Here is a 60,948-nt window from a genome sequence, read left to right as displayed (position 1 = left end):
TACAGAACATAGCAGAGTGGAGAGTAATCAATGTCAAAGTATATTAAGAGTTTCAAAATTAGAAAATATTCATCCCAAACTACTTCAAGTGACAAGGCTTATATAGTACTAACCTTCCGAGATAACAAATAATAGCTGTATGTCTTTGTTAACACCATAAAATCTACTTGCAAATAATTAGGCATGTTAACAGCTAGAATTTTCTAACAGAGTAGCAGTTTCCACAGAAAGGATAAACCACTGAAGAATATTGATATAACTGTTGGTACAGTATGATATTGAAATGAACAAATGGACTGATACGCACCTCCACCATATTATCAAGATAAGTTTTCTTCTTCTGGTCACTTTACTACCTCACAGTTTGGTTCATATACATTTCCTGTACATATTCTGGAGTAAAAGACCAGCACTTTAACCAGGTTTGTTGAAAAAACAAGAAATCATGCATGGATGGTGCAAACATAACTGAATCTGAGAGGTGAATACAAGCCTCTCAATGTGATCCAAAATCAAGCAAACATCCTTGTGGAAACAGTAACCTGTGGATATTTTCAAACACGTTTGGTAAAACTTCATTTATACTGACTAGTTATATTGTTTTAAATTTTTTAACATCAATTGAGGGTTGTAGGAAGTTAAAGTATTTTGAATCACATTTGTCTTTTTAAAAGATTTTTAATGTTTTAGATTTACACATCTGATACATTAGTCTGGCTCTTGGTGCAATAATGGATCACTTATAGGGCTGTCATATTCCTTACAATGATAAATTAACATTTACAATATAATATTGAGTGTTGTATTGAACTTTAATGAGAAAACATAAAACATTTAATTACAGAAGAAACATCTTTTTATTAATCTTTCGAATGCTATAAAATCTTATGTATGACTAAGAAAAAAACACTATGCAGAAAAGAAGAATGTAAACTCACATTTTTAATGTACTAACCTGGATAATTAAACTACAAGACAGTTATTCTTGAAAAAATCAATTTTCTCTTGTACTAAGCAATTATATTATAAATATATAAAATAAAACAATTTGTTTGTTATAAATAAAATTTCCTTATAGGTATCGGTAATAACTGACAAGAAGATGATTTTCCCTCAGAAAGTTCAGAAGTTATAAGAAGATTCATAAAATTTTACCAATTAATTAGCAGTTTAACTGTAGGGTTTTAAAAGTCTAATTTACCAACCATGAGTTGAATAAAGATACAGATGCAGGATTATCAAGCCTGTACTCAGATAGGATTTTTCAGGCAATTTTACCAGGGCCCAGCCCGGACCTCACCACAGGTCTATTTGAAGGGACCGTGTCAACGGTGGCGGGACATGGCGAAGCCCGGCCAAATATCTTTTCCGAAGTACGCCATGAGGATTATACATCTAATAAAACTTGTAAATATTAGTTCTGTGGCTTCTTCTTTACCTTTCTGGCCTATATACGACTAATAGCTTGCTAGAATAACATTATAAGAGAAAACTATCCTTACTTCTAAGAATCTCCCTTCTTTCACACATCCTTAGTTTCTTAATTCACTTCAGATCCTGTAATTTTGCTATTGAGTACGTAATGTATGTATGCAGATCTTAAAGTATTATATCAATTTAAAAATTGAATCATAGGCTAATATGCACCTACATCTATACATTTACAGTTCGACAGAATAGTATGAATGCGAAAATGTAACCCACAGACCAAAAAACTGAAACCAAGTGTTTCACATGTGCTCCAGGCATTCTTTAATGAAAACAACATTTCAAGTCAATAAAATAGACCACTGTTATGTAATAGGTTGCTGGTGCACTAATGATTTGCTGGTCTATTTTAGTGAGACCATGTGGCGCTTATCTTATACAGCTGGTCTGTGGATCAGGACGGCATATAAAAACACAGCATGTTTATCCACTGCATGGTTTATATTTTTGGGAAATATTTACATATTATAGAGTAAATGTGTTAATATATGAGACAAATAGTATTTTAGAGCTTTAAAACTACTGATGATTTAACATGTAATAATGCGAATAAACACTAAACAACTAAACCCCAACATAATGATACAAATAAATGTAAGTGTCATAGTTATGAGGGTCAGTCAAATTGAAATCAGCGTATTTCTTAAAAATACTCTCTTGTAACCTGTACATGTTTTCCCTTTCATTTTGGAAGCTTGAAGAATTCTTAATTGAAGACATTTTGAGATTAAGTCAACAATTGTGTTTCTCAACATTTTGACCAAACATCTACCAATTGTCTCCCTGCCACTGCTTCCTAAGTGAAAAATAATCATATGGGGACAAATGAGAGCTGTAGAGAGGATATTCCACGGCTTTCCCAATTAGAGCATGAGTTTATCACTTTTGAAAATTGCTGCATTAGGCATTGTCCTTAAAAAGGATTACATCTCTGATGGCTACACCATGTCTTTTCTTTCTATTGGAAACTCTTTGATGTTTTTTGTGAGCACTCACATGGCTGATATCCACATCTGGCTGATTTCATCAGCAGTATCAGTTAATTGTGACTCTTGTGATCAAAACATACGTGATCGTGATCACGATCGTGGATGTTGTCTATGAAATTTGACCTTGGAAGTAAATCATTACTTGATATTCCACACTTTCTCGACTAACCAAAAATTTGCTGGCCCAATCAAACTCTTACACCTGAGACAGTACATCATTCCCAAATAAATTTCTATAAATTAACATCTTCGTTTGTTAACACATTCACTCCGGCTCTATACTGAGTGAGACCAACTATGCCCCTCGTTCTTCTGTGCCATAAGGCATCTGCCACAGTCAACGTGTTAAATACTTCATAATAACATATTGTGCAAAGAACAATATAACCTCTTGCTTACTCTTGTTTTCACTGGTGAAACTATTAAGATAAATAAACCACCAAGCAAGTCTTCAACTTTACCACATTGATATTGAACATCCCACTCTACCATGATCAACTAAGGAAAGTAAATGTAAAGATCTGGTTTATATCTGACTCTCCCTCATGGTAAAAAAACATAATTCTGGAGTAAAAGTCAAATTAATGACAGATAAAAATATTCACATAATTGAAATACTGCTGTTATAAAAATGTTTACTACACAATTTGACACAAAACAGTAATAACTTCTCGTATTCCAATATTGCATAACAATGTTTTTCTTTTATATACACTAGACATGTAAAGCTAACAACAAGTCCAAAGTAATAAAATGGTATATTTTGATTTTATATTACAAAATGCACAATACCGAAGACTAGGGTTAACAATCTAATGGGTTTTCAGAAAGACCCTCCCCTCCTCTTCTCCTTAATTTGTAATTGGTTAACAATTTTGAAAGCCTTTGAGAAATTGGTAACCAAATAATGGTTTTTATGAGTTGCAAAATCACTGGTTACAGTTTTACAATACATGGACAGCTACATTACTTTTTAGATAAAATTTATTGATTTCAATAATATGAGAAGTACTCGTATGTTGCATCCATAATTAATTATGAAAGGTGAATACAGTTAATACAATAAATCATTTATGTGATAACTTGGATCAGGTAACAACAACCTAAATGTTTATTTTTTTTTTAAAGTATTTAGAATTATTTCTCTTTGGTTTCTGACATACCAATGGTTGACGTTTCATTTAAAATATAAGGTATCTAGTTGTAGGTAAATCCATTACATCCTCGACCTTATAACTCCAATTTTTAGAGTATAACAGGTATTATTTTATTAACAGTATAAACCTATTAATTTCAGAAATAGTATCAATATTTTCAGCTGTGGCTATATGCCAAATTCTAGCAGTTTGGAATTAATTCCAAGCATCAGCGATGGCGGCATCCGTCCTATTAAAATTCAGTGTATGCGCATGTGCGCGTGTTTGTGTGTGTGTGTGAAAATATACATTCATTCGCGTACACCACTGTGTAGACGAACACGGCAAGGTGCAAGCCATTTACAGTAACACTAACTGGCTATTATCCAGCACTGTGTTGTGTTTGTTGTGTGTCATAGGACCGATACAGCTATTTGTACCACTGAAAGACACAAACTTACAGTTGAAATCAATAATATGGTGAAATATGGTAAATCAAAATTTTCATACACAGAAAGAAGTAATTCTTTAATAGACATAATAAGCTGTAGCTGAAATTTTACCTCAGTTTGTTTGATCTTTACCTAATTATCATTTATCATCAATGTCAATATATATAGATATATAATTTTAGCCACTTGAATCATTATAGAGTTTTAAATAAACATGTCTAATAATTAATTATAAAAAATATTCAGTTCATTTTCAGGTGATGATAAATTAACAACTTAAATATTGCTATTAATTAAGTAATCACTATCTTACAAGAATGCTCTTTAATATAAAGTAGGTACCTAAAAATTATATACTTACTTTCCAAAATTAACTGATTCTTTATAAAAACACAACTTATAAGTTGAAAAAGATATGTAGGTAAGAATACCTTAATCAGAAAATAATAATCGGAAACTTGGACGTGGAATGTTTAAACTTGGATATATCTGAAATTAAACTGAAGTTTAATCAATTATGTAATAGAGTTTACAACCACCATTTCCATTCAATGTTCTTGTAGGTTTTATAACAATATTGATAATTAAAGTTTTTAAATAACAGTCAAAGAGTAAAACAAAATTATACCTAATTATAATATTTGCCATTTTGGATAACTATACAGATACATTTTGTAAAAATAACTTTATTAAAGGCTTTACATCAGTTAAAGCGTTCTCACCCACTATTAAAATCTCCTCAGTGGTGAAAATAAAATCTTTGGACTAGCTGGATCTTTCTCTTGAGTACGAAACTTGTGACAACAAAGTGACCTCTCACTGAAACTGATAATTCAAACTTTCAAAATAATAATTCATGATAAGACACTTTAAAATACTGTCACAAAGGCAAATAGTTCTATTACAACAAGAAGTTTCAGACTCCTGTAAACACTGTTGAGAGAGGTGAAACTCATTCGTATTTGAAACACCATGTCATACAACTGAATTCAAAGCCATCTGTAAGGAATAATCTACATACGGGTTAGGATAATTTTTAGGTAAGCTAATTTTTACAATATAGATTGACCTGTAACTATGTAAATTTTAAACAACCTTATCATTTTCCAGTTTTATTTTTGTATTGAAGAAAAAGTTAAGATTACTCTTTGGTAATCAAACTAAACGTAACAGTTCCATGCACAATTTATTCAGACTCTGGCAGCACTGTATAATTAAAAGTAAACTATATTTTCAGAAATATTCAGGAAAATGTATAATGACATGAAATCTTATTGATGATAAACTATACATATAAATTATCAAGAGTTAATTCAATTTATTTACAAAATATGAGATATAAAAAAATTATTGTTACCACAATTACCATAAATGAATAAGTGATTGTGATAATTCTATTCAGTTTACCTTATTATAGATAAAATGCTACAAGCTAAAAATGTACATACTTCAACTTTGTGTATCAAACATTTTAAAATATTAAAAGAACTACCTTTTTCCTGTGTGAACATTTGTTTTTCAATCTATTTATGTGTTTACTACATTACATGAGGCTCAACATTAATTTCTTGATAACTTCTTTGTCCCTATCATATCCATTGCACGTATGTACTTAATAATAATAAAATGGAATATTAGTATTTCATGCTAAATTTTTAATGTATATCCATTACATTAGATTCATGCAAAAAACTTGTTTGTTTCTTTTGATCATCTTGCCAAAAGAAATATTTAATGAGCTAGTGAGAAACATTATTTTTTTAAACTTTTTTTTATAGATTAAATCAATTTCATTAAAATTTTTTTTACCTCTTCAAACTAAGAGGTAAAATAGTTTTATAAAATTGTAATAAATGTTTTATAAAGCAGACATACTACATTGGTTTTTTGTAATATCTCATTAAAAATTATAATTAATATACGGGTACGTACAAGATATTACTTTTTGTAAACATAAACAAATCTCTACTCACAAAATCCTGAAGATGCCATTTAATGTCTTACAGTCTAATATCACTACAAATACTTAAGCTAGTTATTTACATAAAATACATATAGAGGACTAGGAAGACGTCCGAACAATATAATGGTCAGGTTACAATGTTACATAGACAGAACAAACACGAGAACAACTAACTTAGTTTGGCCTGAAGGTAAGTAAGAGTGCTGCGGTTAAAACAACGAGAAGGTTAGGTAACGACTGGATGGCAGAGTCTGGTGCGGTCTGGTTCCTGCATGTCTGGCGCACACCGAACTCCTGTAGGCCATACGTGGTGAGCTTCTGGTGCACATCTCGTGTGTCAGGCACGTATGAGATGTTGCGTATCAACACCACGCTAAAGTGTACCTGGTTGGTAGCGCAGAACGTCAACACCATGTTGGTGGAGTGAGCTTCCATCACTTGTACACTTCCTGCAAACTGCTCATATCCCAACTTGTTAACCATTGAACCTAAAAGGAAAGAAAATATATTGCATTACATTGCCCACCTGTTCTATAACATTGCATTTTTGTTTACTTTCAATGATCATTGAAATATATGTTGTACAAATATTGAATTTTGTAATCATTCATGTTTAAATTATGAGATCTTGAGACATTACATAATTACATCAGTTGTATAAATACGCAGAGCAACTAATAACAAAATAAGATCACGAAAGATCTAAAAATGTTCTCTAAGCCTCCCTTTCTGTGGAAACTGACATTAACCAAGCAAGTTGTGAAGGCTATTTTTTTATCTTTGTTCAACTAATGTCGTTGTTCTTACTGTACAATATCTCCAGGCTTTGCCTCAGAAAGGTAGGTTTAACTGTAAACTCCCTTGAACATTTACTAATTTCTTTTTACATATACGCTGGCTTTTGTATTGATGGTACTTTATGATGATTTACATTAGTTTTGGTTATAATAAACGATTTCTGAAACCCTGTTCAGTAAAAATAAATAGAGTGAGGAAAAAGTTTCTTAACACAGATTAACTATTAACAATCAGAAAACCCAACCTCAGTATATCTTATAAGTTACAAATTTACATTTTGTTGTTGTTATTTTCACAATACTTTCCACCTCCTTAAATTCCCCATTTTAGGCTTATATGAAGTAAATGTAAAGGTTTTAACTGTAAACATTAGAGTGACATATATATTTAGAAATTTTTCTGAAAAAATAAGAAAACAGGAACTGTAATTTCATTACAGAACAAATTGTAACAGATTTTAGATTGGTAATAATGTAAAGCTTCAAGATTAAATACACTTTAGAGACTACTGTGCAATAAAATAATAATTTATACAAACTAGTTTCATCTTCTTATTTTTGACATTTTCATTATTTCTAGCAAAAAGATTTAAAAATTTAATTTGCCATAATGTTTTATTGGAACAAGACCTTTTTTAACTTTCCTTCCTGAAGACTTAAGATTAAAAAAGCATCTATGTGCCCTTTCATTAAAGACAATAGCTTCGTTCAGATGGCTGCCTTGTGACACATTTTTCTAGAAGTTTAACTCAAAGTTTAATTCACTTTAACTCTAGGGAATTAAACCATATTCTACAGTGAAGGAAGCTCATATAATCATAGAAACCATTTGAAAAAACTGTCTACTGATATGTCACTTTAAATTAATCCCTGACCATGTATCTGTTCCTTGCATCCCTAGTTGTCCAGAAAGATTAAAAAATTATAAAATCAAGAGGTGACAACCTGAGGTTTTATATAATAGCTATTACATAAATAGAGAATGGTACTGCTGATACCTTAACAAATGAAAGAAATAGGACTTTTCCAAAGATTTGCTATCACTCAGTGATACAACTTTATTATCACTAAAAAATGGCAAATGTCAGGAAAAATCCAGTTTTCTTCACAATCCTTCACTATCAAAAATAAACCTTAACAAATACTAGAAATTATAGTTCTACTTATGACAAACTTGATTGACTTCACAATCTACCGTCTTCCAGAGAAACCTCAAATGTGTCACTAGATGAGAAGCCATAATTTTTTAAACAGATACGAAGAGATTAGAATATAACATATTCATATAGTGTGTGCTGAGATAAAACTGAGATTTTGCAGGAATGAACTTATTAAATATACAATAACCTTCAAGAGACAACGTTGACTTAGAAACATAAATTTTCACTGTTTTCAATGAGTAGTACATATTACCATTAGTACTACACTATTCAAACAATTATATGTCAGACTATTTTTGAGATAGTGATGAGAAATATTAATACTTCTAGTGTCACAAAATATGAAGGTGGTTTGATGTCTGGTAAATTTGTACGAAAGAGAGGGAAATTTTCGGAACCTGCACTGTTATTGGTAAGTCTGATATTTTCACGGATATTACAAGTTTTGAATGGCAGCTGTCATTAGTTGATTGTTGGCAGCTAAATAGTTCCTTTAGGATGGAGAAAAACGAATTTCGTACGGTCATTAAATATTTTCATTTGAAGGGTTGGACAGTGCCACAGACCAAATCCGAGTTGGATGAAGTCCATGTGATTTCTGCACCAACATTGAAGACCATTTACTTTTGGATCAATGAGTTTAAACATGGTTGGAGAAGTACGGAAGATGAAGCACGTTCCAGTCGGCTGTTGAAGTCACCACACAGGAAACCATTGCTAAGGTGCATAATAGTAATTGAAGATTGAAGATTAAAAGTTCGCAAGATAATGAACTATAATAACATTGCAGGCACCTCAACTGAACGAGTGCATTGCATACTCCATGAAAAACTGGCTTTGAAGAAGCTTTGTGTGCGATGGGTGCCGCACCTCATTTTGTACCACAAACGGAAACAAAACAACACTTCTACTCAGAATCTTACACTTTACAGGCAAAATCCACAGGACTTTTTGTACAGATTCATAACTTGGATGAAACTTGGATCCACTATTACACTCCAGAAACCAAACAATAGTCGAAACAATGGACAAAGAGTAGGGAGAGTGCACCACAGAAGGAGAAGACTCTTTTGCCAGCTGGAAAAGTGATGGCCACTCTCTCTTGGAATTTCCAGTGTATAATCCTGATAGATTATTTGGAAAAATGCAGATCCATAACTAGGCCCTATTATGTTGCTCTACTGGATCGTTTGAAACTGGAACTCATTGAAAAACATCCAAGATTGGCACAGAAAAAGGTGCTGTTTCACCAGGACAATACTCCCAATAGCCCACACAGTAGCTATCGCAGTGGCAAATATGCTCGACTTGGGATTCGAATTGGTTCCTTACCCACCCTCTTCACCAGACTAGGCCCGAGTGACTTTTTCTTATTCCCAAACTTAAAAATTTGGCTTGGTGGGAAGAAATTTTCATCAAATGAGGAAGTGTTCACCGCTGTGACAGACTATTTTGCAGAGTTTAACAAAGTCTACTTTGCCGATGGGTGGAAAATTTGAAACTCGCTGGACCAAGTGTATAAGCCTTGCAAAGAGACTTTGTCGATAAATGAAAGTGAGTTTTAGCCTTTTACCATTCAAAAGGTCTATGTTATCAAAATTTTTTAACAATTTGAATTTGAAACAATATTTTATTCTATTTTTACCAAACTTATAAAACCACCCTCGTACACATACTTCTTCTGACTGACCCTGAAGGACTGTTTTATATTTACACTTTGCTAATCTTACTTTAAATAGTTGGGAAAAAAGATGCAATGATATTTTAATAGTAAGTACATTTATGATAAACTAAACTTTATGTCAGTTAAACACAACTATATTGTTGTTTCTAATTCATGAAATGTAAATTTAATAGTGAAATTAACCAACCTCAACCAATGATGTCTACAACTTGTGACTAAATCACTGTAATTCCAGTTGTGTATAAGCTTACCTTCTTGTCTTCTCCAAACCATCCACCAGCCACCATTTTCTGGATCAGTCATTTTAAAAGTGTAGTGGATGTCACCTGCCTTCTCGTACCAGATTAGCTTGACAATATCTTTAAAGTCGTTGATCAGGTTCAGTCTTGGGCAGGCATCTGATATTTGGAGACCTCTGCTCCTTGGGTCATCTCTGTGATGAATTATCTCGATCACGTACCAAACTCCCAACATCTGTAAAATATTTTTACAAATGCTAATACACATATATATATATATATATATATATATATATATATATATATATATATATATATATATTTACATGAATATTTAATTATTTTATTCTTCTACATTTCTATGTAATAAATATTAATGTACCAAAAAGTCCATAATAACAATGAAGCAAGTACCATTTTATTAAGCTTCAATGCTATTAGTGAATGACATTTAATAATCAGAAAATGAAATATGTTTACTATCATAAACTATTACAAGAAGTATATTTTATTATTTAACATATAACAAAACAAGAAAACCTAACTGATTAGTTTTCTAGAATAGCCCTTAACTTTTTAAGTGTAACAATGGAATTATTTACTATTATAACAAAAGATATAAAATAATTATTTGGATTTAAGTTTTACTTACTGGAACACTGTTTCCTTTACACAGTAATTTATTAAAACCCTTCAAAAAATAGGTGCTAAGTAGGACGGTGAGGTAATCATCATTTTTTCAAATTTTTCCCTCTCAAAGGGAATTTTAAATTTTAGCATTGATTATATACGAAGAATTCTTTTAAGCGATTATCTTTCTAGTTGGCTGAGCTTTAGCAAAGCCTATCACTCGGGGCACTGGAAAAATTTTGTTTCTCTCTGTCTGCACGACATCTTGAAAAAGAACTGACCTATAGACTTAAAATTGTGCATGAAGCTTTGTTGTAAAGAGGAATACTGAGTTCGATGATGGTGCCAGTCGATCCATGGGATTTGGCTGAAGATTAACAAATATTTTTACATTGGTTTTATGGGTAACCGTGATGGCAACAATAAAATAGAATAATAAATAAATTTGTAAACCAACTAACCAACTCAATACACCCATAAGAGGTTCAAACATGTGGCATCATTTCATGGTGACTTGATGGGTAAATTTAAATGATTTAAACACTGATATGGAACCCAATTTAATGAGCGAAATGCATCATATTGCAAGATACGTTGAGAAAGTCTTATATAGACTTTACTTATGCATGAAACTTGATTTCTACAAGAATGAGTCCCATGATGTGTCATTTTTGTGTCAACTTCTTTTTTCTATGACTGTCTGTGTGTCTCTCAGCCCCTAGGACATCTCAAAAATGAGATTAGCTATAGATTTCAAAAGCCTGTTGCTACTACACTTGGTATGGCATAATTCTACCTTGTACTTATAAAAGAATACAATAATAGCACATGAAACAATAGTATTAGTTATCAAAAAAGTAGTAGCTATAATGAATTAATGAAAATTAGCTATGTAATGAAACAACCTGAGTTTTACTATGAGAACATTTTCAAACACTTTTGCAACCTTACTTTTGATTTTCAAATTATTGGAGATGTACTTCATATTAAAAATATGAATAAAACACAAACATTTTCAGCGTTTTTTTTGTAATGCGTGACTTATGTAATTTGAATATTTTTACAATGAAGTAAACACGTTTGAAATATTTTTTGAATAACCAATAACAACATTAAAAATCTAAATAGCGTCTTAACATAAAATAAAAAAGGTTTAACATATGGTTCTTACCGGATAAATCTAGATGGCCATCTGTACAAACAACACATTACACTGGGTCCCCAAACGACTTTACTCCAGATTAGTGACTCTTATTTATCTATACAGTTGAACCAGAGCTACAAATATCTACGTGCTCTGGTAGACGCCCCACCACAACTGTCGCCTGTAGACACAGACTCTACTCCCGGCCCAGGAAGTAGATACTATTCAAACGTTGTAACCACCTAAATCTCTTTATAACTTCTACTTGTGCGATGGCCGATGGTATATAATGGAATTATTACGAACCCTTATTAGTACTCACGACTAGTACGTACATTATTTTCAATTCTAAAAATAATAACCGATTTCGTAAGGGTTAAAAAATTACACCTTTAATTATTAACTTAGATCTGTCAATTTTGGTATGTCGTTCTTCAAGAGACATTTGAAAAATGCTGTATAGGAATTTTTTACTGTCATTAGTCTTGGAATAATGATGAGTTAAAGTGGAGAAAGCCTAAATTTTAAACAGAAACCCGCGTTTTTTTCTGCATATTGTTGGCCATTAGGTAATCCACAATAACAGGAAAACATTTTTCTTTTTTCGAATACATGGGTGAATACAACCAAATCAGTAATTGTTTGCGAATTAATATAGGTGTATAATCTTATATGGTCAAAGTTTGAAGTGAGACGTTTAGCGTGTGAGAGAGGTTGCCGGGGCCCGGCTCCGTCAGGGATCTTCTTTATCAGGCACGTCAACGTCTGCAATAAGGAGTTTTTAGCCTAGCACATTAGCCTTATCAAAAACTAAACCAAACCATCCTTCAACAGTTTTTAGTGAAATGCCTACCTTCTACTAGGATACACGATGTAAAAAAACAAGTAGACCTACATAATTTACATCACATTATTACTAAAGGAACAAAATTTTGAATACTTACCATGGAACCAGTATAAAAAACTAAATTAAATCCAATACTTACACTTCGTTCCAGAGTAGGTTCCCTGTGGTTTAGTTGTAGACAAGGATAAACCGTAATGTCTGGTAACGAAACGATGGAAGTAGTGTTCATTATTCCATGTACGATGTGTGTAGCTGACAGCACAGCTAGGAGACAGAGCCACGTCATCTGTAACACAACAGGCCATTAGTACTATTTGCAGGCAACGCTAACCTATCATGGTAACACAATGATGAAGGTACAGTAGTGTTGAGGATACCGAGAGTATTATGGCAGATATTGCCACATCATCTGTAACATAACAAACCTTATTGTAGTCACTCACATACATGATAAAGCATGCCATTTGTTACAATACTGTCCATCTGTTATAATGCTTTCTATATTCTGATATAATATATAAAACCACATCTAGTATCAAAATGTAACATTAATCATCACTTGCAGGCAAATTTTACTAACGTGTAATGTGGTGTTACAATGATTAAAGTAGTGTTCAGTGCCCTACGTGTATTGTGCAATTAGTGTAGTTGATAGCTTAGTTAGCAAACACGGCCACTTCATACGTACCCAAAACAGACAATAGTTGGCCCAATTGCAGCCAAGTTTGAATGTCGTGTAATGTGGTGTTACAATGATGAAATGAAATGAAATGAAAAAATGTCTTTATTAGAGGCGAAGTTAGGACTTTAAAGTCCTCTCTACCACTTAAACCTCGTAAAAAATTAAACTAAACATACATATACATGTATAACTAAAAATAAATCTATTTATTACCTTACACATTAAAAGAATCTTAGCTTTAAAATAATAAAAAAACAACATCTATAATTAATGTAACTTTATAAATATTTACAAAACTATAATAAGACATACACGCATGCATTCATTCAACTTGCATTCAGTTGCCTTAAGTAACACATTCCAAAGCCGGCCAACCGCTATACCCCCTGAGCCCCCAGCATCAAGGCCCTGACCTCCGCCCCAAAGCGAGCGCGCTTATCAATGGCTCTGATGTTTATAGGTAAGGCATTCCACAATCGGCAGGCAGAAAAACTGTAAACGACTTACTAAAGGTAGTTGTTCGATGAATTGGTATAGATAATAAGGATGTACCCCTCCTTGTACTTCGTTCACTTATTTCAGACATAAATTGAAAGTTGTTTGAAAGATAACTGGGACAATTTGTATTTAAAAGAGCGTGCAACAGAATTGAGAGTGAGTGATAGTCTCGAAGATCTTGTAATTTTAAATATAGGATAATGTTTTGAAGAAGGGCGTTACGTGATCATCACGTCTGAGATTAAAAATATGAACCTAATGCAAAAGTTCTGAGCACGCTGGAGTTTATTTTGAAAGCTCCACAGTCATGTCATTAATGACTATGTCACAGTAGTTGAAGTGGGCAGTACAGAGTCTTTATCAGCATTATTTTAACCTGGTGTGGTAGATATGAAGCCAGCCGCTTGAGGCTGTGAACACCGGCAAAGCCCTATTACATATCAAAGAAGGCCTGTTCAGTCCATCTTATAGTGTTTGTCAATAATAAGTCCTAGATTCTTTACTTTCTCAGAATATTCTAGATCTTGGTCATTTAGTTTTAATTTGGGAGCCGTAGTAAAGTCAATTTTACGAACAAGCTTTGAATGACCTATCATAATCCACTGAGTTTTGTCTACGTTTAATTTTAGTCCATGTTTCCAAGTCCAGTGAGTAACAGCGTCAATATCGGAATTCATGAGAGTCACACAAGTTTGTATGTCCCTTATAGAAAAGTGGGCGGTAAATTTGTAAGTCATCTGCATATAAGTGAAAATTGGAATTGAGTAATTGAGTAGTAAATGTCATTGATGTTACAGTGAATAAAAGTGGCCCCAGGACTGAACCCTGCGGAACTCCACGAGTGACTGGTCTCCATCTCGGACTGCTTCTCACCCGACCTGACACACTGGCGTTCGTCCCGAAAGATAAGACTCAACCCACTTGACACTACCATCAGAGAAACCATCCTTCCTAAGTTTGATGAGGAGGAAGGGGATAATAGACACAGTCAAAAGGCCTTTGAAAAGTCGAAAAGGGTTAAAATGGTTACCTGACTCTTATCAATTTCCAAGGCGTGTATCATCAAATATTTTTAGAAGTGCATTAGTAGTTGCTGTGGTTGGAGCGAAAACCAGATTTGAAAATTTGATAAAATGTTATTACTTTCAAGGTATATTGAAAATTGTGATGAAAACAATCCGCTCCAAACACTTATTATAAAGCAGGAAGTATACTTATTGGCCTGAATTGTGAAGGATTTTTGAGAGGAACATTTTCTGAAGTGGGCTAACTAAAGCAGGATCTTCCATGTCAATGGGAACATTGAAGTAGCCAGAGGAAGATTTATTGAAAATAGCAGTGTTAGTTGAAGAGTTAACTGGAAGAGTATCTTTTATTAACCTTATAGGAATGCCATCGGGCCCCGACTGCGTTACTGGACATCCTTATAATAGACTTTAACACATCTGTCTCTGTTACCGGAGTGAAAGAGAACTGAAAACTCAGGTTTATCAAAAGTAGCACCACCTTCGAGCTCGGTGACATACTCCTGAGCCCAGACTGATCAACAGGAATCTCAACAAAGAAGCTTGTTGAAAATCATCGAGATTAAGGGAAAAACCGGGGGAGTAAGTGTTAGTGCTTGCCAACTTGCAAGATCTTTCAAGTTTTGACCATAAAATTCTGCTAGATTGTTTTTTAGACAGGAAGAGTAAGTAAAACCTGATATTGGCATTTCTAATTTGTTGTTGCACCATTGTTCCTTAATTTTTTATATACAGCCCAGTCATCACGTAACTTGGATCGCTTAGCCTTAAGGAAAGCTCTATCTCTTTGCTTCTGAAGGTGTCGAATAAATTACAATGAGATCCATGGGGCAGGCTGTTTAGTTACTCTTTTTATGAAACAAAATGGAGCGTGTTTATCAAGAAGGCCAATTCTATTAATGAATTAAATTTTTGATTACCATAATGTCCACATTATCAGCCGATGTGACCTCAGCCATGGAGTTATAGAAGCATTCGATAAGCAGGGAATAAAGATTGATATTTTTGTAGTTTCTACCTGTATAAAACATAACTTTTGGTTCGATCTTGGGAGGCAGTTCTTAGTTTATAGCAAGAAAAATAAGGTCATGTTTGGAAAGGGCCAGGAGCAGGAAGTTGCCCGTGGTGCGCAACCAGGGTTTGGTCACAGACAGCAATGATATCAAGCCAGGTGTCGGCAGTCTCAAGTGTGGTGAGTGGCTTGCAGAGGAAGTGTGGTGTTACACGAGTAAAACTATTAGTTTAAAAAAGTTTGGTCATAAGTAATTGGTCCAAGTAAATCAGTATTAAAATCTCCCATCACCAATAACATGACTGTAGTGAGCCAAAAAACCCAGAAGATCATGTTCAAACTCAGCCATGTAGCCCAGGTGAGGAGCTCTGTAACAAACAGCAATTAATGTGGTGTTCCAATTAACACAGACGTCCAGAAACATGTATTCTGGCCGTCCATCTCTGGATGTATCGGATGATAGCAGGTACAGAGACAAGGAAGTGTGACCTGACGTACACAGCTACCCCGCCAGCCACCTTTGTGCAGGCGATCATTTCTGTACAGGTTAAAACCTGAAGCGGACACTTCTGTCACTTAAGTGAGGTTTCAGCCAGGTTTTCTGAAATTAGAATAATGTCAACAGGAGGATGGTTGAAACATGGAACGAAATTCATCAATGTGGCCATAAAGAGATTGTTGCATTGACATGAGCTGCCTTTAAGAAGTTTGAGAAAGGAGTGAGAGATTGTGCAGAGAAGATCTGGGAGGGCTGACGGAAGCACGCGCTGGCTACACGGCAGCACCGTCAGACGCCAGCACCACAACACGCCGCGAGGCCCCGCGGGCCGCGACCGACAGACCGTTTGGCTGCGTCACTGCAGACAACCCTTTCATGCAACACACCACACAACATTTCCAACTTCACCGTGTAGTTTTAATTTACAAAACTTAAAAAGCTAACATTATTCGAAAAAAAGGGCTATATATGACCACATAAGTAACATACAGTAAAACAACATAGATCCATTGCAGCTCAATAAAATACAATCTAATCAACTAAAATAAACAAAAGTGCCATATCAATAATGCTAAAATAGTAGTATAAATAAATACACCACAGTTGACTTCCACTTACTTAAAAAAAATGAAACTCACAATATAAAAAAATCAATAACTAACCATTAGATATAAGTACCTAATATTATTTACAATTTACCTACAAACTTGTATATGCAATTAGTGACTATTGATTGTTATGTGAGATTTAATAGAAAATATTATAGTTTTGTATAAAAATTATTTGTTCTGAATGTTTAAAGCAATAATATTGTGTAACGAAATAAAAGTCATATTTATGAAATAAATATATTATATAAATACAATATTGTTATTATTCTAGTAAAACAGAACATAGTAAATGGTGGAAATCTATTGCAAAAATATTATTTTACTGTAAACTTGGATAAAATAGCCTAATATAAATAACAATTATTATACGATTTTATGAAGTTACGTGTGTTAGATAAACGGAATACTTAGACTATTTCAATTAGTAGAAGTACTATTTAATAACAAAATAAAAATTTATATTAATAAAATAATATTGGAACTAAACATATAATATAGACTGATTATGTAATTGTAGCATGTTACAGAAATTTATTTGTATTATTAAACGAAATGTTATATTATGATATTCCTTTTTAAAGTTTATTTGGAATAAATAAAATGTGTATATGTAAAATTAAATTATACTCATATTCTTAAAAAAAAAAAAAAAATAAGGTTGCAGCCATATTTATGTCGTTAATAATTTTATGAACCAAAAAGTAATAAAGGAAACAAAGAAATGAAAACTAAAATAACTTGATAGATACAACAAACGATTTACTTGGTGCCTGTTGAGTTCGATGCCAGGTCCGCCAGCCGAGTACCAACACCTTTCCTGCACGCCCCGATCAACCCACAGAACACGACCATCCAGCGTCCCAAGTGTTCCTCGGCCCCGTGCTGAGCTACTGCCGCCCGGAACACCTCCATCCTGCGTGCGGTCAGATCTTCGCGGATGGTAACTCCTGAGCCCTTTAACTTCTTCTTCGAAGCATACACTTGCTGGCGCTGCCGGTAGGTGGTAAACCTCACAATAATAGGCGAGGCAGCTGCTTCCCTATCACTGTTTTGCCTGGACTGTTGACCGATTGCGATGACTCCGAGTGAATCGCCGCATCGACAACTCCACTCCCAGCTTCTCCCGACACAACTCAGACTACCAGCTTGTCCGTGACTTCGCCCTTTGGTCTCCTGTATGCCAAAGATTCTCAGGTTATCCCGCCTTGATATTGTTCAAGATCGTCCGTCTTGTCCAGCACTCGATCCTCCAGCTCGCCTACTCTTGCTGTCACGGTGACCAACTCGTCATGCAGCCTCTTCAACTCTTCTTGGAAGGTAGCTAACGCAGCTCGTACCGCTACCTCCACAATGTCCTTTATTTTGTCTCCGAGGCGCTGAACAAGCTCAGTGATTACACCCGCGCTCGATTAGATAAGAATTGACGCAACTCTCTCCACAGATACCGAATCGAGACTCCCGTGTTTTTTATCAGAGCTTGCCATTGTTGTGGATCCGGTCGAAGTTATCGCTGATGGACGCTGATAATGAGCGCTGGAAGGTAGGTTTACTCTTATCAGTTGTAGATAAGGGAACGGGTTTGCCCTTCGATCCCGACCTCAGATGCGGTGGCGACCGAAAAATAAAATCTTTTTTATACAATAATAATAAAACTCTTCGGCCAGTTTTACCCGCAACTATTACACTAAAACGAAGTGGAAGAAATGCTTTAAAAAACTTATATAACTTTAAATAAATACTGTGACGAAAAAAGTACGTGAAATTAGACATAAAAGTAAGAGCCGATGAAACACGTGTTCACATGCAAAGAGTCATCCCATGCCTTATCAATGATAAAAGTGGTGTTAAGTGCCCTACCTGTATTATGCAATTAGTGTAACTTGGATAGCTTAGTTAGCAAACACGGCCACTTCATACGTACCCAAACAGACAATAGTGGCCCAATTGCAGCCAAGTTTGAATGTCGTGTAATGTGGTGTTACAATGATAAAGGTGGTGTTAAGTGCCCCTACCTGTATTAAGCAATTAGTGTAGTTGATAGCTTAGTTAGCAAACACGGCCAACTTCATACGTACCCAAAACAGACAATAGTGGCCCACTTGGAGCCAAGTTTGAATGTCGTGTAATGTGGTGTTACAATGATAAAGGTGGTGTTAAGTGCCCTACCTGTATTATGCAATTAGTGTAGTTGATGGTTTAGTTAGCAATCACGGCCACTTCATACGTTACCCAAACAAACAATAGTGGCCCACTGGCAGCCAAGTTTGAAATGTCGTGTAATGGGAGTGTTACAATGATAAAGGTGGTGTTAAGTGCCCTACCTGTATTATGCAATTAGTGTAGTTGATAGCTTAGTTAGCAAACACGGCCACTTCATACGTACCCAAACAGACAATAGTGGCCCACTTGGAGCCAAGTTTGAATGTCGTGTAATGTGGTGTTACAATGATAAAGGTGGTGTTTAAGTGCCCTACCTGTATTATGCAATTAGTGTACTTGATAGGCTTAGTTAGCAAACACGGCCACTTCATACGTACCCCAAAACAGACAATAGTGGCCCACTGGCAGCCAAGTTTGAATGTCGTGTAATGGAGTGTTTACAATGATAAAGGTGGTGTTAAGTGCCCTACCTGTTATTATGCAATTAGTGTAGTTGATAGCTTAGTTAGCAAACACGGCCACTTCATACGTACCCAAACAGACAATAGTGGCCCAATTGCAGCCAAGTTTGAATGTCGCGTAATGTGGTGTTACAATGATAAAGGTGGTGTTAAGTGCCCTACGTGTATTATGCAATTAGTGTAGTTGATAGCTTAGTTAGCAAACACGGCCACTTCATACGTACCCAAACAGACAATAGTGGCCCACTTGGAGCCAAGTTTGAATGTCGTGTAATGTGGTGTTACAATGATAAAGGTGGTGTTAAGTGCCCTACCTGTATTATGCAATTAGTGTAGTTGATGGTTTAGTTAGCAATGCACGGCCACTTCATACGTACCCAAACAGACAATAGTGGCCACTGGCAGCCAAGTTTGAATGTCGTGTAATGGAGTGTTACAATGATAAAGGTGGTGTTAAGTGCCCTACCTGTATTATGCAATTAGTGTAGTTGATAGCTTAGTTAGCAAACACGGCCACTTCATACGTACCCAAAACAGACAATAGTGGCCCACTTGGAGCCAAGTTTGAATGTCGTGTAATGTGGTGTTACAATGATAAAGGTGGTGTTAAGTGCCCTACCTGTATTATGCAATTAGTGTAGTTGATGGTTTAGTTAGCAAACACGGCCACTTCATACGTACCCAAACAGGCAATAGTGGCCCACTTGGCAGGCAAGTTTGAATGTCGTGTAATGTAGTGTTACAATGATAAAGGTGGTGTTAAGTGCCCTACCTTGAATTATGCAATTATTAGTGTAGTTGATGGTTTAGTTAGCAAACACGGCCACTTCATACGTACCCAAACAGACAATAGTGGCCCACTTGCAGGCAAGTTTTAATGTCGTGTAATGTGGTGTTACAATGATAAAGGTGGTGTTAAGTGCCCTACCTGTATTATGCAATTAGTGTACTTGATGCTTAGTTAGCAAACACGGCCACTTCATACGTACCCCAAACAGACAATAGTGGCCCACTTGGAGCCAAGTTTGAATGTCGTGTAATGTGGTGTTACAATGATAAAGGTGGTGTTAAGTGCCCTACCTGTATTATGCAATTAGTGTGTAGTTGATGGTTTAGTTAGCAATCACGGCCACTTCATACGTACCCAAACAGACAATAGTGGCCCACTGGCAGCAAGTTTGAATGTCGTGTAATGTGGTGTTACAATGATAAAGGTGGTGTTAAGTGCCCTACCTGTATTATGCAATTAGTGTAGTTGATGGTTTAGTTAGCAATCACGGCCACTTCATACGTACCCAAACAGACAATAGTGGCCCACTGGCAGCCAAGTTTGAATAATCGTGTAATGGAGTGTTACAAATGATAAAGGTGGTGTTAAGTGCCCTACCTGTATTATGCAATTAGTGTAGTTGATAGCTTAGTTTAGCAAACAAGGGCCACTTCATACGTACCCAAACAGACAATAGTGGCCCACTTGGAGCCAAGTTTGAATGTCGTGTAATGTGGTGTTACAATGATAAAGGTGGTGTTAAGTGCCCTACCTGTATTATGCAATTAGTGTAGTTGATGGTTTAGTTAGCAATCACGGCCACTTCATACGTACCCAAACAGACAATAATTGGCCCACTGGCAGCCAAGTTTGAATGTCGTTGTAATGGAGTGTTACAATGATAAAGGTGGTGTTAAGTGCCCTACCTGTATTATGCAATTAGTGTAGTTGATAGCTTAGTTAGCAAACACGGCCACTTCATACGTACCCAAACAGACAATAGTGGCCCACTTGGAGCCAAGTTTTGAATGTCGTGTAATGTGGTGTTACAATGATAAAGGTGGTGTTAAGTGCCCTACCTGTATTATTCAATTAGTGTACTTGATAGCTTTAGTTAGCAAATCACGGCCACTTCATACGTACCCAAAACAGACAATAGTGGCCCACTTGGCAGCCAAGTTTGAATGTCGTGTATGTGGTGTTACAATGATAAAGGTGGTGTTAAGTGCCCTACCTGTATTATGCAATTAGTGTAGTTGATAGCTTAGTTAGCAAACACGGCCACTTCATACGTACCCAAACAGACAATAGTGGCCCAATTGCAGCCAAGTTTGAATGTCGTGTGTAATGTGGTGTTACAATGATAAAGGTGGTGTTAAGTGTGCCCTACCTGTATTATGCAATTAGTGTAGTTGATAGCTTAGTTAGCAAACACGGCCACTTCATACGTACCCAAACAGACAATAGTGGCCCACTTGCAGCCAAGTTTGAATGTCGTGTAATGTGGTGTTACAATGATAAAGGTGGTGTTAAGTGCCCTACCTGTATTATGCAATTAGTGTAGTTGATGGTTTAGTTAGCAAACACGGCCACTTCATACGTACCCAAACAGACAATAGTGGCCCACTTGCAGCCAAGTTTGAATGTCGTGTAATGTGGTGTTACAATGATAAAGGTGGTGTTAAGTGCCCTACTTGAATTATGCAATTAGTGTAGTTGATGGTTTAGTTAGCAAACACGGCCACTCCATACGTACCCAAATAGATAATACTGGCTCACTTGCAGCCAAGTTTGACTCTGGTGTTATCATTCAAAACAACGGCCATAAACATTAAAACAAATACCACCACAGTTTAAAATTCCAGAAAATAAATATACCTACTAAACAGTTATGCTTTTTTAAAAGAGACTCTAATTAGTGGTAATATTACTCTACACTTGTTTTATGAACAAGTTTGGTTTTACTTAGCCTGTAAAGGTTTTAGAATAGAACACAGTTTTGTTTACCTCTTCACATAGTCGTTTACATTTGTACTTTTCTAAATTCAAAGAAATTTATAATGCAATAGTTTTAGAGTAAATGACCTAGATTCATAAAATACAATATTTCTGTTCGTAGATATTTCCTATATTAATGGCAGAATTTCGTAATTTTACCGCAATTTTAAGTACAGTATTCAAATCTTTAAGTTTGTATACGGTTTCTTGCATCAATCGAACGCTCCTACAATCTAGATGTGCCTTTTTTGGATTCGAAATACGTCCGACTCTAGTGCATAGAGTAAAAAAGAAAAATAGGGCTCTCCTGAACGAGCTCAAAAGTTCCAATGGGATTACTTTTTTGTACTTCAAACAAATTATTAGTAAAACTCACATATTGTGTTGATTAGATTGTGTTGTACATTTTTTTTTCAAATTTACTAATTAACTTAATATTCAGCTTGTTTCATCAAAATGATTCATACAAAGTAGTATGTTAAAATCAGAGTTTTGGAATACTTATTCCTAGATTACAAGAAAACGTGCCAAAGCCAAACCAAAAAAATCTTTAATGCTACCACGTGGGCTACTCATTAATCAATTCTCTCCGGAATCTCACCATTTTTGTACTAATTATTGTACTAATACAAGGAAACTCGGCGTCCATTCTCGAATTACTTTAAAGTTTGTTATGCAAAGTTATAGCTTTGGGGACAATAAGAAATATGGAAAGTACCGTTGTTTATAACTTCTCAAATTTTCTCATAACATTTGCGTTAAGGGGAAAGGAATTTCACGATCTAACATATGCTTCATATCAAACCTTGTTCATTTCATTATAAAAAGCGCGAAACGTTGCATGAATCTCATGCCGCCATTGAGGTGATCATGTTGTGAATCGGCTGGCACAGGCCCACCACATGTGAACTGGCCTGTCACAGACACGCTCTGCTGTCTCTCAAGGTCTTGGACTAACTGCCTGCCAACCCTCACAACTGCCTGCCAGTTATGCCGCCATTGAGCGATCGTGTAATCGGCTGGCACTCCCACCACAATCGGCTGGCACAATCTGAGAACTGGTCTGTCACAGACACGCTCTGCTGTCTCTCAAGGTCTTGGGACTAACTGCCTGCCAACTCTCACAACTGCCTGCCAGCTATGCCGCCATTGAGGTGATCGTGTTGTGAATCGGCTGGCACAATCACACCACATGAGAACTGGTCTGTCACAGACACGCTCTGCTGTCTCTCAAGGTCTTGGACTAACTGCCTGCCAACTCTCACAACTGCCTGCCAGATATGCCGCCATTGAGGTGATCGTGTTGTGAATCGGCTGGCACAATCCCACCACATGTGAACTGGTCTGTCACAGACACGCTCTGCTGTCTCTCAAGGTCTTGGACTAACTGCCTGCCAACTCTCACAACTGCCTGCCAGCTATGCCGCCATTGAGGTGATCGTGTTGTGAATCGGCTGGCACAATCCCACCACATGTGAACTGGTCTGTCACAGACACGCTCTGCTGTCTCTCAAGGTCTTGGACTAACTGCCTGCCAACTCTCACAACTGCCTGCCAACCTCTCACAACTGCCTGCCAGCTCTCACAACTGCCTGCCAGCTATGCCGCCGCCATTGAGGTGATCGTGTTGTGAATCGGCTGGCACAATCCCACCACATGTGAACTGGTCTGTCACAGACACGCTCTGCTGTCTCTCAAGGTCTTGGACTAACTGCCTGCCAACTCTCACAACTGCCTGCCAACCCTCACAACTGCCTGCCAGCTCTCACAACTGCCTGCCAGCTATGCCGCCATTGAGGTGATCATGTTGTGAATCGGCTGGCACAATCCCACCACATGTGAACTGGTCTGTCACAGACACGCTCTGCTGTCTCTCAAGGTCTTGGACTAACTGCCTGCCAGCTCTCACAACTGCCTACTAGCTCTCTGTTGCGTCTTGTGTGAAAACTGTGTATAAGACTGTATCTGATTCCTTCTTTACCACAATATACCACATGTAATGCGTGAATATTAAGAAATATAGAATAGGAGAGGTCTTAATTCCCAGTAGTAGTAATTGGAACTTTAAAAATTAAATTATAAAAATATTTTGAAGATGGTGTAATTATAAAGACATTTGATAAATATCGTTCTGAAAACATTTATATCATATTTTAAAGACTACTTAACCATCATCTTGAAAATCTGTTACGTAGCAATTTCCAATCCATATAAAAGAATAATCAATATAAGGGTTAAGCGAATCACTGGTAATATAATTTACACCTTACTTTGTAACTGCGAACAATTGGAGACTCGTTTGAAAGCGACGTTATTTTACATACCAACCATCAAAATATTTTGAATTTAGTTTTATGATCATGTTGAATATGTTTTTAGAGTATGATTAATATAAAAGGAGATATGTTTTATACAGAATGTTTCGTAAATTTTGTATGGTATCGTAGCGAATTATTTCTAGGATTCAAATATACATGAAGTATCGTATAAATAAACGTTAAATTGCATAGTTTGTTTGGATGAATTTTTGTTTGTAAATTCCTACCTTTCGATTTATTTTAGGGACAGCACTAGAATTTAGCTTGCCAAATGTATCGAACAAAAATTGTAGCTTATTTAAACGTCCAGTATTTTTCAAAATAGTATTCAAAAGGTATATATCTAAAAAACACAATTTTATACTGTCAAAAAATAATAAGACGTACAAATTATTGGCACCTGGGTTATTAGAACAACACGAAGAACTATGAATTGAGAAAATGCGTGTTTATTGTTTGATAGATATAAATGTTATATTGTATGGACACTTGAAACGTTTTTACACATCCAGTAGATGTAGATGTTTCGAATCTAATAAACTTCTTCATTCGGAAATTAGTTGCCGCATTTTCGTATCTTCTATTTCTCTTGACATTCCATTCATCGTTATATTTACTTTGGAGTTTACCTTTTTTTTTAGTTGACGACATTCTAAAATCTAATATTTCAAATGAGAAAAACGTATTTTGTTATTAATTTCATGTCCAATGTAGATATATCCTTAATAAATCCCGTAGCCTATATGATGTAAAATTACAACGATGAGATTTAAAGCAAATTGTTACGAATTAAAATATGTACAAACGGATTCGGTAAATGTAAAATGCCCAATTTGGAAAAGTCGAATTTTGTACCATGTCTGGTATAGATTTATGAAACGTAAATTTAGCCAAATACATAATTTATTTTGTGACACTGTATATTTCATAATATATACCATGTAAAGATAATATGCAAATTATTAAATACACATAAAATACAAATCACAGTGCGTGCATCTCTATTATAGAGTTGTAAGAACTATTGCATCAAAATTATCAATTTGATGAAGACGAATATTTTGTTAGAAACATAACCTTTAGTGATTTTGTATATACGCACTGTAAGATTTGTACAGTATTTTTTGTTGTTGAAAACACACCCGACATTAATCACACTCGTGAAAGTTCAAGACTTAATGTTTTTGTGATTAGAGTAATAGAGTGACAAATAAACCCATCACCGAAATCTTTTACTCAGATATACTGAAGGACTTCTTCCACAGACTGACGAGGATGGTGAAGAATGAAGCTACTCTTCATGGGTTTAACCGCCGTGCTACGTACTTAACCAACGTTCATGTCCTCACCGGCTACTTTCCAGGTATTGGGCCAAGTCATTGATCTGACTACCCAATATTATTTTCTTTGGAGATTCATGGAATATATTGTATACGTTTCCTGTCCATTCCGATGGATTGTGTGCTACATTATCAATGAAAGTCACTTTGAACTGGTTTAGCTATAATAATAAAAACTATATGTGTTCCAAAACAAAATAAAATCTGGTCCGTAATTCACATTAACAAACGCATTATTAAATGTACCTTTTTAAGAACGGTAAATTACATAAATGAGAATCTATTAATCCTAAAACACAATACAGAACTCGAGTACTAAAACCGTTGTTCTTAATGTGTAATATTCAAGACAAGATGTAACGTTTGTGTATAGTTGTACCTCTTTGTTTAATTCTAAATAGGTGTGACACTTTTAATCTATCTACCTTATATAACTCAACTGTGGAAGTTAGTTAGTTACCAAGCTTATCAATATAATGAGATTACATAATATTAAATAACCGTGCAGAGGTTCATGGGTAATGGTTGATATTAATAGTTCACTCTATTTGTAACTGCTAGCTAAAGAAGCCAAGCATGAGGAAACTCATTAATGAAAGTTTTATAATGAGTAAAAGTGCTTAAGTATTTAAATTATTGAAATCATGTCTTAATGTGATTAGAATTTTTGGTTTAATTATTGTAAAAGTTTAATTATTATACTAAAGGAATGTTGCAGCATGTATTACTGTCTGGACTATATGAGTGTTTAAATGAAGGGGTAGGGAGCAGAGTTCACGAATAAAATGTATTTTAAAGCTTACTAGTATTATAATTTACTAATGTGCTTTTCTTCACTCACCTTTAAAATTTTCCATACAGAAAAACAAATTTTTAGTAATCGTCTATTAGATCCTTGTGATTCATTTTAAATTTGGCAGCGAACTGTTGAGTATCTGCGAGCTTCCAGCTTATTGTGAGCTTCCAGCTGATTGTGACCTTCCAGCTGATTGTGAGCCTCCAGCTGATTGTGAGCCTCCAGCTGATTGTAAGCTTCTAGCTGATTGTAAGCTTTCAACTGATTGTGAATGTCCAGCTGATTGTTAGCTTCCAGCTGATTGTAAGCTTCGAGCTGATTGTGAACCTCCAGATTGTGAGTTTTCAGCTGATTGTGACGCAGCCTGGACAAGCTTCAAGGACTTTACAGTCTCGCCATATATTTAGAGATTGTAAAGTAAACTACTAATCGTCTAAAAGAGCTTAACAAGGAAGGTGAGGGCGTCACCCGGACATTGGTCGTTATTTTACTGGAGACGCCCTAAAGTGACCCAGATAACAACGAACAGCTGTTCCTCACCGTCGGTTGTAAATTTGTTAGATCTCTTGAACACTCATTAGATTTCTAATAAACACTCATGTGAAATACAGTTAATACTCATTATATACAACAAACTACGCATCATTTAAACCATGAACATTTCCCATCAAATTATATCACGCCAATATGAGATCAGAAGTGTAAATCAAATTTAAACTTTCTCAAAATTAGCGTTACATAATATTTAATTTTTGATATTTTCAAACACTTACTCAACATTTATACAAACATTAATAAGTATCTGACAGGACCTTCTTCAAATCGTGACATTGTACATCCGTATATCTGTATGAGCCATAACTCTTTATAGAAAGATTCTAGTGCCTTGAAACTCGGCACATAGGCTCCCCTTGGTTCAAGGTAGAATCTCATTGGTTTTGATGTCTAAAGAGCAAACCAAAGACCGTGTGTCTGTCTCTTTGTCTGTGTGACAACTGTTGATAGAAATGTTCTAGAAAATTTACACTTCGTTCATCTTGGCCCAAGAAAAAACTATTTATTTTGGGATCAAAAGGTAAAAGGACAGCCGTCGTTCCGTCCGTTTGTGCGGTAACTCTTCCATTGCTCATCGTTGTATTAGTTTAATTAATATTCATTTTTTAACTAGGTAAGAAAACCACTATATAAAGAATTGCGAAAGAAGAACAATACACTCATGTTATTTTGCACCTGCATAAAAACGTGCCAAAAATGTATAAACAAATTAGACCAGATAATTTCCAACACCCAACATTATACAATTCCAATATTTCTGAATATCGATCTCAATAAAAGTGATATATCCTTATGAAATATCCAACTTCAGAACGGAATATTTGGAATCTCATCATTACTATTGGCTTCTATATGTGAAATTAAAATATTACTTGAAAATTAAAAATAATATTTCATATCGAATGAATAATAAAACGGTTTTTGTTGTGTTTTTTCTTGAAAACGGCGTACTCGTTATCTCGAGCCCATGACTTGTTTAGAGAAGAAAGAGTTAATGGTAAAGGCCTTCACATTGATCAGTGTGTCAACTGCAAATAAAGTGGCACCCGTCTCGTTTGTATGCCAGTGGGTGGATCCTGTGGAGGGAGGTATAAAACGGGCTCCTCCCTCTTTATTGTCTTACTGGATGGGAGGATCCAGTAACACATAAGAGAATATCCTAGTTTTAGTCCGATTGTAACCCTATATACTGACAAAAGACACGTCATACCAGACATAAACACTTATATAAACAATTTTATTAAAACGTTTATATTAGTTCGCTTTCATGACTGTTTCTCGAGCAAAAAATATGTCATCGATTTTAAACCAACTTGCCGAACACATAGGGGCTTGCATTACAAAGCAATAATAACGCGTAATAATTTTAGAGCGTTAGCAAAGCTTATCTCTAGATTATTTCTGTATGTCTGTACATACGTAAGTCTTCTGTCCGAAAGATATCTCGAAAACGAATTTAGCTATACAATTGAACGTTTGCATGAAGCTTCATTTCTGAATAAACAACACCGAGTTCGATGGTGGTGCATGTCACTCCACGGGATTTGACTGAGCGTTAGCCAATATTTTTAAATTGGTCTTATAAGTAATCATGATGGCAACGCGAAATTAGTACATTAAATACATTTGCAGATAAACTGACTACATTCATATGAGATTTTGACATGTACAATATTTTTGATGACTTTTGGTGTGTAGACTTTTATTATTTAAACCGTATTATAAAACGCAACTAAATGAAAAAAGTATGAAAGTGTCATGTGGCAAGAAATGTGTTAGTATTAATTTCTTAGTAAATATATTTTCATATGCGGTAACTTATACAGTATTTAAATATATTTGATTAAAAATGGGAACAAGATTTGTTAGCAGATAAACATATCAGGTCCAACGCACAAATCCATTGCACAATATTTAATATACATGTTTAATAATTATTCATAATTCAATCTCTTTGGCTTGATGAGGTGACTCTTCTGGGTAATCGCTAGGACGAGGAGATTTAGGTCACCCGGTAATCATTGCAACCAAACCACTGATTTCAGCACTAAGGAATCCTTTAATACCTCCACATCACCGTTCATTGTAGGGCCTAAAGGTTGAATGCTTAGGTGAACTGAAGCAATACAGTTAAATATGACTAATAGCTTTTGCCATGTTTAATTAATTAAGAGATAAGGAGTGTCATATGTAACCTCAAGGAGTGTTCTAGTCTGTACCGTCACACCATATTCCTGTACTTGCTTATCACTGGTATCTATCACAGCCGGCTTCTTCTTGGAAAAAATCAACTCAATTGTGAATGGCATAACATTATATGAGTCATTTACATAAAAAAGAACACGAACTAAAATAAGTAATAAACTAAAATGTATCGTACACAGAAAGAACGAAATTTTAGCAAACCAATGATAAGTATTATTTAACATCTCATACGAATATATCTATAAAAATTAAACAATGCATACCATAGCTACTAATATATTCTATTTTTTAAATATTGCAGGTTAGCTTATGTAATCAATTATATTTTTCCATGACGTGAAAATACACTTTAGAAGATCGGCTCACAAAGAAATGTACACTACTACATTGTAAGATATCATTACATTTTTCTACTATTAAAACAAATGTCTCTTTAAGGGGACTTGGACAAAAAAAAATTATTTTTAACATATATTTTTTTATTTTTTTTTATTGTAGTTTGACATTTTCGGAATACAATGATATTAATATTATCACTCACAAAAATTTCTAAATGCTTCAAATAAATTTTTGAAGTTGCCTCTGCAACGCCATTGACGGCTGTATCCAGTGTTGAGCTTTCTTATAGTGCTGATTTTACTGATTTATTATTTACTTACTCTTAGGTTTTGTTTCTCTATGACCTTAGCAGTTTTGACAGATGTCTGCTTGTTTTGTTATTGTCAATTGTTTGTAACCTAGCAACTTTGTTGTTCTGACAATATTTTGTTATTATTGGAAGTTGACTCAGTGTTTATAGACTTTTATTTCAAAGTGATCTTTGATAATATAATGACTAGACCTAAAGGAATCTTTAAAAAACGGACCAATAAAGGTAATAGGTTATATAAAAGGTTACCTTCAGTTTCACCAGATGAAGACTCAACAGTTAGGCCTCGGCCTACTACTCCAAAAGTTGTAGTGCCACCCAGTTCTTCTGAGAAGAAATTAGGTAGTAGTGATGACCAAGGAAAGTCAAGTGAAGAAAAGAAGGAGAGCTCTTGGAGAGGAAGAGGAGAATGATGAACATTATGTTCCTGGAGGGTTTTAGAGCTCAAGTATTTTGAAAAATATACTTTTTATCTAAATTTTTTGGTTTTTTGCGTTTTCCCGAAAATTTTGATTTTTCACACAAATGACCCGTTTTCTCTGAAAGTACTAAAGATAACAAGCTGAAATTTTTACAGGATGTTTAGTACTTATCTATGATGCTACTGATCTACAAAGAAACAATTATAAAAAGTATTGACTTATTAGGCCTCATTTTACTGAAAAATAGTCTATATTTCAGGATTATTTTGAACTCGCTAGATAAAAAAAATCATAACTTGGCCAAACAGAGTTATAACTTCATAAAAATAGATCAGTAGCTTTGTATAGGACCACATAGGAAGTGATAATAATATCTGGTTGGTATCTTTATTACTTTCTAAGATAATGGGACACAAAAGTACCTAATTTAACATGGGTTTATATGGAGTGTTCAAGTCCCCTTAAATTCTACGCAAGAAAAGTTACAATAGAATACTTCAACACCTACCCTACACCTAAAAATACAATATCTGTTACGACAGGTTCTTCTTAAAATCGTGACGTCGTCAATCTACATTTGTGTGGTTGCTCCTGATAGAAAGGTCCTACAGAATTGAAACCTGGTACATAGATTCCTTTTGGTCCGAGGAGGAACTCTTTGGGATCTAAAAGTCCAAGTTAAAGGTGAAACATAAAAACTATAAATTAAGTTTGCATGACGCTTTATTTCTACATCGGCAAAATGGAGTTCGAATATGTTGCATGTCACTCCATGGGGTTCGGCTGGACGTTACGAACAGTATTAAATTGGTCTTATGGGTGACCATGAAGGTAGGTTTATTATTTATTTATCCTTGAAATAATAGCAATATTAGTGGTCAGTACCAAATAAGCATGAGGGTGGAAGTGCGTCTCTTGGTCGCACCGCCCGCACCACCCCCAGCTGGCGCCACCCCCACCGCCTCCACCGCACATGTTGTACTGCTAAATGCCAGTGACCTAGAAAGGGGTTATTTGTTTGCTTCCAATAAGGACCCATCTTATAAAAAATTTTGTCATATCATATTTTATATGTTTATATATTTTGGCAGTAATAAAGTTAAAGCCTATATTTTTATTACATTGATGTCTTGCCAAACTTGCTATAGTCACTACAATGGGGTCTCTTATTTAGATAGAATAATAGTGTAAATTAAACAGTCTTGCGCAGCTTCTGTAATGTTTTTAAATCCTGTTAATGTCTGATTAATGCCCTACTATAGTAAAAATAAATTAATTCAATATCGAGAATTGATTGGATTTCAGAGCCAAACTTTGTCATTTTGACAATCTAGTAGACGGCCATCTGATTTGAACATCTTGTAATACATATCGGGTGGATGTAAAACATTGAACGAATATGTATTGTTGTTAAATAAAATCGTTGCACAATGAACGTGACAGTCCATAGTGTATAAATCATGTTGCATATTTAAGTATTGTCAATGGTCTAAGTTAGCCTTGTGTGTGATACCAATATACAACTAACATCTTAACTGTACAATAAAGTACAAATTGTGGTTAGGACAACAATTACAAATTGATTTATTATATTGATTGGTTAGTATTGTGGTGTAGGCTATATTCAGAGTAAGGTATTTAACATTTGTTGTAGAATAGTAATAGAGCCGCCTTTGCAGGCCTACTACCTGATACGCCTCCAAAAATTATAACGTCTATTTTAATAAATATAGATTATTATAACAAAAGAAATGTTGATTTTGACTTACGATATAAACCAAATTTTATTGTACTCATCTACACTAATAGGCAAAACATACTATTTAACTCCTATATGTTCCGAAGATTTAAAACATGAATTGGGTGCTTTTTTAGTTCTTAAGTTTTTTGCGACGGGTGTTAATGCCATGCCATATATATATATGGGGGGCTCCCTCAGAGATCTCAAGGGTCTCAAATTTTGAGACATATATGAAAATTGCACTCAGTAGTTTGTTGTTAGCTAGAACACGTTTATAAGGTCTTAAAACTCAAAAACTTCGAGTACAAAGATTCCCAAGCTTCTATTTTTTGAAGCTATTTTATACTTCCTAAATCACCAAGTGAATCACCTTCCCCCCTCCTGAAATAATTTTCTATATTCGCCACTGGTTATACTATAATTTAAATTTTCTAGCAACGAAATATTGCTCACACAATGAAATTATTTAAATATGTCGGCCTCACCTTGCAGAGCCATATCCGTCTGAAAGTACTAAGGCTCTGTAAAGCGAGGCCGAAATACAAGTTATAGTATTTCATGAGTTGGCAATGTTTCGATGGGTGTGAATAGGTAAACTCAAGTGATAGTCAGTCATACATTACATCTATTTCAATGTCTAAGGTAAACTGTGCATGTGTCTGAAAACTTCAAACGTACACTTGTCAGAACGTTTAGAGACCATGTATTATTTTTGAATCGAGTTAAATATGAAAGTTTCCGAGACGATTGCGAAATTATTCATTATATTCTCTATCCTCCTGAATACAAACGTCTATACCGTGCTGTGCATGTACACCATTGTCACTGTAATTGTACAGCACTGATAGCCATATCGGTATTACACAGCGCTATTGTTATACTGTAATCTGACAGTATTGACTCAATGGCGATGTGATTAGCACAGAATATCGATCTCTGCTGTGATGACGTAACACTCAGGAATGCTCACTTCCTGAATCCCGCCCAGTGGCACACCACTGACCACATCCTTCCGAAAGTCAATGAGCTGAGAGGTGTCGTCACAGACTCGAGTTAGTATACTAGAGATGAGCTAAACCAGTACGAACCTGTAACCGTTACTCGGCGATACTGAGTACGAATACTGGCTATAAATACTGCATACTTTAAATCAGTATCAAACACACAGTTTTGTAAATGCTTTGATGTAATTAATAGTATTCAAAAGTACAACGCAATTATGTAAAACATGTCTAAACATAATTTATTGTTATTAGAAAGTTGATACGTTTTGAGATGTAATTAATGAATTGTACGATAAGTTTGAACTTCTGCTTCTTTGAATAGAGTTAAATGGGCTGTTACACTGGGCATTCTTTAAGGTTATGAACATAAAATTCTATTTTATAAGAAATTTAAATTTCTTTGGTGCATTTTCGGTACATGAACACAGTTTTGTATTACTCATTATTTGAATTTGAATTAAAAGCATAAAATATCTAATCATAGTTTACATAACCAGACACTTTTAATTCAATGTATTATATAAACGGATTAATTTTCTTTTAAAACATATATTTATTAGGTACTCAATAACTAATTCAAGAATATCACACTGACACCGGGGTTGATAAGGGATTTAGATTGTGAAGTAGCAATATTTTGCAGTTGGAGCGTTATGATCGCGGTATTTATTTTGTATTTGTCAGCCTCAATTTAATATTTCAGTATTCGGTATCAGTGAAGATATGGTACTTCAGGACTAGTAAAGTAATCAATACGAGAAAATATACGTATCTTGTAACCATATGGAGTATTAGATACAAAGTATCTGTCATCAGTATGTTTTATTTCTCAGTAACCGTTACAGATACTGGAGAAAAGTAACCGTTACAAAGTACTGATTACTGAAATGCCGCCTCACCTGCAGTAGACGTAGATCCCACAAACAGCTGTAGTTCTGACAAGAATTAGAAGCTTAAACGCCTACAACAGGTGTTCGCATGCGACACGTCAGATAACGCTTAAGTTACATAAAACATACTGTAGTTACTGCTAGCAGCGTTTGACATATACATCTGTCTTATTCTTTCAAGAGAACATTTTCTGTTACACAGTTTGCAATCCCATTACTAAAGTCTCATTCCTACATCAGGATGAAATCCTGCATACATTATTAAAGGTTGGAATTTAATCACAGAAATCCATGAAAAACGTGGTCTTTTTTTCTATTACCAACTTAAAAAATTATAAAATACGTATGGGTATAAGAAAGATGAATTCACAGTCTTAACATTCTTAGTTGTGGTTTGTAATAATATATTCTTCTGTGATATGTCTAAAGTAGATAGCCTTGCTATCGAAAGGCCTCAAAAAAATAAAAAGTTATCGATATTGGTTGCTGTTATTTTGCAATGTAGTGAGTGGATATTCTAGGGACGTTAACCGAAAATTTTAGGCAACAGTACAGAATAAAGGACGACGCCGATGTCTCCCTATGCCTATGCCGATTCTGAGACCAGTCCTATAAGTTAACAGAGATCGTCCGAGTAGCAGAGTAACTGAAATACAAAACTATTAAGCTACTTGAATTTGAAATTTCTGATTGATAACTTAGCAGTTGCAGATCCAATCCACTCAGATGATAGACATGTGTCACCTTGAGGGCTGAATTACCTTGGTGACTAGTTATATCGATTCTAGGCCAATTTACAAGCGAATAAGCCGCTCACTCGCTCGCTGCTCACTCATTTGATAGATTATAACCTAGTAATGGTGCAATAAAAAGACCAGACCTCATATTCATCATCATCATTTTATTATGTCATACATCTAGAATAATTATTTCCAATTTATTGTAACTTCCAAATCTTAAAATAATATGAATTAAAAATTATAAAACCATACTTTATTAAACCTGAAAAAATTAGTGATAAATTTGATAACATTTAAGATGATTAATTAACATTATTGAATGGGATCTTTGCTCATTTGTCAGCTATTGTGTAACAATAAATAAAAAAATACGACAAGCAACAAAGGAATAATAAGGTAAAGTAAAAAGGTATTGCTCATTTTTTATATGCTTAATGATGAATATAACACGAATAAATACAACCCAACTTTACGATGAAACCGCCTTGGGGTTTCTTTCTGTAATTTGTATTTATTATTCTACAGTTTTGTGTATAAGTTTCCCTTGCCACTAGTTGCAACCATGGCCCCGAGTACAAAAAAACTTGTACATTTTGTAACTTATCTCGAGATAATTACACCATTGTAACTTTAAACATTAACACCTTTTCTTCTCCTTGTTTAGTATACGCACATTGTTTGGAGTCGCAGCAGGTTATGTGTGGAGACTGATCGATATCTCCTAGTGCCACATGTATTGGACACAGGTTTATTGGAAACAGTTGGCTTACATTATTTTATATTTTAATCTATTATATAGAATAAAATAAAAACTATCTGTAGATCTCCAAGGTTCACTGTTTTCACTAGTGTAGGTTTATCACAGTTTAAGTAACGAGTTAGATGTGTGTAGCCCGTGTGCTACCTTATCTAATCCTTAGCACACAGGGTGTAAGTCTCTTACAATACCTTAACCAAAACCGTCAAGGATGAAGTTAAACATTCAAATTAATTTACAAACGAGTTACGCTCCCTTTTATTGATTGGCTGTGAGAGGAGTGTCCACTCTGTCCTATTTCTGTTGAGGTAAGCGAGTTAGATAATGTTACTTTATTAACACAATATTTAATAATAGAAAGATAGTGACTTAGTGAATCACTCAGGTAATATTTCAGTAGCTGTCGTTTGAAGGAATTTTTATAAACCTAAAAATTAGATTTCTTTAAAGGAAACAAGATATTGCTTGTTTGTTACTATTAATGGTTGTAGAAGGTTTACATGTTTTATGTTAACTTGTTAAGCAGGCGTTAAGAATAAAAAAAATTAAATAGCACCTGAAACCATAGTACATGACTGTAGTGTTGTAAATAAAATATTTTTAATATTGCCAGAAACGTAAACAGAAACAAACGGTTAGAGGGATAATACACACGAGAGGGTATAACCAATAATGAGGGTTCTGTAATCCACAACATTGTTATATTTGAACTTAGTAAACTCCCATGCATGGACGATGTAAGGATGGATTAGACAAGAATCTTGTGGACCCTCATACCCCGAGCCAAGTGATCGTGCACGACATCAAGACAATGTTTTGTTCTCAATATTGCTCTACTGAGATAGAGCCAGGCTCAATGACTAGATATCTATGTAGGTGCCAATGTCGCAGTACGCAGTACCCACCCAACAATGAATCTCCATAGATTCATCTGAGTGTCAATGACACAGGCTGCCACCTCTTTTAAAGATCACATTGGTATTACAACGCCACTCAACAGCTGATGGATACACAATGAGTTCGGGTAGTAATTTTAACAGTTTAATTGAGTAACTCGAGGTTTGAATTGGAACAGGCCCCATCCATGCAGTTGAGCAACATTCAGACAATATTTCAAAATAATAAGATTTTCTTCACTGTCTAGAAGGAGCCTTTTGAGCCCAAGTGATTTGCTTCTCAACCTATTTAGAATGTAAAACTGCCTCGACGACGGGGATTATACCTTATACGAGTATAAACTTTGCAATTTTCCAAGAATGGATAGCAAAGACCAAAGAGTTCTTTCACCGTAGCATATGGCAGCGAGAATAAAGGGCGTAGGCATGCCGCAACATTCCTAATGATTCAGCGTGGATTCCTAATGACACTGCACGTGAACTTCAGCAGAACCTTCTTAATATCGTGTCATCTGTCTGTAATAAGTCTTGATATAAAGGCTCTAGACACTTGAAATTTGGCACATAGGACCAAGAGAGAACTCTATTGGGATTAAAAAAAATCAAAGGCCAGCAAGTTATAAAGTGCACTAATCCGGGGAAAAGTTACAAATCAGTAAAGACTTACGTTACGTTTTGCTGGGTCTTTTTCGTATTTCGTTGTATCAATGCATTCACGATCCTTCAATTGACATTCATCAACATACTCAACAACAACAAAAAGGCATTTGGATGTTAAATGCAGAGCCGATTGCAATGCGTGTAAGACTGCTGCTCACGATATACCTTCATACAGAGTTACTATCGATCGAATAAACTCACGACGGTAGCACCAAACGGCATGATACTGCATGAGGCACGAAGAATTTGGCTTTATCTGATGCCTTTGATTATGAGTGTACTGTAGTATAAGCATAGTTGTTTAACACTAAACATGGACAACTTACCAGACCGATTGGTCAGGTGATAAGAGGTGTTCCATGTCGAGTGTTTAAAAGCTGTGGGAAGGTTTGTCAGGTACCTAGATGACCAAAAGGTTTGGTTGTGTGTCAGAAGTATAATGTGGGAACCAATAAACCCATACAACGAAGTATCGAGGGACCCGTTAGAACGTAACGAAAGGAGTTATCGCATAAACGGATAGACAGCGGCAGTACCTTTTGAACCCCAAAATAATATGGTTCTTCCTTGGACTAAGAAAAACCTATGTACTAAATGTCGAGTCTCTAAGATCTACATATCGAGTTACTGCACGGACTGACTGACAGACGAACGGATTGCTCTTTGACCTAAAATCAATAGGATGCTTCAAAGTTTAAAGTACAAGTTTAAACTTATGTACTAAGTTTAAAGTCTCAGGTACTTTCTATCAAGAGCCTTCATTAACCACCGCCCGTTATATCGCACAAACGGAAGAGCTACAGACAGCAGACATTCGGCTTGCACTTTGACCTTTTGACCCAAAACGCTTTCTTCTCTGGACAGAGTGGAACCAAGGTACCAAGTTGCAAGTCTATAGAATCTTTATATTAATAGTTTTTGCACAGACGGACGGACAATGACTTGATGTTTAGAAAGTCCTGTTGGGCCCTTAATAATATAATCTTGTCGTGTAGAAACATACTTTTGGTACTTTGAAGCCTAATTTCTTGGCTGTTGAAGAGAATCACTACTATGGTAGTCTGAAACAATGTAGTAGTCGGGTAAGTGTCGTAGTTGTCATCCTATTATTTTCTCTTCTCTTCTACTCACTCTCTTCCAGTTTATATTGACAGTGATGTAAAAACCATAGTAAATATTTATCCATATTGCGATCCCAGTTTCTGTAATGCCAAAACTGTTGTCTTTGTTAGTTATGGATTGGCCACCGACACCACAAGCTCTTCTTTCTGTTCTTGACATCAAGCTCACAGTCAAGTAGGCTACACCTTATAATAATACAATGCCTTAATAATACATAGTTGTGTATAAGGAGTAACATGTTAATTCAACTTCAGAGTGGAACAGACTACATGAGCAAGACACGACCTTCACCTTAGCGTATTATAATTAATGATCTGACAGTACCTTCAGGAGGGCCTCTAGGCATGTTCAGTCCGTGTGCTCTAGACATGTTCAGGCACGTTAGGCCGCCGTTTTGGAAAGGGTCTCAGATCAAAATAAGTAATAAAAATATACGCGACAAAAATATATTAAGCCTTAAAATTATATCTATATCGATAGTCCATATAGTTCCATAGTACCATTAAACTAATGGATTGAGGAAAGCTCCCTTTATTACAAGTACTACTTTCCTCTTCTGAGAATTTAAAACAAGACTTACCAGATGATTCAGTGCAACTGGTCGTTTCCTGTCTCGATTTCGAAAATGAGAAAATTTAAAATCAGAGAAATAAACTACTAGATTTTATTCTAGAGTTTCTAGAGCTAGAAGTAATGAGTTTCTACCGACGACCGATGGCACTAAGACCAAATGACATTCTCGTCAACAGCGACACCGCTGACGCAACTTGGCGACCATCCTCGCATTCGAAGCTCAACTTTGGCAGTAATAATTAAGATACTCTTACTTTTACTTATTCGAATAGAACCCAATTTCTTTTAAATATTTCCCAACGTCCGAATTCTCTAGATTTACAATTAGTCGACACTTTTAATTTTGCATTATTCATTACCAGATTGGTTAATATATTTGTTTGCGTTAAGGTTTTTTAATTTCATTTCTGTCAGGACCCAATTCGGGAGTGTTCCCGGAGCAGATTGTCAATAATTGATTGATTTTTACTGTCTAACCTTGGGACACTGGAAAAATGTCTTTTCTGTCTAGAGACAGAGTTATAGACTTGTGTACCATCATATCTTTTATAATTGTGTACGCCCATCCGTAGGATATGACTAACCGTTGGGAATCCCAATATTTTGTATTTTTTATATCTCGAGAGTAGACTGTGATACACTTGAGATTAGGTTAAATTTGCTACTTAATGAGCTGGCCAAATTCTTCTTCTGTCTATCTATTTGTCGTCCGCAGAATATCTCGAGAAAACGATTACCTACAGAGTCGATATATTTTTACATGAAGCTTCTTTCCTATATAGGCAAAGCTGTGTTCATGTGCCTCCATGGAATTTGACTGATATATTCAGTGTGGTTAAGCTATGCACTTGAAATTTTGCATGTAACTACATATTTATATGTACAACATAGGATTTGATGATAATGCATGTCCCTCTATATGATTAGGCTGAGCGTCAAGAAAGTCTGTCACTCGTGGAGTTGGAAAAACTCTTACATCCGTTTGTTTGTCTGTAGGAGGTGTGGTCTATCGTATCTATTTCTCTGCTTTTCTGGCTGCCTGTCCACTGGATATCTTGAGAACGTACTGAGGTATAGTTGCAAAACTTTGCTTGCATCTTCAGTGAAGCCTTGTATGTGACAAGTGGTGTGGCTTACACCTATCCGTCGCTAGGCAATGATAAGGACGCGCAGATTTGTACACTTTATTAAGTCGTGTTAAGAGCAAATAATGGTTGAAGAAGCTGTTTTTCCGTGCAGTGTCTGGGTGGACTTCAGCTTGTATATCCGTGGACTTTCTATGTAAAATTTCCGAACTTTCTACTTAAAAAAAATAATATATAAAATAGTATATCAACCTCCTTTATAAATTATTAGTTCATGTGTTTGGACTCAGCTAAAATCCTGAAATGAAAGCTATGAATACTCTATGAACTCCCTCTCCACTTTCCACTTATAACATGTACTAAGACTTAAGTACTCGTATTCACAAGTATTACGTCACTTAGAGATGTGGTCATTACGTAGAGGATATTTATTACAAATTAAATACTAAAACAATATTGGGGAGGGTGGAGGAATGACGTAAGTTAACCCGTCGAAATAAGGCTTTGCGCGAGTTAAGTTTCTATCTCAGGCCGACACCGATAACTCCCCTAGAAAAAATACTGTTGGGTCGTATTTCTAATTTGCCAAACCTTAGAAGGGTAGCTGGGCAAACAGTGTGGGGAAGTTTAAAATCTCGATAGTAGCCTAACAAGATGAAACAGTTGCCGAGCTTCCCAGCTTGCGTAGGAGAGAAGCGAACGAGCAAGCGCTCAAACAAATAACGTAATATTTAATAGCCTATTATTTGTTTCAAGTTAGTTTTTTACGATGGAAGGATCGTAAAGGAAACCGGATTTTTCCGGACACTTGCCATTGTCCAATGATATAAAAAAAATTATGGTTGCCTGTAAAGTCGGTTTTACGGGCGAAGATTTTACGTGACAACGTCTTTTTCTCGGTAGAATATTTATTGATATGAATATTATTAAATTGCACAATAGGAACAAGGAATTGAATGAAAATAAGAATTGCACAAATTTTAACTATAGAAATATATTTTGTTTACTAAAACATTGTACATAATTTGAAATTAATTAAAATTTGTTATTGTAAATGGTAAAGTTGAATAAAACATTTACTAAAATTGGAATTTGAAATTCTTGCTAAACACAGTTAAATTCTAACTCCGCGCGTGGTGATTGGTCGGTTTATTTCGTTTGTTTGGTCGCACTGTTATGACAGGTTAGAGGTTATAATTTGTTATTTTAAATGTTTGACTAGCAATACGCGCTGTTTCTTCTCAATCGACTGAATTACGATTGATTGCAGAGTGATTTAAACTAATAATTTACTTAACACTATCAACATTTGTCAATAGTATGACATAACCTATAAACTCAGTTTCTCAACTTTTGTGTCAATCTAACAATTAATCAATCAATCATAGTTTACGATAATGAAATATCAGTGTACAATTATTTACCTTTATTGTTGTAGTTGTTGTAAATGACGAATCTAAGCACTCCACATTTTCACGAATAAACATAGTTATCTGCTTTATCCCGTGCGGCGGACCCACAGTTATCTGCTTTATCCCGTGCGGATCCCGTGCGGCGGACCCACTGGACGGGCATCGTAACGTTACCGGGCGTTACACTTTTTCATGAGTGACTCCGAGCCGCAACCTAATTTAAGACGTTGTCACGTCAAAATTAGTAACATTACGTTTCCTCAGGTGAATAACTAACCTAACACATAACTACAATCTAGGTTAAATAAACAAATCGTAACATACTATTCACTTAAAAAAGCTGTTATGTTTTACAGCAAAAAAAAAATGTATTAATTATACTACAAAACAAGACAAACAATTACTAAATTCATGCAGTGTTGCTACAAAGAGTACAATAAATAGAGTTAATGTTTTGAAACTGTTCTAATATCATAACAGTACTGCCTAACAAACATGGAATGCCGTGAGCAAGGTTATACGGTTTGTATGCGACTATAACAATACATGTCTATCAAACTAACAATCACAGTAATAATGTGCGGTGGGTGCTTGCACAACAACGAGTGTAACGCGAGCAGTTCATTGGCTTTCAGCACTATTAATGCTTATCACTCATGTTTCACTGAAACAGTTTGTTGTAACTACTTAAAGTTTGAACATTTTCAGAGTTTCACAATAGCATGGATAATTTGACAAAATAACACTGTTAGCATATTCTGTCAATCGTGGTGGCAGTAACAATAATCTGGACTCAATCAATATTAGGTCAGTTCCAAATTGTATGTTTAGTATGTAACATAGTATTCCATCCTGTGTTATGAGTTCGTTTATTTCACTTCTATATTGTGTAAGATACGTAATACAGCCAGAACTGGTCAGGAGGTACAACTAGACGTATGCTCTGCACAGTACGTTTGTTTTACACGCATATTATGCACAATTCGAGTATTTCACACAAATGTTAGTGCTTGCAATTTACACAACAGTTTGAGAGCTAACATAAAAGCTGAGTCGTTATATTCGAACCAATCGTGCTGACTGATATCGAGTTATTATCTGAATATTAATTTGAGATTCATGCCACAGGAAGCCACTTTTAACTAACATTGTATATAAGTTAAAAATAAGATCTAGTTATTCGTTAACTGATTTCCTAATTTTTCTTGCAAAAATATAATTATCAAATTCTTACCAAGCGGGCGGCACTTTTGGAATTGAATTTAAATGTATTTAAAATATTAATGCAAAGCCATAAAAACATACCATTAGCCACTTTTTTAAAATAAACCTGACAGTACTTAGATACTTGAGCCTGAGTCGTGTTCTTTACAACTCGAGAGATGAGATAAGGCATGATAAGTTAGTATGGATTAGCCTACAGTGTATCTCTTCATATCTGTGCTCCCATCTATACCGCGGTGTCAGCACAATGTCATGTAGAAAGCCAAGTCTTGTATTTCTTCGCTATTGATATTTTAAGAGACTTATCTATTGATTAACATCGATAGTAGTTTATCAGGAAGTAATGAATACTCTAGAGAATGAAAACGAATAACGGTAATACAATGAATGATTCAAGCTGCCACTGACTGACTACTTTGAGCTAATCTTAAGACCCATTAAATGTTAATATACCTTATCTTATACTTGATGTAGCAAAGTCCACTAGCCGTTCAATTATTTTCTCATTCGTCACTGCATTATCGTGTCACATTCACGTCACGCAGTGTATATCGCTTGATAACAGGTTTAGTAGCATTTATACGTCATTTTCTCAGGATTTAATAAATTGTTTTCACTCGTATATGTGTGGCATCAACAAACACAAAGACACGACCATGTTTCCGGGCAGAGATTACCTGATACAACACTGTCTATGTTTCCGTCCCGTCTGCCTACAAACAGACTTACTTATACAATGATAGTGTTGAATTTAGCTCCCGTCCACCTTCCTCTTAGTGCAGAGTCTGGAATCTGACGCTGTCACAGACTTATCCCCTGGAACCTGGTGTCGTGTTCGCCTGAGAGATCAAAAAAAGTCGGTGACAAAGAAGCTCAAAATGAACATCGTTTCGACATCAGAGACATCTGGATTACAAAATATAGTGTAATTTTGGCGAATAGGTATTCTCAATGTCTCATCTGGTGCACAATTATTGTGTGCACTACGATATTCTAGACACGATCTCTAAGCACGGTGGAGGAACTGAGTATTCTACACGTGTCGCAGCTGTCAGATTCCAGACGCTGCACTAAGACATTCACATTGAATCAACCCTTCCCACCATAACTACGGTATGTGTGAACTTAAACAATTGGACTACATGTTCGAATAAGCTCTACATGCCGTTATTGCAAATAATTATTTTGTAAATTTCGAACAGTACATAGGAACAACACGTTTAAAAATTTATTTCATATCTGACGTACTTGGTATGTACTCGTATATCTGGAGGCTTTGTGGGGAATGCGTACTAGCGTGGAAACATTTGTATTAAACCTTCTGTAACTCTCGTGCTATCCACCCACTGCAATATTTCTACTTCTTTCGTAAAATAGGTTGTCTCTTCAAAACCAGTCCGTGCCATATTTGTAAGCCTATTTTAGCCATTTATTTAAATCCTTACTTATTAGCCCTACTGTATCTGTGCATCATCACCAGGGTGATTTTCTCCAGTGACCTCCAGTACCCATCGACTGCTTGCTGGCACAGTTTCGCTGTTCGTCGGCAATTGACACCATTTTGAGATTCATTACTACAAAACACCACTATTCCGGCTACGTAGACGACAAGAGCAGACAACCATAAATAAAAAACAAAAATGAGGCATACATAGTCCATGTGCATCCTTCACCACCTGAACTTGACATAAACAGGTGACAGCGGAAGACTCCTTACGGTGCAGAAGCCATTGAGAGTAGTCATTCTAAATCAGTATAGAGCCGAAGTGAAGGTGTTAAATAATTATTTACTGTCCAATTCTGCTCAAGTTATACACCCCAAGAACGTTTTGTTAAAAATACAGAAAAGAGTGTATTACTAACTTCTTACCGCCAGAAATAAAATTAGACTCTATTAATACAGATACATACGCCAAACATATCATAGTTATCAGTTGTTTGTTGCCCCAGGCTTCTACAAGAGTAGATCAACAAAATCTTGGCCGAGCTCGCTTATGTATTGACGGATTTCGTTGGAATAAGTACTGTCGGAATTGTAATAACATTGTCAAAATAATTGGTACCTTGTAATTTGTTATAACTGATGTAATACAAATTATTTCTATCAGAAGACAAAATGTTTGCTGCTTTCGGCTTGTGTGAGGGTACCTTTAAAGTAGCTGTGCTCGCTTATGCCTTGACGGATTCCGTTGAAACAAGTACCGTGGAATTGCAATAGAATTCTTAAAATAGTTGGTGCGTAGTGCACTTTACTGTACTGGTTTTTTATTGAACTTAAAAACTTTCAATAGACGCCATTTTGTTAATATTAAAGAAAATAACACAACTTTTTTTCTTCTTACTTATTCAAACCTATGTGCCAAATTTGGTTTCTTCAGTTTTACTAGTTTTAGAGATAATAATTTGTTAATAAAAAATACAAAATGGCGGCTAACGCCTAAACTAAGTGGAGGTTAGAAAAAGTTATTCATAACTTTTAGCTTAGAATCACACATAACATCTGAAAAATGTTTAGCCAGCTTAATCTTGTTGTTACATCCTGTATAACTTGATCACTTATGTATATATATACACCATTGATGGAATTAAAGTTGTGGCAAGATTAATGTTGGAAATAATGAATGACGGAAGTTGCGATTTGAGGCTTGTCTAAGTCAACAATGACAATATGTCTCGCGTGCTAGCGTAGGAGTTATTTTAGAAAACATTAGATAACATCGGTCTGAAGAGAAAGAAGGCGCCCGAGCACATCGCGCCGCCGCCTCGCCCTCCCAAGAAGCTGTTGAAATGCTCGGCACAATCTTGTTAGCTACCAGCCTACTCACGAGATTTACAATTGACCCGTAATGTTTGTGCAAAACAAATTATGAATAATTAATATGTTCTTATCAATATGGTATGTGGTCCGGGAGGCGAGGACAATGTATATTGTGTAGCACAGTCTACCTTTCAGTAAAATAGACAGAAGAGGAGTTTCTCTTAAAAACACTAATTCACCATCGACCGGGTTAGGTTAGGTGGAGTTGAATTGGAAAGGTATAAATAGAGTTTAAAATATCAAACCATCAAGATTTTGCATATTTAATTTGGCACACAGAACCAACCGCCACACGCAAACAAAGTTAAATCGGTATCGAAATAGAGACCGAATATCTGACTGAAAATAGCGAATTTTACTCTCCTCATTTCATTGGTAGATAAGAGCATGATATAATCTATCACAGCATTTAGTATCGCTCTGATAACCTCCCATCGATCTCTACCAGGACGGCTCGAAATAAATGTCTTGCTCAATTATTTGATCGAAACTATGTTGTGTGCTTATAATTGAAAACCAGTTCTCGGTTCCCACAAACTAAATTTACTTTGTGCCATTAATAAAATTAGTATCATCTTGTAACGATTCCACCAACCATATCCACGAGATAAGTCTCCTACAAACATGATCGAAACTGTGTTGTGTGCTTATAATTGAAAACCAGTTCTCGGCTCCACAAACTAAATTTACTTTGTGCCATTAATAAAATTAGTATCATCTAGTAACGATTCCACCAACCATATCCACGAGATAGTCTCCTACAAACATAATCGAACATGTGTAGTAAACAAGATAGCGTGTGTGAAACATAGTTTCTAGGCGCAGAACATTGTAGGCATACATAAACCTACATTACATTACAACACCTAGGTGTTGTGAGATCATTCATGAGTTACGTAATACACAGACGAGTAACAATTATTGTGATATAACAACCCCTTTTGTATCAGATGTTATTTAAATACTATGTTTCTTACAACTCACTATTTCAATTTGAATGTTAGATCCTGGAGTGACTGGCGACGTAGATCGATGGGGATAGTCAAGGTCAGTCGTGAGTAGGCTAATGAGTAGTCACGTGGTAGTCATAGCAGCTCAGTAGTAATAACATTATGAGCTCTGCTGCACGTCAATAACATGCTTACTATTTAGTACGCGAAACACTCATGTTAATGACTACTAATTTATGGAGACATAACGTTTCAGGGCATGGAACACTAAAGGAACTGGAAAACTCCATACTAAACCATCGCTAATAGCCTAAAATCCGATTAACGATTAGCACTGTGCAGGCACAAAACTCGGTGTTTCTTGAATACGAGAGAATTTCCCCTCAAAACTGTTAAAACGGGAGAGTATCAATAGGTTAAACATAAGTACAAGTTTTTATTAGATCAAGGACGTAGCTGGCGAGGGGGTGCAAGGGGTCAGGAACCCCCCCAAATTTTTAAATTGTTCACTTTTTTAGTAAACGATTATTATTACTTAAATAATTCAGTATTGCTGACATGTACTGCTGAAAGATCGTTCTCAACAAAGAAACGTGTCAAGAGGAACAAAATGGGGCCTTACTCTCTGTCCACTACGGGTAAAACATCAGTTGTCTGGACCCCTCTCCAAAGTTTTTCCTGGCTACTTTCATGTCTTAGATTAGAATGTTTCTTAGCCCAACAAAAGCAACATTGTGTTACTCGTTGTTTAAAAGTAACCAACATAAACATAAATTATTTTTTGTGATCGTGAGCTTACCATATGCAGATTGTTAAAGTGCCAGGTTTCAACATATTTATCAAGTCGCCTGATGATAAAACATATATTATTTGTGTGTTTGACTGTCAATTTTGTGTATCAAGCTAAAAGTCTTTCGTTCGCGCAATATCAATTTTAAAATTGTATACAGTTTTTTACATACGTTAAACACAAATAAAAACTTATAAATAATTTTATTATTCTAAACTGGTCAAATAGTAGTAAACTGTACAAGGACGTTCATAATTATATAAGGTACGAGAAACTACCATTAAAGTCTATACATAAGAATATTAATTTTGGAATGATTGCAGTTAGATTTATTGTCATCATTAGAACCCAACTTTGAAGTAGTCAATAGCTACAAAACCAACCTTAACTTACCATTTCAAACATTTTGTCAAGTTTCCCATCAAATCGTCTTATCAACAATTTTCCACTTCTTTAATTAATGCAATATAATTTCTTAAAATGTAATTACAGTTGTTACAGTAGTTATTAGTAAATGAACTGCTAATTACTCAAATCTCCTTTTTTTCATGCACTCTTTTGAAAAATAAACATTATCTATCAGTCATTAAGTAAGAAACTATCCAATACAGAGTTCGAGGAAACGAGTGATCTCAGCGAATCAGAGTGACCTGCGAAGAGGGCGGGGTTAACCTAAGTTATCTTCACTTTATTCCATTTAAATATTCCACTTAGTACATATTTCAGCACAATATAATTCATTTGATGATTCCATGTCCTATACCAGACAAGCCAGGAGAGAGGCACCACAGTCACTGTTGACTCTGTTAGAGAGTCACACTTTCTCCTGCGTCATTATCTGCTAGTCGCGTCACCACTTCCGCTTATCCGATCGTGTGGTCAAACGTCACCTTGAGTGTGTGTCACTGTTATCTAGAATAAGGATCTAGATGTGTCTGATTGTGGCATTCTCGTATTCATACAGCATGTCGTACATAGGTGCATGACGTGGGCTATGTTTGAGACGTCTATATGTAGTTTTCTTTGGCGGAAATTATATGCGAGAACTAGAACTTTGTGATCGATTGTTTCTCTCATTTTTTTTTAAAGCACAATTTTGAAGTATGCCGTGTTTATGTCTCAGAGCCAAATTATCCCTGCTAAACCTAGACTGAAGACAGCTACTACGACCACTAAACAGAACTCGCTATGGGTCTGGTTCGATTACTCCACCAATCGTTGGCGCAACGACCCAAACATTAGTTTAGTTTTAAATAAGAGGGTCGTTGGCCCAACGATCAGTGTTGTCAATAGTATTACTAGGTCTTATCGTCGGATTGCGCTGTAAACCGTCTGTGTTTTATGTTTTCAATGTTCACAACTCCATCTCAAGTTATGCTCTTTAAATTTTATTTTGTTGTTAGAACAGAATAATAGTTTAAATGGATTAAAAAGTTATTATCCTAAATCACTTTACTGTAATAGTGAGTGGTTTACTGATGCTAAAACTGGTAACAATGGAGTTGGAAACATGAATTTTGGGGTAAAAGTCAAAGATTTGTAACATTATCAATTTTAAATTTTTAATAGGCTACATGATTTGGATAAAGTGTTTGATAGAGGAAATAGGCCAATAATTATAAATTCGAACAAATTCTATTTTTACACAATATAACTAATGTTAAAACATGCATAAATGTACTGAATACTTTATTTAGACAAGAAATCGAAAAGACAAGAATGCCTACTAGTGCAAGGGAGAGATCGAAGTATGCTAAGGGAGAGGAGTAATCGTATAGAAGAAAAAAATTAAATGGCTGGAAATGAAAAGGGGACAAAATTGTCAATGAGTGATTTTATAAATAATTGTAAATTGTTATGTATTCTTAACGTTATATGAATGCATTTATTACTTTTAATGTTTCAGAGTTTAAAATGTAATAAAAGTGTTTAGGGGCGAAATATAGAAATATAGAAATTAAAAAATTTGAAAATGAATTATTAAATAGAATATACTAAAAAAAACTATAACAGATCAACCAAATTTCCAACCATGACGTATACATGATTTTTAATAAAATCTAAATTTATAAAAACGCGGTCATGAACTAGGTTTAAAACATTTTAGGTAAATAGATGTTATTTTACTGATTTTTTTAATTTATTGAAATAAAGTTCCGTATTCTCTCCCACTTCTAATGAAAAGTCGAAAACAAATAATTGTAATTACCATGTGCCAAAATTTGGTAGCCTACTATGCGGTTGTTGTGAATATAAACTGATAGGTTTTAACACGAAACGCTAAAATGGCCAATTTGTTTCCCTCCAATCAAAATGGCGATTTCCATCAAATAAAATATTTTTTGAACAAATATAAGTAAACTTACACTTCACAGAGGATTTGAAAATAATGTGTTAATACAGTTTTAGCATTCGTACAAAACGTCCTTTGATACGAGAAATGACATTTTTTAACTAAACAAATTAAATCAACTTTGGATTTTACACCTAGGCTTTACAAATATGGTTTTATTGGCTGTAAAGAGTTTTAAATTTGTTTATTACTTTTATGAGGGAAGAGGGTTTCTAGTCGTAATGTCATGGTCGTCACAAGGAAACACTACCTGTATTAATTGTGTCTCTCGTACTAAATTAAATTTGTTGATTCCAGAATTATTGATAACTAGTTGTTATTTATACAAAGATAATTAATTTTCCGAATATAAATTCTCGTCGCTAGCACGAACTGTAGTAAATTAGCGAGCTCGCATTCTTCCTAGCGAAATTCAAGGCCGGTAGGTTAGATTCGGTATAGAAGTTAGCCTTCGAGTTGTTGTTTCTCTTGTGTGCGACATCGTTATTTATTACCCAGCATCTGGAAACCTTAAATGAACATCCCTTTGTTATTCGTCCAAATATTTCCATTGCATACTTATTCTTCTCTTATAAATAAACGCAGAGCATAAGGGACAAACACAAAGTAGGTTATGTCCACAAACGCCTTCGACCACCGCCCGTCGATAAGAGGGTGATAGCTTCGAATGTGTTACAGCACTAGCCCTCATTGATCAGTCAAAACTGGAGAGAGAGAGAGACTACCCTTCCAGTAACCTACTGCCCTGATGTGGCGCCAAACAGGGTCGATGTGGCGCCCAGCTTGTCTTGGGCTGCTTCAGCATTATACTCGTAACAATTCCTTGTCAGTGTCAGATAAATCTCACGTCAGCTCAACTGGCTGCTATTTGTTACCCAAAAATAACACAACAAGGGAGAAAATAAATGTAATAATAATAGGAGTTGGCCATAAAACACGGCAAATTAAACAAATCTATACCGGGACATATAAGATAAATTATATCATTGCTTGACCAAAGAGGGTTTAAAGCTCTCCGGTATATTAATAATGGATTCATTCCATGCCTAGAAACGAATACAAGTACAAAATAACAAGGAAATATTAGTTTGATGTTATAATGTAACATATGACCAATGCCCGCAATACAATATATGCATATTTGATCACGATATGATGTACGATACGTCAGCAGTAGTATTTACACGGACAATAATTGTTACGCTTATATTTTCGTATTATAAATTAAATAAAAAGTGTTTTAGTCATAGACTACGCTAAACCCTAGTGTATAGAAAGAGTAGCGTAGTCAGGATTTTAAAGATATGGAGAGAGTTTACAAGGAATCTGTACATGGACGGACTCATTTGAACCTCCAGAACAACCTTATGGTTGTAAATGATGACAGCGGGTTGACAACTGTTTAAATGCTACAAAGTTGATATTTTTACAATAAATTTCTCCTTCTTTTGGGAGGTTAAAGCTCCCGTAATTATCCCTCATGATTAAATATTAAACGTCACTATAGATAAATCGACTCGGGATAACTCAGCATCGAGACAAGACAAAAATTTCATTAAAATATTAAAGATTGTTTAATATTTTATAATATGTTGAATATTGTAGTTTAACATTATTTTTAGAGAAAAGTGTGTATAACATTTTCACCAGTCAGTAAATTCCGTTCACAGTTTTCTTTTTTCTCCAAATTATTACAGCGATTGAAATTAATGACCTCACTCAGCCACCCTTTAACCCTCAACATGGTGGTGTCGGTCTAAACACCCTTAGACATTTTTTGGTGGGATCACTTGAAATCAGTAGTTTTTAAAACACATCCCACTGGTGTCCAAAACTTGAAAAACAGGATCACTGCTAAATGCAGACGCTTAACCAGAGAAACTTTTAGAAAGGTTAAGCAAGAATTTGATAATGGGTTACTTTTTTCTTGAACAACAATGGCTATCAATTTGATCATTTGATTTATAGTTTACAAAGGATTTACAACAGTATTTAGTAAGTAGTTTTGTTGTTATTTAGCAGTAGTACAGTAGTTTGTAGACTAATAATTGTGTAAGAAATTACATTATTGGAAGCTGAGACCAAACGGCTTGGCCGATTTCAATTTTTTTTACCAAAATACAGCATTTTCATGAGCTTGAATTTGATGTGTCACAAGGTATTAGTTGCCGTTTCAAAATTTAGGCTTTGGGTAGGGGGGAATGGGAGTGAGCACCCCCATTTTGAAAACAATATTTTTTGTTCCTCCAATTGTACTATACACTCCCGTTTACAGAATTTTGATACTTGGGCTATAAGTCTTTTAATACGAGTTTGAAGTTCTTAAATGAACACCCTTTATGTGTAAATCACTGCACATTCTCACCAAATTGCAAACCTCTTCTAGCTGAAGCCCTTCAAATCAGTTCTATCAATTATATTAAAATTCATTATAATTTTAAAATGACTACAATGCGTTTCACACGCCAATTTTAAATCCCTAAAAATATGACCTTGAAAATAAAAAATTTAGTCTTTGAATTTCACATTGGATTCAGCTCGTCCAAAGTACAATATCTTGTGATACAATATCGTATAAACTGTTTGGCGAAACATTTCTCACATAAATAATCGAGAATTTTTTCGTATCCGAGAGGATTTTATAGGGCAAAAAAAATTGGGTTGGTCCAACTACGGCGCGAAAATGTTCAGCTGTAAAAAACATAAAAAATGTCATCAAAATGTGTTTTCACGAATGTTGAGATACTGAATATATATTAAATAATTTCTGCAAAATATGATCCAGTAGATACTTTTGAATCTTTTCATTTACAGTAAACAAATTCAGATAACGAAAAAATATACAATGAATCTATCTTTGTAATCAACAATGTGGAGAATTGGTCATCTTAATGAACTATTAATAAGCAATATCTCGTGAGCTGTCAACTAATAGAACCAGCGATGCGAAAATACATTTAATGGATTATAGCCTAGGCTATATAATCTTAGAAATTCAGCCGTAGGGTTTGATTACTTGAGCATTGCCTCTTTCTTTTATCAGTAGTTCGGATTCCCAATACACTGTCACTGAAAACAGCTGATCTACTCGATCTTATAAATAAAAATGAACCGCTAAATGTGTTGCTAAGCACTAATCTGAAGAATGGCTAGATCAAAGGAGTAACCATAATTACTCCTTTGATCTAGCCATTCTTCAGATTAGCTGCTAATTCTTTTTTGTAATATTAGTTGAAATTCGAGGAAGTGTTTGTATGAAAAGAAAGATCTGAGATATTTTAGAATTCGGTAAACATTTTAATTATTACGTTTTATAATCCAAATTTAACTGACACTAAACAGCTAGGCTGTTGACACTTTCAGTTGAAGTTCGTCAAAGAGGCAAAAAACATTTGTTAACAATTTAAATTTTTGAACAGTGCTTGATCAGTAGCGATGCACATAGCAAAGACAAAACGTAATTATCTAGCTTTTACTCCAGTTTGTGCCAGTGTCGAATTTAAATCATCTAATGCCTTGGAAAATCTTGGAACTTTGTTATAAAAATAACTGTATAAACAAAGCTGTGGATATTTTCATACAAGGTGCTAGAAAATGGGGGGCTTCCATGACATTGTCATGTGGGATATTAACAGTGACTTAAGGGAAAACAGAGACACGAACACTAACATGCCACAATGATCCATTCTTGTCCTAACTACAGTCCAAAAAAACAAGATATGTTGCATGGACTCGAGGATTTCTCTCTTATAACGAAAAATAATACGACCGTAGTAGACTTTTCAGTCCTCCTCCTTTAATATGTAATAATGAGTCGTTATGCTGTCAACTTTAAAAGTAATAGTTCATTTTCAGTTTGGTATTTCGAGATGACGACCACACATAATATCCATCCTTTTTCCGGAAGTAACAGAAGGATATACAACTTTTGAACTGTTATATTTCCAGCCCACAAATCATGAATAGATCAGTAATGGATTGCATTCGGAGTATATTAAATAATATCCTGCCAGATGTGGCTGCAATCAATTAGAAATTATGTTTGTAAATGTATTAAATTGCTGATGTGAAAATATAATTCTCATCATTTGGTATGGCCGCCATCTGGAAACATTCATATAAAAAACTTATAAAAACAGCATTCGTAGCAAACGAACTAATAATTCTGAAACAAGTTACACCTTACATCTACACTTTGCCACTCTTACACCTGAATTACTATAGTCACCCTGCAATTGCTGATATATATCCATACCCTCTCCCCCACCTCAGAGGGGGGATGTAACCTTTCTCTAGATCAATCCTGGTTGCACTTTATTTAATTTGATATTTTCAATTAAAATTCTTGATAAACCTATAACCATTATGCATTGTAGAAAAAATAATAAAAATGTAAATACTGTAAAAGTATACTGATTTTACCAATTGAATATAATTTTTACCTTATTTTATTGCTAATTGAGCTTGATTTGATTTGACTTCTAAACAATGCATAAATAAAAATAAATAATAAAGAGCATAATGAGTAATCACTTCAAAGTTTAGACTCACCAAGAATAATATCACATTAAAACATCTTTTGAATTTTAACGCGAAAATTAATTAAATTCAATTATTGAGCTGACAGGAAACTTCGCGTTTTGAAATATATAATAAATTACTTTCCCCTTTTTAATTATTTTTACGTTGATGAGTTATTGAACTGCATGTATATTATTAAACATAACTTATTAATCATAGGTACATTGTTTTATTCTCAAATTCATATTTTTATTCTATTCAGTTATTGTTTTACACTTACTTCAATTCACAGATTAATACAGTACACATAAATAAATTACCCAATATTTTAAAACTAAAATTCGTAAAAAATAACTTTGTGTAACTTACTTTAATAATGCGAAATCCTTTTTCCTAACAACTTCCGTAGAGTTTATCACAATAAAGAAGAATCAAAACATTGCAAGATGAAATAGATGAACAACCAAACGGAACAATATAAAGGACAAGGTTGAAAGTGATTTCACTGCGTATCGCGCCGGAACAGAACTGAACTCAACTGACGGTTTGGCGGCTGACTGAGAGAGGCTCTGGCACTCTGTTCGGCACGACGGCTAACGGCTTTCTAGAGCGACAACACTGGGAGAACCTGGCCTCTCAGGGCCGTATCCAGATTAATTTCGCCCGATACTTCAGCTAGAAATCTCAATATTTATCAGAACAAATGTTTTTGTTGACAGAATTGCCATTAACCCTGAGATGTTTATAATTGAAATTATAAAAGCTATCAATCGCATAAGGATGAAAAAGCTGACAACTAGGTGCAAAAAGGTAACAATAAGAAAATAATAAAGTGAAGGCTGCTTAAAAGAAAAAGAGAAAAACTGTGAACAATCAGGGTTACTGGCCAGATGGAGTTTAATACCATCAAAGGTTTGTTTGTTGAGTTATATTTTCGTAGTTAAGTTAATGTTTTATCGACATATATACAATTGTATAACATTTGTATATTAAAATACCTTTATACAGTATATGTTTGATTATTTGTTTTAAACTATAAAGTAATATACTTCTTAAGTCGTTAATGATACTATGCTGAAAATTTAAACAACTTATCTCTTATAGTTTCTTAGAAAACTTGACTTGTCTGAACAAGAAGATTCCACTATAACATTACGACAGAAAAATTGGAGAATCCCCGTAAGTACTAATTGACGGATTGTTTTCTGCATTATGTAATATCTCATCTTGAGAATCTACCAAACATTCTACATTATGTAAGATCTCCTCTTGGAAATCTACCAAACATTCTACATTATGTAAGATCTCCTCTTGGAAATCTACCAAACATTCTACATTATGTAAGATCTCTTCTTGGAAATCTACCAAACATTCTACATTAAGTAATACCTCTTCTTGGAAATCTACCAAACATTCTACATTACATAAGATCTCTTCTTGAGAATCTACCAAACAAACTGTTTTGGTCAACCTGCAACAGTCACGGATCTTGCAAACTGGCCAATTCTATTGAGTTGATTAATAATAATAACCTATCAAAAATAGCATAGTCTGAGTGTATCTACGTGGGAAGCGATCTGCAAACAATAGCAATTAATCTCGTTGGTTAGCAATACCAATTGGTAATCAGCAAACTCAGCGTTTGAAATGTTTTCTATCGCAAATTCAAACAAAGAAGAAGTAAAATTTACAATTAAACAAAACACGACAACTGGTTCGTAATTTCCTGTTTAATAAATTAATGGGTTTTTTGTAAGAGAGGGAGCTCTAAAAACCTTTAATACGCCTTTCGTCCGCAATAACCTTTTTCTTCAGATATTCCTATAAAACTGTAATAATTTTACTATTTTTATATATTATATAAAACGTCCCGATCTATTAAAGTTTTAAAATAATGTGGGTCCCGTTTAGAAACCAGATTTTTAACTTTTCTGAAGACCGTGTTAATGGTTGTGTTCTTAGCTAAAAGCTATTAACAGATTCATATGTCTCGATTCTTTCTACACACTGAAAACTAAAATCCTATTTTTCAACATACCTATTACATCGAAATTAATCGCGACAATTTAAATTGTAAATATCCCCAAACTTTTACAGGACGAGGTGAGTGAGTACACCACGCTAACCGTCTTACGCCATTGGATTTTATTTTGGAGTAGCCAAAAAATAACGAGAGGTTTTTAAAAAACAACTCAAAGTGCGTCTATAACATAGTGCAAAATAGAAGTTTGGAAAGACTACAATATCAGGATAGTTGTACTGCTTTCAAGAAGTTAAGGATACTCACTGCAATGTCTATTTACAATAAGTGATTATGCACTAAATCAACTGAGACTCCCAGGTGTTCAACATTATAACAGTAGACATGCTGCAGAATTTATACTACCTCAACACCATTTAACTCTGTACACCAAAAAGCCATCATAGAAGGGGCCATGTTTTCAACAATCTGCTGGACGAGGTTAAAGTGCAACCAACCAAATCTTACCAGAGGAAACTGTAGCCTTGGTTGGCTTCATTGTACAGTGAACAGGAATTCTTAATTTGGAGACACAGTTCTACACTGGACTAACGTGACCTTTCTGTTATATAACATTATATGTAATACTAGCTGTTACCAGCGGCTTCGCACGCAATCTTTAGAACCGAAGTCCTTATATTACTTAGTAAAAGCAATTATGATGTAATGTGATGGGAGTCCTATAAAAATTTTAAAACGTAAGTAGGCATACTTCAGGTATATATTATTTAAGTTCATGGTATTTTTTAACTTAATTATTATATCATGTTTGGCACGTGTAGGAGCATTTCTGGTTCTAATTAATTATAAACATAACGCCACAGCTGAATCTGCCTTATCATCCCACTTAACACAAAACTCGGATCACACAGGTCTCGGAAACTTACTTCGGTCAAAAAGTGTGTATTTCCAGTCCCTGTCATATATTTCAGGTCTAAGATATATCCAGTAACATAGTAGAGTTTGCCTTGTTGTTCTGACGAAGAAAAAATATATTTACGTAGGACCGAAATGCCTACTTCGGTTAAAACGTGCCTACTTAAGACCGTTTCGATTCACTTACCTACTATGTCACAATTTAGCTTTCCATATTGCCTGGATCAAAATACTATATATGATCGATTATCTAGTTCTCGAAAATCTATTTTGATCAAAATCGTGTTGACATAGTTGAATTTGCCTTGTCCTGATGAAGAAAATACACACATAAGTAGGACCGAAAAGCCTATTACGACCTAGGGGGAAGTCCTACTTACTTCTTATGTGCTTTCGGTATAAGATAAAATCCTTATTAAGGCTATGCAATATTCCAAAATAATCTTTATTAAAGTTTTGCGTAACACTTGTTTTTTTGGACTGTAGGCAGGGAAAGAATGAATCGTTGAGGCATGTTAGTATTCATTTCTCTGTTTTTCCATAAGCCATTGTTAAAATTAATATCATAATGTCAAGGAAGCCCACCAGTTTAAAGTAACTTATGTGAAAACAATCATAACTTCTTTCATGTTAGTTTTATAACAGTATTTAATGCATTAGATGATTTTAATTCGTCACTGGCGCAATCTGGAGTAAAATTTATACATTAATATTTTATTTACTATCTACATTACACTACCGATCAAGCACTGTTTACTTATTATTGATACAATTTAAATGTAAACAAATGTTTCAGAAAGTTTGTTGAACTATAGCTGTCAACAGCTGTTTAGTGCCAGTTTAATTTGAATTATGAAACGTAAAAACAAAAATTCTTTCTGAATTCCAAAATATTCCAGGTAATTTTTCTCAACTTTTTCTTCATAAAAACCTTCCTCGGATATCAATGGACATTTTACAAAAGAATTAACCGAATTGGTCCAACCGTTCTCGAGATTTGCGATTACCAACACATTTTGCAATTCATTTTTATTTATAAGAAGATTTATGACACTAAACCTAATCTCCATGATTATGAATAAAGGTTTTCATTGATTGACTGTATACATATGGCTTGAAAATATATGATTTTGGGATGCAAACTGGAACAAGTAGCCTATTTAAATTCTTAGGCTTCCACAGTCGGTGTCGTGACTACTGGAAATTTTCTTGACATACAGTTTCGTCAAGATTGTTAACACAAAATCTTGATATGTGTCATCCTCGCTGTGGAGAGAGATATCTTTATGTAGCGATGTAAAAACTTAAGCATATCTTTATGGCCTATATTCCAATGAGAGCTTATCTAGATATAAGCTCTTGGTTGGGTCTTGAGATGTGGATCGTCCGAGTTTGTATCACCAAGGATTCTTGGCTAATGCTTCACAAATTATTGGTCAGAAACATCAGAGTATCTCACCGTCATCTGGATAGAGACCAAGGTTATACATCTAGCAATCGATACTTTGCAGAGAAACTTTCGTTTGTGGACTCTTGCAACTTTCCTGGACTGGTTGGAGTAGATGAACAAAAGGAGCTTCATCTTCCTGTCCTTTCATCTCGTTATACTGTAATACTTCCAAAGAGTTCTGCATAGCTACGAACTATCAGGAGAAAATATAAAAGGTATCAGTGAATAAATTATTTTTCCTACTTCGGTGCTTATGACCTGGTAATTGTAAACGCATTGGGATTGAAAAGAGATTTATCAAGTTTTTAAACGATTTTTTTGAAAGCTTTTACGGATTTGATAATGGCATGAAGACTAAAGACTAAGTTGTGATTGAGTTATTATTTACGCATTCTCAACTAATTTTAAGATCTTATTTTCTCGGCTGTTAATGCCCGAATCCCAGGACTGTTTTGGACACTTGAGTCTTCAGGAGTTCCACTGACATGTTGAGTGTTACGGACCATCTTGAGGTTACGTGGAGTTATTGTAAGCCTCGCACAAAAAACTCACACACGGTGCGAACACTTAATCAAGTTAGCATCACTAAGGCATTATACGCCACAAAAAACAACGATTTAAGTTATTCAGCTAAGTTTCAGCAGTCTGAAGATCATTCGAGGTGGAACTTAAAGTACACAATTTGGAAATTATAACATTGATTGTAATTTCGAACGTTTCTACAGCACTGAAAGAAATGAACTTTAATTATTGGAAGTTGCTCGTAATAGAGGTACTCCGAGTGTTGCGTTTTTGCGATGGCTTTTACGGCCGACACAGACTGACGAACTAAACGTTGTACCGTAACAGTTACATCTAACATTTTCGACAACATGCTCCAGCATAAGTTTACGAAGCAACTTTTGTTAATGTTCGTGTTACATTCTGATTCACTTCTTTCACTAATTCATTTCAAATTTAAGCCATCAACCTACATTTGATATTTCATAGTCCTCCCAGGGAAGAGTGGATCTCGTAGTTTATTATTATTACCATATTGAAACAGGATTTTTTCCGGACATTTGCCACCGTTGATTGTTGTTTATTCAAATCCATTGAACACTTTGTCGGTGTTTATTTGCATTAAAAATATCACGTATCTTCAATACGATTCTTAGTTTGAAGATTTGTTTTTGACGATGGAAGGATTGTGAAGGAAACAGGATTTTCCAAACATTTACCATCGTTCAGTGATACAAAAATCAGCAACACTTCGTTTCGAGATTTGCAATCTATTGTTCAGGTAAATAAACCAACACTTATGTTACAAACTATGTTAAAATTAACTAATCATACCAGAGCGTTGTGACACGCGTTAAGTCAGGAATCACAACTTTTTGTTGTAAAATTGACACACGTTTGTAATTATGTGTTAGGGTAGTTATTTACCTGAAGAAGAGATCAGACTACAAATCTTGAACCGTAGTGATGCAAATGTCCGGAAAATCCTGTTTCATTTCACAATCCTTCCATCGTTAAAAACAACCAATAAAACACCGACAAAATATGACAGGTTTTCCCTGACAATACCTCTGAATCGTGTTTCAGCTATAATATAAATCCATAAACTACAAGCAGACAGTGACTAATGCCAGATTATCTGAAGTATTTACAAATGTTTGTAATTAAAAAAAGAAGTTCCTATCGAATCATTAAATAATGTGCGAATCTGTATATAGTTTTCAGTAACAAGATTAGACGTGTAGACCCTCCCACCTTGTCGTTGAACCGTCACGTCGGGTATACATCAATATTATACATTTTAAATTATACAGCATATATAATACGTCTATAGATACAAGTTCCTATAAGGCTGGGTGGAAGTAGCTAACAAACATGTATCTCTTGTGAATTCAGTATTTATGTTTTTATTAACATTCTTATCACTAAACAAATTTATGCACTTTGCTTTACTGCTAAAGTATTAAATTTATTTGTATAAAACTATAGGTAGACTAAATGGTATAAGTATATCGTTGTCATAGGATTTAATCACTGTTCTCAGGCAGTTTTAATGGGAACGTCCCTTTCCGAAATACGCCATTGACTTACAGTATTTAAAAGTGATACAATAAAAGCTACCAAAATTCTCGCCAATAACGCTTTGGAAACGATAGGAGGTTACATTACGTTGTTCGAGTCACCAGTGTGGAGTAGGCCAAGCAGGCTTGGAAACAAGGTCACCAGTACGGACGAGTCTGCGAGTAAAATACAAATACAAGAGCAGTCACGTTATTATATGACCTTGAGTTACGAGAGAGGGAGTAGGCAGGCGGTAACTGGACAAACCCACCAAAACTGGACGCACGACTTCCTCCCATTAAATGTAATAGTTGGCCTAGTACGTGAAGTGCACCACTACATCAGTGTTACCTTCATTCAAATAGGTCTTTACTCGAGGTTACGTACAACTGAAAATTATGTCATTATCAATGCCAGTTTCTAAGCAAGTTTGTATAGAGAAATCTATAATAACAACTGCGCTGATAATATATTAT

General features: G+C 35.0%; 1 protein-coding gene across 2 annotated transcripts; it reads right to left on the bottom strand.

The window, feature by feature from the left end:
- Positions 1-658: 658 nt before the first annotated feature.
- On the bottom strand, positions 659-54,638 carry LOC124359924. 2 transcript variants are annotated; one of them, XM_046813062.1, is made up of 5 exons: positions 54,435-54,638; positions 12,669-12,815; positions 9,921-10,143; positions 6,203-6,516; positions 659-4,890 (listed from the first exon to the last, which is right to left on the bottom strand). In XM_046813062.1, exons 2-4 carry the CDS (start codon positions 12,813-12,815, stop codon positions 6,203-6,205), a joined length of 684 nt encoding a protein of 227 aa, XP_046669018.1. In that variant the 5' UTR covers positions 54,435-54,638; the 3' UTR covers positions 659-4,890. The 2 variants fall into 2 exon arrangements, with proteins under 2 accessions (XP_046669018.1, XP_046669017.1); XM_046813061.1 differs by having other exon boundaries at positions 659-6,516; positions 54,435-54,637.
- Between the last annotated feature and the right edge of the window lie 6,310 nt (positions 54,639-60,948).

This window comes from Homalodisca vitripennis, chromosome 4 (genome assembly GCF_021130785.1).
Source record: "Homalodisca vitripennis isolate AUS2020 chromosome 4, UT_GWSS_2.1, whole genome shotgun sequence".
Taxonomy (NCBI): Eukaryota; Metazoa; Arthropoda; class Insecta; order Hemiptera; family Cicadellidae; genus Homalodisca; species Homalodisca vitripennis.
This window is presented reverse-complemented; position numbering and strand designations above follow the sequence as displayed.

Coding starts and splice junctions, on each gene's coding strand:
- LOC124359924 (XM_046813062.1), bottom strand. CDS start 12,815: ATGACGTGGCTCTGTCTCCTAGCTGTGCTGTCAGCTACACACATCGTA. Junction 10,144..12,668: donor AACCTACTCTGGAACGAAGT/GTAAGTATTGGA, acceptor AATATTTTACAG/ATGTTGGGAGTTTGGTACGT. Junction 6,517..9,920: donor GGTTTGGAGAAGACAAGAAG/GTAAGCTTATAC, acceptor CTTTCCTTTTAG/GTTCAATGGTTAACAAGTTG.